Below are 72,089 nucleotides of genomic sequence, written 5' to 3' on the forward strand. Positions count from 1 at the left end.
CACATTCACTCTCTCTCCCTCTCCCTCTCCCTCTCTCTCTCCCCCCACATTCACTCTCTCTCCCTCTCCCTCTCTCTCTCCCCCCACATTCACTCTCTCTCCCTCTCCGCTCTCCTCTCTCTCCCCCCACATTCACTCTCTCTCCCTCTCCGCTCTCCTCTCTCTCTCTCCCCTCCACATTCTCTCTCCCCATCCTCCCTCTCCCTCTCTCTCTCCCCCCACATTCACTCTCTCTCCCTCTCCACTCTCCTCTCTCTCTCTCCCCCCACATTCACTCTCTCTCCCTCTCCGCTCTCCTCTCTCTCTCTCCCTCTCTCTCTCCCCCCACATTCACTCTCTCTCCCTCTCCGCTCTCCTCTCTCTCTCTCCCTCTCTCTCTCCCCCCACATTCACTCTCTCTCCCTCTCCGCTCTCCTCTCTCTTTCTCCCTCTCTCTCTACCCCCACATTCACTCTCTCTCCCTCTCCGCTCTCCTCTCTCTCTCTCCCCCCACATTCACTCTCTCTCCCTCTCCGCTCTCCTCTCTCTCTCCCCCCACATTCACTCCCTCTCCCTCTCCGCTCTCCTCTCTCTCTCTCCCCCCACATTCACTCTCTCTCCCTCTCCGCTCTCCTCTCTCTCTCTCTCCCCACATTCGCTCTCTCTCCCTCTCCGCTCTCCTCTCTCTCTCTCCCCACATTCACTCTCTCTCCCTCTCCGCTCTCCTCTCTCTCTCTCCCCCCACATTCACTCTCTCTCCCTCTCCGCTCTCCTCTCTCTCTCTCCCCCCACATTCACTCTCTCTCCCTCTCCGCTCTCCTCTCTCTCTCTCTCCCCACATTCGCTCTCTCTCCCTCTCCGCTCTCCTCTCTCTCTCCCCACATTCACTCTCTCTCCCTCTCCGCTCTCCTCTCTCTCTCTCCCCACATTCACGCTCTCTCCCTCTTCGCTCTCCTCTCCCTCTCCCCCCCACATTCACTCTCTCTCCCTCTCCGCTCTCCTCTCTCTCTCTCCCCTGCCTAAGGGGCAATGAAACATACAGAGTCGTCAAAAGGTTATTGTTGAAACAGAATAGAGGAGGAAGTTTCAATCATTCAAACAAAGTAACACGAAAATGTATAATATAAACAGTGGAGGTCAAACAGTTAATGGCTCAGCTTAGTGACCTTTTCCAACAGCAACATCCGTTTGTCAGTTAGTGAAAGGGCTGAATATCAGAGGGATGTGAATGTTCTGTGCATTGTATCTCGTTGTGTAAATACTTGTTTTTTGTAGGCATAAGGACAGTGTTAGCAGATACCCGACAGAGAGTAATGGACGGAAGTGTTGGTCAGACTGTGCTGCTGCCTCTAAAGCACAACATCACTCACCCAAGTGAAGTATTTAATCTGGAGTGGCGAGTAATTCAGAACAAGACACCAAGATCAATCCTCACATTTTCTCCAAGCTCCCGCTTCCCATACATCTCAGATACTTTTAAAAGCCGAGTGAATTTCTCCAAGTCCGATGCAGAACTGTCTCTGAAAAACATACAAGACACAGACGAAGGGTCGTATGAGCTTGAAGTTACAGCATCAGATGGGAAATCTATTAAATGCTCAGTTTATCTGACTGTAAATGGTAAATTGATTTCACTTCCTTCAATGATCTCCATTTACTTTTTATATCCCACATCTTCCTCCTTCATATTGTGCAGGCATTTGCTTTAAGTTCTGGTCTGTGCAGACCGCTGGTACTGAGCAAAACAATCTGAAAATCTCCTGGTCTGAGACCTGAAACTAACAAACACTTTGCAAATATTCCAGACTAAACATTCATTGACTGCAGCCGCTACTTATCTCAAATAACTGGGAGTCTGTTCTCTCCACAGGCCCCCCGCACACCCAACCCACCCCGCTCGCCGCCAGTCACTCGTTGTACCTGCTTAATACAATCTGACCCCCCTCCCGGGTCTCCCCACCTTATAATCCGCCCCTCCCGGGTCTCCCCCCTTATAGTCTGCCCCTCCCGGATCACCACCTTATAGTCCTGGCCCCCCCCGGGTCTCCCCCCCTTCTAGTCCACTCCCCCCCGGATCTCCCCCCCTTATAGTCCACCCCCCGGGTCTCCCCCCTTATACTCCACTCCCCCCCGGGTCTCCCCACTTATAGTTCCCCCTCTTGGGTCACCCCCCTTATACTCCACACCCCCCCGGGTCTCCCCCCCTTATAGTCCACCCTTCCCGGGTCTCCCCACTTATAGTCCCCCCCTCCTTGGTCTCCCCCCCTTATACTCCACTCCACCCCGGGTCTCCCCCCCTTATAGTCCGCCCCTCCCGGGTCTCCCCCCTTATAGACTGCACCGCCCGGGTCACCACCTTATAGTCCTGACCCCCCCGGGTCTCCCCCCCTTCTAGTCCACTCCCCCCCGGGTCTCCCCCCATTCTAGTCCACCCCCCGGGTCTCCCCCCCTTCTAGTCCACCCCCCGGGTCTCCCCCCCTTCTAGTCCACCCCCCGGGTCTCCCCCCTTATAGTCCACTCCCCCCCGGGTCTCCCCCCTTATACTCCACTCCCCCCCGGGTCTCCCTCCTTATACTCCACTCCCCCCCGGGTCACCTCCTTATAGTCCACCCCGCCCGGGTCTCCCCCCTTATACTCCACTCCCCCCCGGGTCACCCCCTTATACTCCACTCACCCCCCATCTCCCCACTTATAGTCCCCCCCCCAGCCCATTGACTTCAGTGAAATCGGGATCTGGAGTAACCTCATGGTCTCGGGTGAACTCAGGGTCTGGAGTGAAATCAGGGTCTGGAGTGACCTCATGGTCTCGGGTGAACTCAGGGTCTGGAGTGAAATCAGGGTCTGGAGTGACCTCATGGTCTGGGGTGATCTCAGGGTCTGGAGTGAAATCAGGGTCTGGAGTGAAATCAGGGTCTGGAGTGAAATCAGGGTCTGGAGTGAAATCCGTCTGGAGTGAAATCTCTGGAGTGAAATCAGGATCTGGATTGAAATCAGGATCTAGGGTGAAATCAGGATCCGGAGTGAACTCGGGGTCTGGAGCGAAATCGGGGTCTGGATTGAAAGAAGTTTCTGGAGTGAAGTCAGTTCTGGAGTGAAATCAGTTCTGGAGTGAAATCAGGGTCTGGAGTGAAATCAGGGTTTGGAGTGAAACCAGCGTCACTCTCGATCCCGTCAGTTTCCCCACGGGAGAGTTCAGTTTGAACCACCGCCTTGAGCTTGTGTATTCCGGAGCTGCTGTCTGATATTCTCCTTTTTCCAGTCTCTGGTTTATACATTGTGTGCTTGTTTACACAGTCGCTGTGTCCATTCCACAAGTTGAAATGGTTCCATCGGCTCCACAGACTGGAGATAACGTGACTCTGCGCTGCTCTGTCCAGGAGGGGAACCTTGTACATTACAGCTGGTACAGATGTGACCTGCCTCTGTCCAGTGGAGTGAACCACCACCTGTCCCACAACAACAGCTCCTTGACTCTGCTCAACATGCAGGCAACTGACGTCGGCACTTACAGGTGCAACACAGCAAACCGCATCAGCAGCAAACACTCGGACTTTGTTCTACAGATCTGTCGTAAGTGTCTCCCCAGCTCCATCACTTCTGCTCCATCTCGCTAGCTGAGATCTCCCTCATAGTCAGATTACTGGGCACCAAACATGCCTTACACCATCTATTGCAGTTAAAGATACGTCTATTAGTGTACCTGCTTATGATTTACTATAATTTTAGATTTGCGGCTGCCTCTATTACATATTGCAGGGTGTATCTATACTGACATTTCCACATTACTGTAAAGTGACTTCACCAGATCCTTGACACCACATTGGCAGTAAGACCCAGTGAACCTTGACACCGCATTGGCAGTATGACCCAGTGAACCTTGACACCACATTGGCAGAATGACCCAGTGAACCTTGACACCACATTGGCAGTATGACCCAGTGAACCCTGACACCACATTGGCAGTATGACCCAGTGAACCTTGACACCACATTGGCAGTATGACCCAGTGAACCATGACACCACATTGGCAGTATGACCCAGTGAACCTTGACACCACATTGGCAGTATGGCCCAGTGAACCTTGACACCACATTGGCAGTATGACCCAGTGAACCCTGACACCACATTGGCAGTATGACCCAGTGAACCCTGACACCACATTGGCATTATGACCCCGTGAACCTTGACACCACATTGGCAGTGTACCACATGTCCTTTGACAACACATTGGCAGTATAACCCCGCGACCCTTGACACCAGACTGGCAGTATAACCCTGGGACCTTTGACACCACATTGGCGGTATAACCCCGTGACCCTTGACACCACATTGGCAGTATAATCCTGTGACCCTTGACACCATATTGGCAGTACAACCCCGTGAACCTTGACACAACATTGGCAGTATAACCCCGTGAACCTTGACACCACATTGGCAGTATGACCCCGTGACCCTTTGATGCCAATTTGGCAGTATAACCCCGTGAACTTTGACACCACATTGGCAGTATAACTCCCGACCCTTAACACCACATTGGCAGTATAACCCGTGACCCTCAACACCACTTTGGCAGTAGAACCCCCGACTCTTGACACCACATTGGCAGTATAACCCTGCGACCCTTGACACCACATTGGCAGTATAACCCGCGACCCTTAACACCACATTGGCAGTATAACCCCGTGACCCTTAACACCAGATTGGCAGTATAACCCCATGACCGTTACCACCTCATTGACAGTATAACCCCGTGACCCTTTGACACCACGTTGGCAGTATGACCCCGTGACCCTTTGACACCACATTGGCAGTATAACCCCGTGACCCTTGCCACCTCATTGGCAGTATAACCCCGTGACCCTTGATGCCTCATTGGCAGTATAACCCCATGACCCTTAATGCCTCATTGACAGTATAACCCCGTGACCCTTGATGCCTCATTGGCAGTATAACCCCGTGACCCTTGATGCCTCATTGACAGTATAGGTAGAGCAGGTGCCTTTTTCACACATTTTGGCACAAACTGCTGACAGTTTTCCATCCATTAAAATTATTGGACTAACAAACATCAATATCTTGTGTGCAAAAGTGTGATCAACAAACACTTCCCCCGTGCCCCCTGCCTCCCTACCCTCTGCCCCCCTCCCCACCCTCAGCACCTCGAATCTACTTGGGACAGAGTGACTGAGCACTTTGACAAATATCAGCTGATCAGAGAGAACCATTAATCCTGGGGCCTCAGCTTTTCACTATATTTAGAAATGACTTCGATGACGGAATAGAGAGTCATTTATCCAAGCTTGCTGACTCCACCAAGTTAGGTGGCTCAGTAGATGGGAGCCGAAAGTTGCAAAGGGACATTAATAGATTAAGTGAGCGGACAAAACTGTAGCAGATGGAGTTCAATGTGGGGAAATGTGAAGTCATTCACTTTGGACCCGAGAAAGGTAGATCAGGGTATTATCTAAATGGTGAGAAGCTGGGAACTGTGGAGGAGCAGAGATAGTTCGGGCTCCTAGTACAGAAATCACTAAAAGCTAGTGGACAGGAACAAAAAATAATTAAAAAGGCTAATGGGATGTTGGCCTTTATCTCGAGGGCCGGAATACAGAGGGGATGAAGTGATGCTTCAGCTGGTCAGAGCTCTGGTCAGACCCCACCTGGAGTAACTGTGTTCAGTTCTGGGCCCCGCCCCTCAGGAAGGATGTATCGGCCTCGGAGGAGGAGGAGCGCCGATTCACCAGAATGATACCCGGGGCTAAAAGGGTTCAGTTATGAGGCCAGGTTGCACAGACTGGGCTTGTATAGATGATTATTGAGTATAGATGATTAAGGGGTGATCTAATTGAGGTGTTTAAGATGATTGGGTAGAAAGAAACTATTTCTTCTGGTGGGGGGGAGTCCAGAACAAGGGTTCACAACCTTAAAATTACAGCCAGGCCATTCAGGGGTGATGTCACACAAAGGGTGGTGGAAATCTGGACTACTCTCCCTCAAAAGTCTGTTGAGGTTGGGGGTCAATTGAGAATTTCAGTACTGAGATTGATAGAGTTTTGCTGGCTGAGGGTATTAATGTTTACGGAACCAAGGCGGGTAAATGGAGTTGAGATACAGATCAGCGGAACAGGCTCCAGGGGCTTAATGGCCTCCTCCTGTTCCTAGAGGAGGCCATGATGGTGATAAGTACTGGATCATAAGGGAAGTTTAGAAGAGACTTTTTCTGAATGTGCAAAGCTTTGCCAAAAGTAGTGATTGTTGAAAATCCAAAAAGGGCTAAATAATTACCTAAAGAATGTAAAAAGGCATGGGGAAGCTGGAAAATAGGTTTAGTTTGGGTTGAAAGCAGATAATGGAATTGTATTTAAAAAAGGGTCTAAATTCAGCAAAGGCTAACAGCTCCCTGTGTTGAAATCTCTCGTGTTTCTGTGACTGTGTTCATTATTTACTAAATTATTCCATTCTAAAGCAGCAAAACCAACCCTTGCAAGCTATGGATACGTAGGGTATGGTGGCTATCCCGGGTACTTAGGGTACATTATCATCATTGTGTTGTGTTACCAGTGGAAGAAACAAGCATTGAAAGCCTCCGAGGAGAGTGGTATGTATATTGTAATAAAGCATTGCTACATTGTACACATCTAACACTGAGATATTATTCAGTATGTTTAATGGTAAAGGATTAAAAGCCGTGGCTCAATTGGTAGCACCCTTGTCTCTGAGTCAGAAGCCTGTAGGTTAATAGTCCCACACCAGAGACTTGAGCACAAAAATCTAGGCTGACACTCCAGTGCAGTACTGACGGAGTCGTCTTCTTAGGCAGTCCCTGGGAACCGAGGATGACTTGCTTCCACATTAAAAATGAGTTCTCAAGTGACTGATGAGTCCAATGCGGGACCTACAGTCTCTGTCACAGGTGGGGCAGACAGTGGTTGAAGGGGCGGGTGGGTGGGGTGCTTGGGTTGACGTGCACTCCTTCCGCTGTTTGCGCTTGGCTTCCGCTTGCTCCTGGCAAAGAAACTCGAGGTGTTCGGCGCCTTCCCGGATGCCTCTCCTCCACTTTGTGCTCCGAGTAGAGCGCTTGTTTTGGGAGTCTCGTATCGGGCATGCGGACAATGTGATCCGTCCATTGGAGCTGATTGAGCGTGGTCAGAGCTTCGATGCTGGGGATGTTGGCCTGAGCAAGAACACTGATGTTGGTGCACCTATCCTGCCAATGGATTTGCAGGATCTTGCGGAGGCAGCATTGGTGGTACCTCTCCAGTGCTTTGAGGTGCCGGCTGTACATGGTCCACGTCTCTGAGGCATACAGCAGGGCTGGTATCACTGCTGCCCTGTAGACCATGAGCTTAGTACCTGGTTTGAGGTCCTGGTCTTCAAACACTTTCTTCCTCAGGTGACCGAAGGCTGCACTGGCACACTGAAGGCGGCGTTGGACTTCGTCATCAATGTCTGCCCTTGTTGACAGTAGGCTCCCGAGGTATGGAAAGTGGTCCATGTTGTCCAAGGCCTTGTCGTGGATTTTGATAATTGGGGGGCAGTACTGTGTGGCGGGGCAGGTTGGTAGAGTTTAGTGTAAGGCCTGATGTAAAAAGACTACTGAGCACTTGGTTTGAGTATTGAACAATGCTTTAATCAACTGTTTCAAAATCATGAGATTTCTAGTTACATCACTAGTTCCTGGTTACAGAAACACCCTGAGCAAGCTGGGTCCACACCCGAGTATTTATACTCCTTGGACGGCGCCACCAGCTGGCCGCCCAGTGTTACTTCATGAGTCATGATAAGATTCATGAGGCCCATGTTCTCGTACGCTTCGGTGAAGGAGTTGACGATGGTTTGGAGTTCGACCTCCAAGTGAGCGCAGACGCAAGCGTCGTCTGCCTACTGTAATTCGACGACAGAGGATGGGACGACCTTGGATCTGGACTGCAGGTGACGGAGGTTGAACAGTTTCCCGTTTGCTCTGTAAATTAGCTCCACTCCAGCGGAGTCGAGCTCCACTGTCATAGGTGCCATTAAACCGAGGCCCCATCTGCTCTCTCAGGTGGACATAAAAGATTCCACAATACTATTCGAAGAAGAGCAGGGGCGTTCTCCCCGGTGTCCTGGCCAATATTTACCCCTCAATCAACATCAGTGAAACAGATTATTTGGTCAGTATCACATAGCTGTTTGTGGGAGCTTGCTGTGCACAAATTGGCTGCCGCGTTTCCTACATTACAACAGTGACTCCACTTCAAATGTATTTATTTGGCTGTGAAGCACTTTGGGAGGGCCTGATGTCATTAAATGTGCAGAATAAATGTCGGTTCTTCCTTTCTTTTATTTGATGAATGAGTTAATGGGGACTGTCTGCCACCTAATCTTTATCTGTTTTTAGTTTCAGGAGCAATTTATGAAAACAGCCAAGTCAGCAAACAGCTGTCTCCAACTAGTCCAGCGGAGTCCAATATTATGCGCAACGTGCGAAAGAACGACAGAAGGGGAAGATAATGTCTGGTTAATCAGAAGGCATCTACAACCGCAGATTGGCACAGCAACATATCTGACTACAGTCTGGGAATCCGGGGGTTTAATGCTACTCGTTATATTTGCTGTGTGTTAGTTAGCACAATCATGTGACATTCACCAGTCAGTTTGGAGATATTACGGGTTCAGCTTCACTCTGCTACAGTTATTGTAATCAAATTGTTTTCTAGTTTATTTTAAAACAGTAAGTGGGGGAAATCCCATCCATCATGCCTCGCAGCGTAAGGACAGCATCCATTATACACAAAGTGCCGAATCAAACACCAGTTGTATAGCTGTAGCATGACATCTACCCCCTTGTACTCTAGTCCTCTAGATATATCGGCCAGCATTCCATTCGCCTTTTTTATTATTTTCTATACCTGTCCCTGACATTTTAATGATCTATGTACATGGATACCCAAGTCTCTTTCGACATCCACTGTTTCTAGTTTTTCACCATTTAGAAAGTACCCTGTTCGATCCATTCTTGGTCCAATGTGGATGACCTCACCATTGCCTACATTGAAATAAATTTGCCACAGTTTTGCCCATTCACTTAATCTATTAATAACTTTGTAATTTTATGCTTCCATCTACACTGCTTACAATTCTGCCTATCTTTGTGTCAATGGCAAACTTTGATATTTGTCTCTCTATTCTGTTATCAAAGTCATTAATAAATAGAGTGAATAGTTGAGGCCCCAACACAGATCCTTGTGGGACACCACTAGTCACATCCTGATAATTTGAGTACCTGCCCATTACCCCTGCACTCTGTCTCCTGCCGTTCAGCCAGTTTCCTAACCAGGTCAATGATTTGCCTTCAATTCCATGAGCTTCAACTTTAGCTAACAGTCTCTTATGAGGGACTTTATCAAATGCCTTGTGCAAGTCTATATAAATAACATCCACAATGTCACTAAACGCACATAACAGACATTTTGCACATCTTTACTGGCATTGATCACGTCTTAGCATTGACTGCACTACACACAGGTCTATTGAATTATCGGAAGTTTAAATTGTAATTTTCTTTTGATGTTAGTCTACACGACAAAGCTGCTGCCTCAGAGTTGATTCATTTAGCAAAGTTATATAGCTTTCTGTAGATGCAAATGAAGACATTAAAACTGAGAATGTGTCATAGTTTCTGAATCTGCATCAACTGCAGTGATCAGGTCAAAGCCCCTGATCTGAATATTGTGCTTAAAGTGCAGTCGTTTTAATGGATGGGAAATCAATGAATATGAGAACATGAGAACATAAGAAATATGAGCAGAAGTCGGCCGTTCGGCCCCTCGAGCCTGCTCCGCTATGCAATGAGATCATGGCTGATCATCCAAATTCAGTACCCTGTCCCTGCCTTCTCCCCATATCCCTTGATCCCTTTAGCCTTAAGAAATATATCTAACTCCTTCTTGAATATATTTAATGAATTGGCCTCAACCGCTTTCTGTGGTAGAGAATTCCACAGGTTCACCACATCTCTGTCCTAAATGGTTTACCCCTTATCTTTAGACTGTGACCCCTGGTTCTGGACTCCCCCGCCATCGGGAACATCCTTCCTGCATCTAGTCTGTTTAGTCCTGTTAGAATTTTATAAGTTTCAATGAGATCCCCCCTCATTCTTCTAAACTCCAGCGAATATAAGCCCAATCGACCCAATGTCTCCTCATACGTCACTCTTGCCATCCCAGGTATCAGTCTGGTGAATCTTCGCTGCACTCCCGCCATGGCAAGAACATCCTTCCTCAGATAAGGCGACCAAAACTCAAGGTGTGGTTTCACCAGGGCCCTGTACAACTGCAGCAAGACATCCTTGCTCCTGTACTCGAATCCTCACGCTATGAAGGCCAACATACCATTTGCCTTCTTAACTGCCTGCTGCACCTGCATGCTTGCCTTCAGCAACAGGTGCACAAGGACACCCAGGTCTCGTTGCACTTCCCCCTTCTCCCAATCTATCGCCGTTCAGATAATAATCTGCCTTCCTGTTTTTGCCACCAAAGTGGATAACCTTGCATTTATCCACATTATACTGCATCTCCATGCTTCTGCCCAATCACCCAACCTGTCCAAATCATACTGGAGTTTCTCGGCATCCTCCTCACAGCACACACGCCCACCCAGCTTTGTGTCATCTGCAAACTTGGAGATATTACATCTAGTTCCCTCGGCTAGATCATCATTAATATATATTGTGAATAGCTGGGGTCCTGGCACCGATCCCTGCGGTACCCCACTAGTCACTGCCTGCCACTCAGAAAAAGACCCGTTTATTCCAACTCTTTGCTATCTGTCTACCAACCAGTTCTCTATCCAAGTCAGTACCTTGCCCCCAATCCCATGTGCTTTAACTTTACACGCTAATCTCTTATGCGGGACCTTATCGAAAGCCTTCTGAAAGTCCAAATACACCACATCCACTGGTTCTCCCTTATCTATCCCCATATCCCTTGATTCCCTTAATATCCAAAAATCTATCAATCTCTGTCTTGAATATACTCAACGACGGAGCCTCCACAGCCCTCTGGAGTCGAGAATTCCAAAGATTCACCACCCTCTGAGTGAAGAAATTTCTCCTTATCTCAGTCCTAAATGGCCGACCCCTTATTCTGAGACTGTGACCCCTGGTTCTAGACTCCCCAGCCAGGGTAAACACCCTCCCTGCATCTACCCTGTCAAGCCGTGTAAGAATGTTGTATGTTTCAATGAGATCACCTTTCATTTTTATGAATTCTAGAGAATATAGGCCAAGTCTACTCAATCTCTCCTCATAGGGCAATCCCCCCATTCCAGGAACAGTCTGGTGAACCTTCGTTACACTCTCTCTATGGCAAGTACATCCTTCCTTAGGTAAGGAGACCAAAACTGTACACAACAGGTGTGGTCTCACCAGGACCCTATATAATTGCAGTAAGACGTCTTTACTCTTATACTCAAATCCTCCTGTAATAAAGACCAACATACTTTCCTGATTGCTTGCTGTACCTGCATGTTAACTTTCAGTGATTTGTGTACAAGGACACCCAGGTCCCTCTGAATACCAACATTTCCCAATCTCTCACCATTTAAAAAATACTCTGCTTTTCTATTTTTCCTACCATTTTATAGTAATCTGGGATGTTATGATTAAGGTTATCCACCAGGTGATGCTGTAGCCAATGCTGCTGCTAAGGTCAGAGGTTTGCTTCCTGTTAAGGTCAGAGGTTTGCTTCCTGTCAAGGTCAGCAAAGAGTGAAATGCCAGGATGCAGGCATGATGTTTGTTACTCTGTTTGTTAATAAAGTACTCGCGCTAATTCTACGATATCGCCTCTTCGAGTTCTTGTTCTACTATGTGGATTCATCACATTTGGCGATGAGTAACTAAAGGACCCTGAATAAAGAAGAAAAGTCTGCCAGGATGTTTAAACAACAAAATTACGAGCTACGGTTAGCTACCAGCTGGAAGAGAGCATGGCTGCCACGGTAGGAATGGTTTGCGCTTTTGATAGTCAAGCACAAACCTGGGAGGAATAACATAGTAACATAGAGATAGGAACAGGAGTAGGCCATTCGGCCCTTCGAGCCTGCTCCGCCATTCAATGAGATCATGGCTGATCCTCGTCTGAGATCATAGCTGATCTTACCAGTTCAGTACCCCGTCCCCGCCTTTTCTCCGTAACCCTTAATCCCCTTAGCCTTCAGAAATATATCCAATTCTCTCTTGAAAATATTTATTGAATTAGCCTTCACAGCCCTCTGTGGCAGGGAATTCCACAGGCTCACCACTCTTTGAGTGAAGAAATTCTTCCTCATCTCTGTTTTAAATGATTTGCCCGCTATTTTTAGACTGTGGCCCCTGGTTCTGTGCTCCCTGGCCATTGGAAACATTCTCTCTGAATTCAGCCTGTCCAGGCCTGCCATAATTTTATATGTTTCGATGAGATCCCCTCTCAATCTTCTAAACTCCAGTGAGTACAAGCCCAAACTATTTAATCTCTCTTCGTAGGTCATTCCCGCCATTCCAGGTATCAGCCTGGTGAATCGCCGTTGCACTCTTTCCATGGCAAGAACATCCTTCCGCAGATGGGGCGACCAAAACTGTACACAATACTCCAGATGCGGTCTCACCAGCACCTTGTACAGCTGTAGTAAGGTATCCCTATTCCTATACTCGAACCCCCTTGATATGAAGGCCAACATACCATTTGCCTTCTTAATCGCCTGTTGCACCTGCATGCTCTCCTTCAGTGACTGGTGCACAAGAACACCCAGGTCCCTCTGCACTTCCCCATCTCCCATACTGTGAAGTGTTGGGTTATTTTTTCAAAGCAAATGAAATAAATGATGCCGGAAAAAGGAAAGCCATTCTGCTTAGTTCAGTGGGAAGCTAAACCTACAGTTTGATGAAAAATCTGCTCAGTCCTGAAAAGCCTGGAGACAAATCATTTGTTGAATTAGTGGCTTTGCTAAAAGAACATTTCAACCCTAAGCCTAGTGAGATTGTGCCGTGGTTCAAGTTTAATTCAAGGAACAGGAAAGAGGAAGAGAGCATAATGGACTATGTAGCGGTGTTGTGTAAATTAGCACAAGATTGCAATTATGGGAACAACCTGAAGGAAATGCTGCGAGATAGGCTAGTTTGTGGAATTATGGACGACCGAATGCAGCGTAGATTATTATCCGAGACTGGGCTTACTTATGAAAAAGCATTGGAACTTGATCAAGCCATAGAGACAGTGAACCGAGATGTAAAAGAAATACAGGGTTCAGACAGGGCTAATGCTACGCAAGTTGCAGGTCAGGTTGTTGTGCACAAGTTGAACATGCATCAGAAACCACAACATGAGCATGTGAAGGCATGTTATAGATGCAAGGGCGATCACCTGGCGAGTGAATGCCGGTTTCTGGAGGAAAAGTGCTACAAGTGTGGGAAACAAGGACACATAAAATGAGCTTGCAGGGCGAAATCGCCTGTGAAGGAATCCAAACCAAAAGGGGGAGGACAGCAAAACCAAGGGAGAGAAGTGAAAAAACATGGAGCACACCACATCAGCGGGGAAGCTGAGGAAGAAGAGGACATGTTCATAATGTATAGCATGTTAGAGAACATTCCAAAAGTGGCTCCTATCACATTGCAACTGAGAGTAAATGACTCTAAGGTGAACTTTGAAGTGGATACAGGGTGTGGCGTGACCATAATGAACAAGACAGAGTACTCAAAATTGTGGAACCGTGCAAAAGTTCCAGAGTTAAAACCTTGCTCCCTGCATCTTAAAACATATACAGGTGAACGAGTAGTGACATTAGGTACAGCTAATGTAACTGTGCAACACAGGGACACAGTGGAACAGCTACCTATAGTTATAATATCGGGTACCGGACCAAACCTGTTAGGTCGGGGCTGGATAAAAGAACTTAAATTAGACTGGGGAGCAGTACATCAAATAGATGCAGGCAAACAGTTGACTTTGCAAGAAGTGTTGAGTGAACATGAGAATGTGTTCAAGGAGGAACTTGGCACATTTAATGGCCCCCCAGCTAAGATTTATGTAAACAAGGAGGCACCACCAAGGTTTTTTAAACAACGACCTGTGCCTTATGCCATGAAGCCAATGGTTGAGGCTGAGCTTGACCATCTATTGAGAGAGAACATACTGGAGCCAGTGAAATGTTCGGAATGGGCAGCTCCCATAGTACCTGTTTTAAAACAGGACAATTCGGTAAGACTCTGTGGAGACTATAAATTGACAGTCAATCGGGTGTCCAAACTAGAGCAGTATCCGACTCCCAAGACAGAGGATCTCTTTGCAAACCTGGCTGGAGGAAAGAAATTCACAAAGTTAGATATGAGTCATGCCTACTCGCAGATTACACTGGATGACGAATCAAAGAAGTATGTCACCATAAATACACACAAGGGCTTGTTTACATATAACTGCTTACCGTTTGGTGTCTCATCTAGTCCAGCTATCTTCTAGAGGACAATTGAAGGTGTACTGCAAGGGATTCCACATGTTTCCATCTATCTGGATGACATTCTGGTGTTGGGGAGAACCGACCAGGAGCATCTGAGCACTCTGAGAGAGGTACTACAGAGATTGGAGAGGGCAGGGTTCCGGCTCAAGAGGAGTAAGTGCACTTTCCTGGGGAATGAGGCAGTGTTCCTGGGACACAGAGTGGATGCCACCGGGCTCCATCCACTCAAGGAGAAGGTACAAGCACTGCAGGATGCCCTGCTCCTACAAATGTGGCTGAGTTAAAAACTTACCTGGGACTGCTGAACAATTATAACAGGTTTTTACCAAACTTGTCAACTGTGTTAGCACCTCTTCACAAACTACTGTGCAAGGAGACACAGTGGCAGTGGGGAGAGGAGCAGGGGGTTTCATTTGAACAGTCCAAGAAACTAATGCTGTCGTCGGATGTGCTGGTTCACTACAATGCAGAGAAAGACATCATTCACTCTTGTGACGCTTCACCTTACGGGGTGGGGGCAGTTCTTTCACACTGCATGGAAGATGGAACTGAAAGACCAATAGGGTTTATGTCCCGAACTCTAACACCAGTGGAAAAAACTATTCCCAGTTAGACAAAAAGGGGTTAGCATTAATGTTTGGGTTACAGAGGTTCCACAAGTACATATATGGCAGGAAGTTCACCATATGCACCGATCATAAACCTCTTCTCTCTCTTTTCAATGAAATGAAAGCAGTTCCACAGATGGTGTCACCCCGGATCCAGAGGTGGGCCATGACGTTGAGGGCATATGAGTATGTCATTGTCTACAAGGCGGGCAAGTCCCATGGGAGCACAGATGCCTTGAGCCATCTTCCACTGCCAGGCACACCTATCCGTGCAGCTCCAGAGGACAGAGTTTTGATGTTGGAGGACACTGACACAGCACTTGTGACTACAGAGCAAGTAAGAACATGGACAGGTAAAGATCCTGTACTGTCTAGAGTTCGAGAATATGTGGTGAGTGGATGGCCACAGCATCTGGAGGGGGCTGACTTCACACCCTACAGTGTCAGGAAAACAGAGCTGAGTGTGCAGGATGGTTGCGTGTTGTGGGGAGCACGAGTGACTATTCCACAGCCAGCACGACAGTCTATCCTAGAGCAACTACATCAGTGCCATCCGGGGGTCTCGCGTATGAAAGCCTTGGCTAGGAGTTACTTGTGGTGGCCAAAGCTAGATGAGGAGATAGAAAATCTAGTCAAGGCATGCAGCACTTGTCAGGAACACCGGAAGGCACCAGCAGCGGCTCCTCTCCACCCTGGGAGTGGCCGGATAAACCATGGAGAAGATTGCACTTAGATTATGCGGGTCCATTCATGGGAAAGATGTTCCTCATAATCATTGATGCACATTCCAAATGGATGGATGTTTATCCTGTAAATTCTGCTTCCGCCACTACTACTATAGACAGCCTGCATCAGAGCTTCAGCAATCAAGGGCTACCGGAGATCGTGGTGAGTGACAATGCCACTTGTTTTGTGAGTAGAGAGACAAAAGAGTTCTTGAGAAAAAATGACATAGTGCAGGTGACCTCGGCTCCATATCATCTGTCCTCGAATGGACTTGCGGAGAGAGCCATACAAGCATTTAAGGAGATGATGAAAATAAGTGCAGAAGGGAGTTTAGCAGCCAAAGTGTCATGGGTTCTGTTCAGCTACAGAATAACACCTCAATCCACCACAGGACTCTCTCCTGCTGAGATGTTATTAGGTCATAGACTACGCTCCACTCTTGACCTTGTCCACCCAGGCCTAAAAAGGAAAATGGAAAACAGACAAAACAAACAAAAGGAGAACCATGACAAAAGAACAAAGAGCCGAAGTTTTGGAGAAGGAGATGCGGTCCTTACCAGGAATTTCAGTTATGGACCAAAGTGGATTCCTGGCTTCATAGACTCAATGACAGGTCCAGTATCATACAAGGTCATGTTGGGAGACAGTAGGGTAATACGCAGACATGTAGATCAGATACTTCCCAGACAAGGGGAAATTGAAATGAAGGTTCCAGATGCAATGACTGAAGACAGGGTTGCCCCCAGTTATCCAAGTGCATCTGTGGTGCCACCACCAGGGACAGAGACAATTCCACAGGAACCTATTTGTCAAGAGGAAACCATCGTTGCAGTGTCAGATAATCTGAGCACTGCTCAGGAGCAGCTGGTGGCTTCACCACAAACAAGCAGGGACTTTACTGTTAGACATTCACAAAGGAATTGCAAGCCACCAGAGAGATTGATACTGAACTGTTAGATTTGTCAAGTATGGAACATGATGAATGGAGGCTCCTTATGTGACTCTCAGGAATGGTTGTTTGTTAAGAAATTCATACTGAAATCTTATGGGGGGACGGATATAGTAATCTGGGATGTTATGATTAAGGTTATCCACCAGGTGGTGCTGTAGCCAATGCTTTGCTAAGGTCAGAGGTTTGCTTCCTGTTAAGGTCAGAGGTTTGCTTCCTGTCAAGGTCAGCAAAGAGTGAAATGCCAGGATGCAGGCATGATGTTTGTTACTCTGTTTGTTAATAAAGTACTCGTGCTAATTCTACGATATCGCCTCTTCGAGATCTTGTTCCACTACATGGATTTATCACACATTTCATATCATAACTTCACATTTCTCCACACTATATTCCATTTGCCATGTTCTTGCCCACTCACTTAGCCTGTCTATATCCCCTTGAAGCCTCTTTGCATCCTCCTCACAACCTACATTCCCAGCTTTGTATCATCAGCAAACTTGGATATATTACATTTGGTCCCCTCATCCAAATCATTGATATAGATTGTGAATAGCTGAGGCCCAAGCACTGATCCTTGTGGTACCCCACTAGTTACAGCCTGCTAACCTGAAAATGAACTGTTTATTCCTACTCTGTTTTCTGTCCATTAACCAATCCTCAATCCATGCTAGTATATTACCCCCAATCCCATGAGCCCTATGATGCACTATCAATTACTCATAAAAGACTGAGAGTTAGAAGAGTAACTAAAGGCTTTTATTAACAACAGAATGGAGGTCTGCCTCGCGTGGTCGACCAGGATACAAAGGGCTGGGGAGCAGTCACCTTTATACTAGGACCTGTGGGAGGAGTCAGCCGAGGCATGTCCAGGCATGTACACAGTGGAATACAAACAGGACAAACAGGAATACAAACAGTGGTTTACCACATTCACCCCTTGTTTAAAATTGAGTCCGGCGGGGTGAAGTGTATTAAAAGTTAGTGTATTGGAGTCTCTCCGGAGGTCTTGTCTGCCACTGTGATCGGCATGGCGACGGCAGGGGTAGTGAAGCTTCCGGCGTCGAGTCCAGCGTAGGCTGTGGCACAGGCGTGTCGTCCTCGTAGATGTCGAGCGGGTCGCGGGGCCCCAGGCCTGCCATCTGCTGGGGCTGGATATCGGATCGTGGGGGGGGGTGGTAGTGGGTAGTGGGTTACTGCGGCCCCCGAGGGTGCAAGGTCTCTTATGGAGACTGTGTCCTCCCGCCCGTCCGAGTATGCGATGTAAGCATACTGGGGGTTGGCGTGGAGGAGGTCGACCCTCTCGACCAGGGGGTCCATTTTATGGGTCCTCACGTGTCTTCTCAGTAGGACCGGCCCTGGGGACGTCAGCCATGGCGGTAGCGATGTCCCCGATGTGGACTTCCTTGGGAAGACAAACATTTTCTCATGAGGGGTGGCGTTAGTGGCAGTGCAGAGCAGTGACCGAATAGAGTGGAGCGCATCGGGGAGCACATCCTGCCAGCGGGAGGTTGGAAGGCCCCTAGACTTTAGGGCTAGCAGGACGGCCTTCCAAACTGTCGCATTTTCTCTTTCCACCTGTCCGTTCCCCCGGGGGTTGTAACTGGTGGTCCTGCTTGTGGCAATACCCCTAGTTAGCAGGTACTGACGGAGTTCGTCGCTCATAAACGATGAGCCCCGGTCGCTATGGATATAGCTGGGGAAGCCGAACAGGGTGAAGAGGTTGTTCAGACATTTAATGACCGTGGCACTGGTCATGTCCGGGCAGGGGAAGGCGAACGGGAAACGGGAGTACTCATCAATAATATTGAGGAAGTACACATTGCGGTCGGAGGAGGGGAGAGGCCCTTTAAAATCAACGCTCAGGCGCTCGAAGGGGCGAGTGGCTTTTATCAGGTGGGCCCTGTCTGGTCTATAAAAGTGCGGTTTGCACTCAGCGCAGACTTGGCAGTTCCTGGACATGGTCCTGACCTCCTCAATAGAGTAAGGCAGGTTGCGGGCCTTGATGAGGTGGAAGAACCTGGTGACCCCCGGGTGGCAGAGGTCATTGTGGAGGGCCCGCAGTCTATCGATCTGCGCGCTGGCGCAGGTGCCACGCGATAGCGCATCCGGGGGTTCATTTAGCTTCCCGGGCCGGTACAAGATCTCGTAGTTGTTGGTGGAAAGTTCGATTCTCCACCTCAAGATCTTGTCATTTTTGATTTTGCCCCTCTGCTTGTTGTTAAACATAAAAGCAACTGAACGCTGGTCAGTGAGCAGGGTAAATCGTTTCCCGGCTAGGTAGTGCCTCCAATGACGCACAGCCTCCACAATCGCCTGGGCCTCCTTCTCAACAGCGGAGTGTCTGGTCTCCGGGCCTTGGAGGGTTTGTGAAAAGAAGGCCACGGGTCTCCCCGCCTGATTGAGGGTAGCGGCCAGGGCAAAGTCGGACGCGTCGCTTTCCACCTGGAAGGGGATGGATTCGTCCGCTGCATGCATGGTGGCTTTGGCAATGTCCTCCTTGATACGGTGGAAGGCTAAGCGGGCCTCTGCCATCAAGGGAAAAGAGGTGGACTTGATCAGTGGACGGGCCTTGTCCGCATAGTAGGGGACCCACTGGGCGTAATAGGAGAAAAACCCTAGGCACCTCTTCAGGGCCTTGAGGCAGTGGGGCAGTGGAAGTTCCATAAGGGGACGCATCCGGTCGGGGTCGGGGCCGATGACTCCGTGTTCCACAACACAGCCAAGGATGGCGAGGCGGTTTGTGCGGAATATGCACTTCTCCTTGTTATATGTCAGGTTTAGGAGTTGGGCGGTGCGGAGGAATTTTTCGAGGTTTGCGTCATGGTCCTGCAAGTCACGGCCGCAGATGGTCACATTGTCCAGATATGGGAAAGTGGCCTGCAATGCATTTTGATCTACCATCCGGTCCATCTCCCTTTGGAAGACAGAGACCCCGTTGGTGACGCCAAGGAAGTGATAGAGGTGGCCGTTTGCCTCAAAGGCGGTCCTCAGGGCGGATAGGGAGCTGGTGGTACGCTGATTTCAGGTCAATGGTCGAGAAGACGCGGTACTGCGTGATCTGGTTAATGTGGGTAGGCGTCCAGCAGGGTGTAGCGATTTATTGTCTGGCTGTAGTCGATGACCAGGCGCTGCTTCTCGCCGGTCTTAACGACCACAACCTGGGCTCGCCAGGGGCTGGTGCTGCCCTCAATAATCCCTTCTTTCAGGAGCCGCTCCACTTCGGTTCTAATGAAAACCCTGTCCCCGGCACTGTATCGCCTGCTCTTTGTGGTGATGGGCTTACAGTCGGGGGTGAGGTTAGCAAACAGTGGTGGGGGAGTGACTCTGAGTGTGGAGAGGTTGCACCTGGTGCGCGGCGGGCAATTTGGAAGCTGCTGGCTGCGGACTGTGAGTGGGGGTAGGGGTCCACCGTACGCCATCGTAACACTTTTAAGGTGGCACTGAAAATCTAACCCCAGCAGGACGGCAGCGCAGAGGTCAGGCAGGACCAGAAGTTTAAAATGATCGTACACGGTCCCGTCACCACGCAGTAGCCGCCGATGTCCGCCGACTGGGACTCGGAGGCCATAGAAATCTGCTGTTGTGCAGGCAGGACTGGGAGAGAGCAACGCTGCACCGTGTCGGGGTGGATGAAGCTCTCCGTGCTCCCAGAGTCAAAAAGGCAGATTGTATCGTGACCATTTACCTTAATGTCCATTGTGGAACTGGCCAGTTGGTGCGGTCTCGCTTGGTCCAGTGTAACAGATGCCAGCGTAGGGGTCGGTGTGTCGCTGCGGGTATCAGATGAGGCGGTGTCGGGGGCCTGCTGCGTCCCGGCTGTCATCCAAGATGGCGGCGCCCATGATCCCCATGTGGCTGGAGGCGTCCAAAATGGCTGCTGTACCGGTGATTCGCACATGGCCGGGGAAGTCCAAGATGGCGGCCCGCATGGCCCACACGCGGCGCTGCTGGGGTTCGGGGTGGCTTTGGCCCTGCAGATGCTAGCGTAGTGTCCCTTCTTCCCGCAGCCCGAGCAGATCGCGTTTTTCGCCGGGCAGTGCGCTCTGGGGTGTTTTGCCTGGCCACAGAAGTAGCATTCCTGGCCTTGGGGCACTGCTGTCTGGCCTTGGGACACTGCTGCGGTAGTTGGGCCGTTGTTGGGGTGTGGCTGGGGTGGCACGGCGCTATGAGGCGGTCCTACCGTGTCCCAGGCTGTCATTCCCCGCGGCGTCCACGGTGCAGAGGAGTAGGCATCCATGCCCTGGTAGGCTGCATCCAACGATAGTGCGAGTTCAGAGGCCTTGTTGAGGTCGAGGTTACTCTGCTCCAACAGTCGCTGTCGGGTGTAATTGGATCTGTGGCCCGCTACAAAAGCGTCCCGGATAAGTTCCTCTGTGTACATGGCGGCCTTTACATCCTTACAACCACAGGCCCGGCCAAGCACAGACAGTGCCTGAAGGTATTCCACGGTCGATTCCCCAGGTTGTTGTTTACGACTCCCCAGGAGGTGCCTGGCGTACACTTCGTTCACTGGGCGCATGTACTGGTCCTTGAGGAGCTTGATAGCGTCCGCGTACGAGGTCGCGTCTTGGATGACCGAGTGGTTCACTTTGGAGGTCAGGACATCCAATTTGTCCTCGTCCGATTTGATTGCTTCGGAGGCGGTCAGGAATTTTTCGAAACACTTAAGCCAGCGAGTAAACTTGGTGGATGAGTCCGCCTCCCGATGATCTAAGTCCAGGCATGCTGGTGTGAAGATCTTCTCCATTATAAAAATGTTGTTAATAAAATTGATGCGCTATCAATTACTCATAAAAGACTGAGAGTTAGAAGAGTAACTAAAGGCTTTTATTAACAACAGAATGGAGGTCTGCCTCGCGTGGTCGACCGGTCCAGGATACAAAGGGCTGGGGAGCAGTCACCTTTATACTAGGACCTGTGGGAGGAGTCAGCCGAGGCATGTCCAGGCATGTACACAGTGGAATACAAACAGGACAAACAGGAATACAAACAGTGGTTTACCACACCCTAATTTTGTTAATAATCTCTTGTATGGCACCTTATCAAATGCCTTATTAAAATCCAAACACATCACATCCACTGGTTCCCCCTTATCCTCAAAAATCTCTTAACAGATTTGTCAAACATGATTTCCCTTTCATAAATCCATGTTTCCTCTGCCCAACCCTATTATTATTTTCAAAGTGCCCTGTTACCACGTTTTTAATAATAGATTTTAGCATTTTCCCTACTATTGATGTCAGTCTAACTGGTCTGTAGTTCCCCGTTTTCTCTCTCGCTCCTTTTTTAAATAGTGGGGTTACATTTGCTACCTTCCAATCCATGGGAGCAATTCTAGAATCTATGGAATTTTGGAAAATGACAACCAATGACAACTCTTTTAAAACCCGAGGATGTATGCCATCAGGTCCAGGGGATTTATTGGCTTTCAGTCCCATTAATTTCTCTTTTTTTTACTAATACTAATTTCTTTCAGTTCCTCATTTTCACTCGACCCTTTGTCTGCACTATTTCCGGGAGGTTTTTTGTGTCTTCTTCCCTGAAAACAGACACAAAGTATTTGTTTAATTTCTCTGCCATTTCCTTATTCCCCATTATAATTTCTCCTGTCTCAGCCTGTAAGGGACCAACGTTTACTTTTGCTAATCTTTTCCTTTCTACTTACGTATAGAAACTTTTACAGTCTGTTTTATGTCTCTCGCTAGTTTACTTTCATATTCTATTTTCCCTTTCTTTATCAATTTCTTGGTCTTCCTTTGCTGAATTCTAAAATCCTCCCAATCCTCAGGCTTACTACTCATTTTGGCAACATTATAAGCCTCTTTTAATCAAATATTACCCTTAATTTCTCTTGTTAGCCAGAATTGGGCCATTTTTCCCATGGCGTTTTTATTACTTAAGGGAATGTATGTTCATTGTGAATTATGAATTATTTCTTTAAATATTTGCCATTGCTTTTCTACTGTCATTCCTTTTAATCTAGTTTCCCAACCTACCTTAGCCAACTCGCTCCTCATAACTACAGTTTGCTCTGTTCAGGGTCAGGACCCTAATTTAAGACTTAATGAAATCACTCTCAAACTCAACATAAAATTCTATCATATTATGATCACTGCTCCCCAGAAGCTCCTTTACTACAAGATTATTAATTAACTCTGTCTCATTGTACAGTACTAGATCTAAAATAGCCAATTCCCTCATAGGTTGCTTGACAAACGGATCTAGAAAACTACCTTGAATGCATTCCAAGAACTCTTCTTCTGCACTATTTCTGCAAATTTGGTTTGCCCAGTCTATATGAAAGTTAAAGTCCCCCATGATTACTGTGAGGGGAAAACACGTTCAAGGACTTTGACAAGGAAATGGAGATGGGGCGATAGTTTGCAAGGACAGAGATGTCAAGGATGGGTTTTTGAGGAGGGGGTGATGATGGCAGGTTTGAATGGGGGGGGACAGTACTGGAGGAGTGGGAACAGTAAGATTCGCAAAATTGAACTTTATATTATAAAGGGTCGAATGGCAGAAGAGGCCATGATTTTAAAGACTGTTTTAAAAGAAGCCCAGGCAAAAGGGGCATTCAAAATGGCTGCCAGACCCCGTGACCAACTTATTGGGACACTTTAAAATGGTTCCTGCAGTCCTCAGACAGCTTTGTGGATTCAACCCACAGTAGGTTCTGGAAGCCGTTTCTGAGAGAACGAAACCAGACACCCACACATATATAAAGATTGGATGCAGATCCAGTCAGATCGGCCTGTAGATAAAGGCCATCTAAATGTTTACCCAGACAAAGGGGAACAGTTCCATATTCATAAAGAACGCATCAAGGACACGTTAAAGACATCAAGGAGACATTAAAAACAATGAAGGTCATTCCAGAGCAGAGATGGCCCGTTACTGGCCATCCAAGAACAGTTTAAAATACAATAACTACCTCATTGTGCAACCAGCCCGCCAAAATTAAAACAAAAGACTAACCTGATTTGGCGCGAGATAAGGGCTTCTGCTGAGAAGTATAATTGGGAGACACCGTGGATAGCGAAAGAGGCTTCATCTTAGATATTGGGAAGAGAGAGGTTCCTTTCTTCATCATCTTCGTGGGATCTTCAGTAATAGCCGTTACCTTCGGTAGCAGCTGGAGTGCGGAGAAGAAGACAGTTTGAGCCGGCGTCCCGCCCGGGGTAAAACATCGTGAGATCATTGATCAACCCCGGGCCATTGACGAAACGGGAGGTAGTAAAACTACTGAAGAAACCTACATGAAAGCCGACTAGTGGCTTCCAACCGTGGTCAAGCAGATGATCTCCACCGACATCCAGGCCCGTCAGTGTCCAGCCTGTCCGTGACCTTCACCTCGAGAGAGAGAGAGAGAGAGAGTGAGGTGTGGCGCGGCCCGCTGTGGCTCCACTGACCACGAGGAATCAGGACGCCTGAAAGGATCAAAACGCAAGACTTCAAAACTCTATACTTTTCCAACTGGATTGGTGAGCATGTTTCTGGCCCTTCATAATCGGATCTAGATACGTTTAAGGGGGTGGTCATTTTGGGTATAATTAACATGAGTTGTTGTCCCTCGATGTTCTGTGTGTTTCCCCATTTTATGATGATCTTTGTAAGGTATAATATGCCTGTATCCATTTTAGTTAGTACTGTATTGTTATGATTTGTTTTTCCCTCCCATGTACCCTCTTATTTGCTTGCATTTGATTCGATTTTCCTTATGCAATAAAATATCATTTTGTTTCATTAAACCTGGTCTATAAGAGTATTCTCTACATTGTAGTTCCTGCACCTAAGTCCAGTGTCTAGAATCTAAGGGGTGAGTGGGTCGAACCACTCAAGGTTTTTCTGTGCAAAACAGAGAGAGAGAGAGAGAGAGAGGCCTCTGAGAGAGAGTAACCTCTGTGATCTACAGAATCTCTAGAGAGAGAAAACCCCTTACAGAAATTGGCGACCGTGGCAGGACACTGGCAGCAGGATTGCAATGGTTTAGACCCAGGTTTGAATGGGTGAAATGTCATGGATGAGAGGATAGCGGATTATGTCTTTGGCAAGGTAAATCTCACTAAGCAGTGGATTTCTGATCTCTTACTGGATGGGCGTCAGGTAGACGCAGCCATCAGGTGGACAGAGAGCAAAGAGCATAAGAAGTCAGTGGAGAAGGCAGTGTGGCTGATGTGTTACAAGAAACAAGTCCAGATTTTGGTTGATGCAGCACAGGCAGGCAAGATCACTGCCCAGGCAGCAGAGATAGAGGAAAAGGCCATGGGTGGGGAAAAACTCATCACAGCGCTTCACGCGTTGAATCAGGAACGCCAAGTTGTAGCCAGCCAACATCAGGCTAGAATAAAGTATCTGGAATGCCAGGTTACTGAGGCAAAGATCCATGAGGCGTGAATACGGGAGAAAAACGCCCGCCTCGCACAGCAGCTTAGAGCGCAGGAGGAGAGAGTAGTGGAAGTCAAGGCAGCTTACAAGCTATCCCTTGAACATGGGTTTGAGAGCACAGACCACGGCCCCTGCCAAAAGATCATAGAGGACCTGAGAACGGCCCTGGTTAAGGCAAAAGGCATGGTATGCCTCGTAAGCCCAAAAGCAAGTCAGATTGGCTTTTTGCAGGAATCCAAACATCCGGTTCCTTGCGAGGTAGTTATGGCACCAGTCACTGAACCCTCAGCCCCGCCGAGCTATAGCGAGGCTTGGCAGGAACCAGTGGGGGTGGTAAAACAGGAGGTAGCCGAGATGGTACAGGAGGAGGAACAGCCCCTGGTAGCAAAGCCGGAGCCGGCACCAATGTGCCCTGCTCAGCACCAGAGGTTCAGTCCCAACGAGGACAATGGTGATCCCGGACCCCACATTAACCAACTCGTGGTGCCCTACGCTGCCCCACAACTAAGATCCATGGTGAGCCACCTCCCAAGACTCACAGTAAAGGGAGATCCATCAGTTCATTTCAGGGAGATAGAGGAGACAGCCGCCATCAATGATTGTGATGATCTTGAACAGGCAAAGATGCTGCTCTTCTCCCCGGATAGCACAATCCTTCAGTGCCTCTCAGACGAGAGTAAGAGGGGACGGAAAGTGTATACGGATCTCAGGGATGAGGTCTTGGAAGTTATGGGAGTAGACGACGGTAATCCGTTCCAACAGGTGGAAGGGACTGTTCAGCTAACTGGAGAACTCCCACGGGTTTTCGCAGAAAGGCTGTGGCCAGTGTATTGATGCAGTTGTCCGGGCATGCCAGAACGGGTTGGAATGAGTGCCGAACAGCGGGTTCATTGGCTCCGTTGCTTGGTTGCTAACAGCTTGCCACAGATACGGGCCTAGCCAGGTCCTGGTTTGACCCCCAAGGTCCCGGCGCCATGGAGGAGACGGTGCTCCGCCAGCTCACCGTAGCTTACAAGAATTGTAGAGGTCAGGAGACACCACCCTCTAAGGGAAAAGTGCATGAGGCAAAACCTGCAGTCCCAAGCAAGAAGGAGTGGTGTCAGGAGGGGAATCGCCCTGCCCAAGCCAAGCTCAATTGCTACGCGTGTGGGAAGGATGGACATTGGCGCAAGGACTGTAAAAATCCGTGGAAGGATAATAAAGGGAAATCTCCTGCAGCCCAAACCCAAGCCCAGACCACCGCCCCAGCACCAGCCCAAACCCAAGCCACAGCTCCTGTCCCAGCAAAGGGAGCTGGTGCAGCTATGGATCCCGCTTTGATAGAATCAATTTTAGAGAAAATGCAGTCTCTGATGATCGCGCAGGGGAAGATAGCCGCCACCACCGGTCTTGTCGTTCCCGAAACCCCGACCGCTGCACCCAAATGACTAGAGCCGGTGCAGCCCGTTTACTTGTGTGCACTGTGATATGATGTATGGAGACGGCCCCTTGTGGAGATGGAGGTTGGAAAAGGTAAAGGGGATCTATCTGTTGGATACGGGGGCATCGTGCACCGTGATCCACGCAGATAACCCCAACACCTCACCTCTATCCACTGGAGTTCCATATATTCTGTCGGGCTTCACAGGCAAGGAACAGGCTGGCGCACATTCCATTCCCCTCTCCATTCATTTAGGACCACTCCGCACCACGTGGAAATGTATACTGATGAAGTGGGAGGTGGAGGGTGCAAAGGGGATCTTCAGTTCCAATTTCTTAGCAGAACACAGGGTCCTCGTGGACCTAAGAAATCACTGTCTTTGGGGAGCGAGTAAGGGTAAACGAGGTGAGGTAGTCATCATCCCAGGGAAGGGTGAAAAGGGGACCCTGTGTACCGTGAAGCCGAAAGAGGGCTATGACCTCGAGCTCATGGTTGCAAGCGTCCCACAAAATCTGCAGGCATTCGTGTCAGACCATCTGACCATGTTTGCCACTCACAAGCACGATTGCGGGAGGTTCACCGGGTTTGAGGTCAGAGTAGACAGAGACCCCATGGCCTGACCCCAAAAGCAGTACAACTTCCCCAAGGAAGCGGAGCCCGACATGGAGACAGCAATGTCTTCAGTGGTGCAGCAGGGCATGTTGAGACTGATAGCCACCCATGTAAACTCTCCTTTATGGCTGGTGAGGAAGCCGGATGATTCATGGTGAGCCACGGTGGACTACAGAGTCCTCAATAGTAACATCACAGCCTGCACGCCGACAGTAGCAGCAGTTGCAGACCTGATAGGGAGTGTTCCAGCCTCCGCGACCATGTTCACGGTTCTGGATATTTCCAATGGGTTTTGGTCCATCCCTTTAAGGAGGGAGGACCAGTACAAGTTTGCCTTTACCTTTAAAGGGCAACAGTACACCTGGAACTGCTTGCCACAAGGTTTCCACAACAGCCCCAGCATTTCCATCAGTGCATGGCAGGGAGTTTTAAAGAGTTCAGCCAGCCCAATCAGCTAGTGCAGTATGTGGACAACTTGCTCCTGTTCACAGATTCCAGAGAGGAGCACGGTCCACTATTGGCCAAGTTAATGGAGCTGTTAGGAAGAAAGGGTTTTAAGGTAAACCCAAATAAGGCACGGATCGGCCAGCAGGAAGTAAAATTCCTGGGCCTGACCATCCGCGCTGGAAAGGGAGCCATAGACCAGGGTGGACAGAAATCGGTGCAAGACCCACCGGTCCCTCCCACCGTAGCCCAGAGTTGGGAAATTGGAGACAAAGTCATGGTGGGGAGTCACAGCCAAGAGGGAAATCTAGAACCGCTGTACGTGGGGCCCTACAGGATTGTAGACAAAGCCAGCCCCATGGTTTACGCAGTGAAGTTGCCCCGGTGCACTAAATGGTTTCACATCAATCAATGCAAACTGTTTAAGCCGGGTGCAAAAGAGCCAGCAACTGAAGCAAGGTCAGAGGGTGAAAATCCTCAGCCTGAGGTGTGCAGCAAGTCACACACCACACAGGCTGGTACCGCAGCCTGCCTGGAGGGAGAAACTGTCCCGCCCACCTGGGAGGTTTCCCCTATGGCCTGGGACTCGGACGAGGAGGAGCCCGAAGATCAAGGCCTTCCCCCTTATCCGAACGCCATCGGGGGGAACCCGAACAGGAGGGGGAGCCCGAACAATAAGGCCCCACCCTCAACACGATTCTGGAGGAGGTGGAGTCGGAGGACGGAGATCCCGCCCTCGACTCCAGCTTAGGGGAGGTAGAGATTGAGGGCGGAGATCCTCCACCTGTAAGGACAGGTGAGGAGGAGTCATCTGCCACAGACCCAAATCCCAAAGGGGCGGAGCCTGAGGGAAGGGAGGCGAAGCCGGCAGTCGTGGAAGTGCCACGGGCTGTGAGGACTGAAGTCCCAACTGGGAGCCACGCCCAAAGTACTCCTTCGCAGGTCGTCCCGAATGCCTCAGCCAAAGAAACCTTGGCCCGATCCCCCCAACTTCAGTAAACGCAGACTTGGGAAATCCCCAGCAGAACGCAGTCCCCAACCGACAGCAAAAGGCTGCGGGGAACCCAAGCCACAGGTCACGACAGCCCCGCCACAGGGAGCGGTGAGCTGCAGTCCAAACAGGGATTAGGCAAGCCGCCCGGGGACGTGCGGCGCTGTACATAATTTAGTTAAATTTAAGTTTAATTAAGTTAATGTGTGTATATTCTTTAATTAGTGTTGCAAGTAGTTTTGGAACCTGCCCAGTATGTGTGTTGTTTTGGATCGAGGTCGAAAGACCCGATCATGCCTTCACCTAAGCCAGAATCTCTCGTGAGCCTGGCTATATCGTTTAATTTTGTTACAGGAACCAGAAAGATGAGAAGGATTCTCGTCGCATTCATGGTGATCGGCTATGGCGTGGCCTACCGGGGCCGCACTAAGGACTCCGCGATCTACGGGTGCTCGGGAGACACAGCCCCCATCGCGACCGATGGGACGGGCACCCGGGAGGTCGAGGAGACAGCCAACTACTTCCACGAAAGAAGGTGGCCAGGATGGCTGGGGTCGAACTCTACGGAATACTCCAGTCAGTTCGGTTTTAATTACCAGGAAGCCTTTTTGACGTGCCCTCGAGTAACGATCATCGTGCCCAGAGTCAGCGTCACTGTTGGGAAAAGGATTTGCCTTGTGTGTTCTGGACATGAGCAAGACCATGAAGAACTCCACGGTCGAGTGGGAGAGACTGGGTAACAATACCCATCGGACTATTACGGGGACCCATGGGGGTTGAGTGTCTGTTGGGGCAAATGGTGGGAACCAGATGAAGGGATTTACATCTGTATGTGGGGTTCAGAACGCGCCTGCCCCACAGGCGTCTCCATCTTTTTCCAAAGGCAGTGGCAGGATGCTGGACAAGGGATGAGATGGGACATCAGCACATGGGCGTGCGGAGTCCCATATTCTCAGATCCCAGTAAATGCCACCGAGCTCATTACCCGCCCACGCAAGCCCCTGCCCACGATTCTGGTAGCCAAAACCCGCAAGGAAGGGCGCCCCACCATTACCAAGGGACCCGGGAATGGATTGGTGTTAGTGCCCACAGGTCAGGTGCTGTACCAAGGGGTGCACTACGTGGTAGCTTCGGTGATTTTAAGCCTTACCGAGGTGCGATTGCCAGAGTGGTGCCCCAAGGAAACGGAGCAATTGTACCAGGCCCTGTTAACAAACATGTTCAGACAATTTTATGAATTCGACATTGCCGATGTCAACAGAGCCGAATTGTACACCACACCACATGAGGTCTTGGGCAGGATAGGGAGACAAAGAAGGGGTGCAGTAAATGATATTTTCACAGCTTTTAACACAGGGACTTCCATCATCAACACTCTGGATGACGTGGAGCTGCAGACCCAGATCAATGGTTTAAAAACACAGTTAGGAAAGATACTGACTGATGAGAATAAGGTAGTGGGTTCTGAGTTACATGAGGACCAGGCCATGACACTATACTTAAAGGAAATAATAGCTGAGCTGGAGAAACACGCTAAAACGGTAAATGCTCTCATCAGGGAGGATCGGAATGCGTCCGATCAGGCTGCGCAGAGTGAAGCTTGTGTGCTGTACGGGGCGTGGTTACTGGGCGAGGGCCACAGTAATTTGGAGGATTTAAAACAAGGTTTAGTCCCCTCCTGGATCAGCAACAAGCACCTTGCAGCCCTCCACCCTTTTGAGAACGCATTGAGTCCGTGCCAGCTCAGACTAGCTTCAGAGGCCTACCCAGTCCCAGTGGACTGTGGACGGTCTAATCACACCATTATGGGTATAGTGGTATGTGGTTGTGGGTAAGACAGCTAAACCTGCCCCGGTATACAGGGTGGAGAACATTGGAGTCATTCAGGGGGGTGCACACATTCGCTACACAGCGGTCCCACCTTACGTCATTCGATGGGAGCATGCAATGACGGGTACTGACCTCTCGGGGTGCCGGAGCCGGGGAGCACACATCATCCTGTGTCCCCAGCACTTGAATGCCTATTCAAAACCACAGTGCATACACTCTGTCCGTCAAACACTCCATCCGACAAACACTCCATCCGACAAACACTCCATCCGATAAACACTCCGTCCAACAAACACTCCGTCCGACAAACACTCCGTCCGACAAACACACCGTCCGACAAGCACTCCGTCCGACAAACACTCCGTCCGACAAACACCCCGTCCGACAAACACCCCGTTCGACAAATACTCCTTCCGACAAACACTCCGCCCGACAAACACTCCGTCCGACAAACACTCCGTCCGACAAACACGGCGTCCGACAAACACGGCGTCCGACAAACACTCCGTCCGACAAACACTCCGTCCGACAAACACGCCGTCCAACAAACACGCCGTCCGACAAACACGCCGTCCGCCAAACACTCCGTCCGACAAACACTCCGTCCGACAAACACTCCGTCCGACAAACACTCCGTCCAACAAGCACTCCGTCCGACAAACACCCTGTCCGACAAACACTCCGTCCGACAAACACTCCATCCGCCAAACACTCCATTCGCCAAACACGCCGGCCACCAAACACGCCGTCTGACAAACACGCCGTCCGACAAACGCCTTCCGACAAACAGGGCGTCCGACAAACACGCCGTCCGATAAACACGCCATCTGACAAACAGGCCGTCTGACAAACACGCCGTCCGAGAAACACGCCGTCCGACAAACACGCCATCCGACAAAGACGTCTTCCGGCAAAATGTCCGTCCGACAAACGCTCTGTCCTGCAAACACTCCGTCCGGCATACACTCCGTCCGACAAACACGCCGTCCGTCAAACACTCCGTCCGGCAAACACTCCGTCCGGCAAACACTCCATCCGGCAAGCACTCCGTCCGGCAAACACTCCATCGGGCATACACACCATCTGGCAATCACTCCGTCTGTCAAGCACACCGTCCGGCAAACACTCCGTCCGGCAAGCACTCCATCCGGCAAACACTCTGTCCGGCAAACACTCCGTCCGGCAAACACTCCCTCCGGCATACACTCCGTCCGTCAAACACTCCGTCCGACATACACTCCGTCCGACAAACAGTCCGTGCGACAAACACTCCGTCCGACAAACACTCCGTCCGACAAACTCTCTATCTGGCAAACACTCCCAACCCTCCGTCCGGCAAACACTCCATCCGGCAAACACTCCGTCTGGCAAACACTCCATCCGGCAAACACTCCGTCCGGCAAACACTCTGCCCGGCAAATACTCCGGCCGACAAACACTCCGTCCGGCAAACACTCCGCCCGGAAAACACGCCGTCCGGCAAACACACCGTCCGTCAAACACGCCGTCCGGCAAACACTCCATCCAGCAAACACTCTATCCGGCAAACACTCCGTCTGCCAAACACTCCGTCCGCCAAACACTCCGTCTGACAAACACACCGTCCGCCAAACACTACGTCCGCCAAACAGTACGTCCGCCAAACACTACATCTGCCAAACACTCCGTCCGACAAACACTCCAACCAACAAACACACCATCCGGCAAACAGTCCGTCCGCCAAACACATCCTCCGACAAACACTCCGTCCGACAAACACTACGTCCGCCAAACAGTACGTCCGCCAAACACTACATCTGCCAAACACTCCGTCCGACAAACACTCCAACCAACAAACACACCATCCGGCAAACAGTCCGTCCGCCAAACACATCCTCCGACAAACACTCCGTCCGACAAACACTCCGTCTGACTGACACGCCGTCCGACAGACACGCCGTCCGACAGACACGCCGTCCGACAGACACGCCGTCCGACAGATACTCCGCCCAACAAACACTCCATCCGAGAAACACTCCGTCCGGCAAACACGCCGTCCACCAAACACGCCATCCGATAAACACGCCATCTGACAAACACGCCGTCCGACAAACACGCCTTCCGACAAACACACCGTCCGACAAACACGCCGTCCGACAAATGCGCCGTCTGTCAAACATGCCATCCGGCAAACACTCCGTCTGGCATAAACACCGTCTGGCAATCACTCCATCCGTCAAGCACTCCGTCCGGCAAACACTCCGTCCGGCAAACACTCCATCCGGCAAACACTCCGTCCAGCAAACACATTGTCCGGCAAACACTCCCTCCGGCATACACTCTGTCCGTCAAACACTCCATCCGACAAACACTCCATCCGATAAACACTCCGTCCAACAAACACTCCGTCCGACAAACACTCCGTCCGACAAACACACCGTCCGACAAACACTCCGTCCGACAAACACTCCGTCCGACAAACACCCCGTCCGACAAACACCCCGTCCGACAAGCACTCCTTCCGACAAACACTCCGCCCGACAAACACTCCGTCTGACAAACACTCCGTCCGACAAACACGGCGTCCGACAAACACGCCGTCCGACAAACACTCCGTCCGACAAACACTCCGTCCGACAAACACGCCGTCCAACAAACACGCCGTCCGACAAACACGGCATCCGCCAAACACTCCGTCCAACAAATACTCCGTCCGACAAACACTCCGTCCGACAAACACTCCGTCCGACAAGCACTCCGTCCGACAAACACCCTGTCCGACAAACACTCCGTCCGACAAACACTCCGTCCACCAAACACTCCATTCGCCAAACACGCCGGCCACCAAACACGCCGTCTGACAAACACGCTGTCCGACAAACATGCCTTCCGACAAACAGGGCGTCCGACAAACACGCCGTCCGATAAACACGCCATCTGACAAACAGGCCGTCCGACAAACACGCCGTCTGAGAAACACGCCGTCCGACAAACACGCCATCCGACAAAGATGTCTTCCGGCAAAAGGTCCGTCCGACAAACGCTCCGTCCTGCAAACACTCCGTCCGGCATACACTCCGTCAGACAAACACGCCGTCCGTCAAACACTCCGTCCGGCAAACACTCCGTCCGGCAAACACTCCGTCCGGCAAACACTCCATCGGGCATACACACCATCTGGCAATCACTCCGTCTGTCAAGCACACCGTCCGGCAAACACTCCGTCCGGCAAGCACTCCATCCGGCAAACACTCTGTCCGGCAAACACTCCATCCGGCAAGCACTCCCTCTGGCATACACTCCGTCCGTCAAACACACCGTCCGACATACACTCCGTCCGACAAACAGTCCGTGCGACAAACACTCCGTCCGACAAACAATCCGTCCGACAAACTCTCTATCTGGCAAACACTCCCAACCCTCCGTCCGGCAAACACTCCATCCGGCAAACACTCCGTCTGGCAAACACTCCATCCGGCAAACACTCCGTCCGGCAAACACTCTGCCCGGCAAATACTCCGGCCGACAAACACTCCGTCCGGCAAACACTCCGCCCGGAAAACACGCCGTCCGGCAAACACACCATCCGGCAAACACGCCATCCGGCAAACACTCCATCCGGCAAACACTCCATCCGGCAAACACTCCGTCTGCCAAACACTCCGTCCGCCAAACACTCCGTCTGACAAACACTCCGTCCGCCAAACAATACGTCCGCCAAACAGTACGTCCGCCAAACGCTACGTCTGCCAAACACTCTGTCTGACAAACACTCCAACCGACAAACACACCATCCGGCAAACAGTCCGTCCGCCAAACACTTCCTCCGACAAACACTCCGTCTGACAAACACTCCGTCTGACTGACACGCCGTCCGACAGACACGCCGTCCGACAGACACGCCGTCCGACAGATACTCCGCCCAACAAACACTCCATCCGAGAATCACTCCGTCCGGCAAACACGCCGTCCGCCAAACACGCCATCCGATAAACACGCCATCCGACAAACACGCCGTCCGACAAACTCTCTATCTGGCAAACACTCTCAACCCTCCGTCCGGCAAACACTCCATCCGGCAAACACTCCGTCTGGCAAACACTCCATCCGGCAAACACTCCGTCCGGCAAACACTCTGCCCGGCAAATACTCCGGCCGACAAACAGTCCGTGCGACAAACACTCCATCCGACAAGCACTCCGTCCGACAAACACTCCGTCCGACAAACACACCGTCCGACAAACACTCCGTCCGACAAACACTCCGTCCGACAAACACCCCGTCCGACAAACACCCCGTCCGACAAGTACTCCTTCCGACAAACACTCCGCCCGACAAACACTCCATCCGACAAACACTCCGTCCGACAAACACGGCGTCCGACAAACACGCCGTCCGACAAACACTCCGTCCGACAAACACTCCGTCCGACAAACACGCCATCCGCCAAACACTCCGTCCAACAAATACTCCGTCCGACAAACACTCCGTCCGACAAACACTCCGTCCGACAAGCACTCCGTCCGACAAACACTCTGTCCGACAAACACTCCGTCCGACAAACACTCCGTCCGCCAAACACTCCATTCGCCAAACACGCCGGCCACCAAACACGCCGTCTGACAAACACGCCGTCCGACAAACACGCCTTCCGACAAACAGGGCGTCCGACAAACACGCCGTCCGATAAACACGCCATCTGACAAACACTCCGTCCGACATACACTCCGTCCGACAAACAGTCCGTGCGACGAACACTCCGTCCGACAAACACTCCGTCCGACAAACTCTCTATCTGGCAAACACTCCCAACCCTCCGTCCGGCAAACACTCCATCCGGCAAACACTCCGTCTGGCAAACACTCCATCCGGCAAACACTCCATCCGGCAAACACTCTGCCCGGCAAATACTCCGGCCGACAAACACTCCGTCCGGCAAACACTCCGCCCGGAAAACACGCCGTCCGGCAAACACACCGTCCGGCAAACACGCCGTCCGGCAAACACTCCATCCGGCAAACACTCCATCCGGCAAACACTCCATCTGCCAAACACTCCGTCCGCCAAACACTCCGTCTGACAAACACACCGTCCGCCAAACACTACGTCCGCCAAACAGTACGTCCGCCAAACACTACGTCTGCCAAACACTCCGTCCGACAAACACTCCAACCGACAAACACACCATCCGGCAAACAGTCCATCCGCCAAACACTTCCTCCGACAAACACTCCGTCCGACAAACACTCCGTCTGACTGACATGCCGTCCGACAGACACGCCGTCCGACAGACACGCCGTCCGACAGACACGCCGTCCGACAGATACTCCGCCCAACAAACACTCCATCCGAGAAACACTCCGTCCGGCAAACACGCCGTCCGCCAAACACGCCATCCAATAAACACGCCATCCGACAAACACGCCGTCCGACAAACACGCCTTCCGACAAACACACTGTCCGACAAACACGCCGTCCGACAAATGCGCCGTCTGTCAAACATGCCATCCGGCAAACACTCCGTCTGGCATAAACACCGTCTGGCAATCACTCCATCCGTCAAGCACTCCGTCCAGCAAACACATCGTCCAGCAAACACTCCCTCCGGCATACACTCTGTCCGTCAAACACTCCATCCGACAAACACTCCATCCGATAAACACTCCGTCCAACAAACACTCCGTCCGACAAACACTCCGTCCGACAAACACACCGTCCGACAAACACCCCGTCCGACAAGCACTCCTTCCGACAAACACTCCGCCCGACAAACACTCCGTCCGACAAACACTCCGTCCGACAAACACGGCGTCCGACAAACACGCCGTCCGACAAACACTCCGTCCGCCAAACACTCCGTCTGACAAATACTCCGTCCGCCAAACACTACGTCCGCCAAACAGTACGTCCGCCAAACACTACGTCTGCCAAACACTCCGTCCGACAAGCACTCCGTCCGACAAACACACCATCCGGCAAACAGTCCGTCCGCCAAACACTTCCTCCGACAAACACTCCGTCCGACAAACACTCCGTCTGACTGACACGCCGTCCGACAGACACGCCGTCCGACAGACACGCCGTCCGACAGACACGCCGTCCGACAGATACTCTGCCCAACAAACACTCCATCCGAGAAACACTCCGTCCGGCAAACACGCCGTCCGCCAAACACGCCATCCGATAAACACGCCATCCGACAAACACGCCGTCCGACAAACACGCCTTCCGACAAACACACCGTCCGACAAACACGCCGTCCGACAAATGCGCCGTCTGTCAAACATGCCGTCCGGCAAACACTCCGTCTGGCATAAACACCGTCTGGCAATCACTCCATCCGTCAAGCACTCCGTCCGGCAAACACTCCGTCCGGCAAACACTCCATCCGGCAAACACTCCGTCCAGCAAACACATCGTCCGGCAAACACTCCCTCCGGCATAAACTCTGTCCGTCAAACACTCCATCCGACAAACACTCCATCCGATAAACACTCCGTCCAACACACACTCCGTCCGACAAACACTCCGTCCGACAAACACACCGTCCGACAAAAACTCCGTCCGACAAACACTCCGTCCGACAAAAACCCCGTCCGACAAACACCCCGTCCGACAAACACTCCTTCCGACAAACACTCCGCCCGACAAACACTCCGTCCGACAAACACTCCATCCGACAAACACGGCGTCCGACAAACACACCGTCCGACAAACACTCCGTCCGACAAACACTCCGTCCGACAAACACGCCGTCCAACAAACACGCCGTCCGACAAACACGCCATCTGCCAAACACTCCGTCCGACAAACACTCCGTCCGACAAACACTCCGTCCGACAAGCACTCCGTCCGACAAACACCCTGTCCGACAAACACTCCGTCCGACAAACACTCCGTCTGCCAAACACTCTGTTCGCCAAACACGCCGGCCACCAAACACGCCGTCTGACAAACACGCCGTCCGACAAACACGCCTTCCGACAAACAGGATGTCCGACAAACACGCCGTCCGATAAACACGCCATCTGACAAACAGGCCGTCCGACAAACACGCCGTCCGAGAAACACGCCATCCGACAAACACGCCATCCGACAAAGATGTCTTCCGGCAAAAAGTCCGTCCGACAAACACTCCGTCCTGCAAACACTCCGTCCGGCATACACTCCGTCCGACAAACACGCCATCCGTCAAACACTCCGTCCGGCAAACACTCCGTCCGGCAAACACTCCATCCGGCAAACACTCCGTCCGGCAAACACTCCATCCGGCAAATACTCCCTCCGGCATACACTCCGTCCATCAAGCACTCCGTCCGACAAACACTCCGTCCGACAAACACTTCGTCCGACAAACACACCGTCCGACAAGCACTCCGTCCATCAAAGGCTCCGTCCGCCAAACGCTCAGTCCGACAAATGCTCCATCCGACAAATGCGCCGTCCGACAAACATTCCGTCCGACAAGCACGCCGTCCGACAAACATGCCATCCGACAAACATGCCGTCCGAGAAAAACGCCGTCCGAGAAATACGCCGTCCGACAAATACGCCATCCGACAAACATGGGGTCCGACAAACACGCCATCCGACAAAAACGCCGTCCGGCAAACACGCCCTCCGGCAAACACGCCGCCAGGCAAACACGCTGCCCGGCAAACACGCCGCCCGGCAAACACGCCACCCGGCAAGCATGCCGTCCGGCAAACACGCTCTCTGGCAAACACGCCGTCCGGCAAACAAGCCCTCTGGCAAAAACTCCGTCCGGCAAACACTCCCTCCGGCAAACGCGCCGTCCGGCAAACACTCCATCCAGCAAACACTACCTCCGGCAAACACGCCGTCCAACAAACACTCCATCCGGCAAACACTCCGTACACCATACACTCCATCCGCCAAACACTCTGTCCGCCAAACACTCTGTCCGCCAAACACGCCATCTGGCAAACACTCCAAACCCTCCTTCCGGCAAACACTCCATCCGGCAAACACTCCGTCTGGCAAACACTCCATCCGGCAAACACTCCGTCCGGCAAACACACTGCCCGGCAAATACTCCGGCCGACAAAAACTCCATCCGGCAAACACTCCGCCCGGCAAACACGCCGTCTGGCAAACACGCCGTCCGGCAAAAACACCGTCCGACAAACACTCCGTCCGCCAAACACGCTGGCCACCAAACACGCGTCCGACAAACACGCCGTCGGACATAAACACCGTCCGACAAACACGCCGTCCGATAAACACGCCATCTGACAAACAGGCCGTCCGACAAACACGCCATCCGAGAAACACACCGTCCGACAAACACGCCATCTGATAAAGACGCCTTCTGGCAAAGGCGCCGTCCGGCCAACACTCCGTCCGACAAACACGCCGTCCGTCAAACACGCCATCCGGCAAACACCCCATCCGGCATACACTCCATCCGGCAAACACTCCGCCCGACCAACACTCCGTCCAACAAACACTCCCTCCGACAAACACTCCTTCCGACAAACACTCCGTCCGACAAACACTCCGTCCGACAAACACGGCGTCCGACAAACACGCCGTCCGACAAACATTCCATCCGACAAACACTCCGTCCGACAAACACGCCGTCCGACAAACACGCCGTCCGACAAACACGCCGTCCGACAAACACGCCGTCCGACAAACACTCCGTCCGACAAACACGCCGTCCGACAAAGACGTCTTCCGGCAAAAGCTCCGTCCGACAAACGCTCCGTCCTGCAAACACTCCGTCCGGCATACACTCCGTCCGACAAACACGCCGTCCGTCAAACACGCCGTCCGGCAATCACTCCGTCCGACAAACACCCTGTCCGACAAACACTCCGTCCGTCAAACTCTCCGTCCGACAAACACTCCGTCCGGCAAACACTCCGTTCGCCAAACACTCCGTCCGGCAAACACTCCATCCACCAAACACGCCGTCCGGCATACACTCCGACCGTCAAACACTCCGTCCGACAAACACTCCGTCCGACAAACACTCCGTCCGACAAACACACCGTCCGACAAACACTCCATCCATCAAAGGCTCCGTCCGACAAACGCTCCATCCGACAAATGCTCCATCCGCCAAACGCTCCATCCGACAAACGCTCTGTCCGACAAACGCGCCGTCCGACAAACATTCCGTCCGACAAGCACGCCGTCCGACAAACACGCCATCCGACAAACACGCCGTCCGAGAAACACGCCGTCCGAGAAATACGCCGTCCGACAAATACGCCGTCCGACAAACACGCCATCCGACAAAAACGCCGTCCGGCAAACACGCCCTCCGGCAAACAAGCCGCCGGGCAAACACGCCGCCCGGCAAACACGCCGCCCAGCAAACACGCCGCCCGGCAAGCATGCCGTCCGGCAAACACGCCCTCTGGCAAATACGCCGTCCGGCAAACACGCCCTCTGGCAAAAACTCCGTCCAGCAAACACTCCCTCCGGCAAACGCGCCGTCCGACAAACACTCCATCCGGCAAACACTCCGTATACCATACCATCCATCCGCCAAACACTCCGTCCGCCAAACACTCTGTCCGCCAAACACTCCATCTGGCAAACACTCCAAACCCTCCTTCCGGCAAACACTCCATCCGGCAAACACTCCATCCGGCAAACACTCCGTCCGGTAAACACACAGCCCGGCAAACACTCTGGCCGACAAACACTCCGTCCGGCAAAAACTCCGCCCGGCAAACACGCCGTCCGGCAAGCAAGCCGTCCGGCAAACACACCGTCCGACAAACACGCTGTCTGATAAACACGCCATCTGACAAACAGGCCATCCGACAAACATGCCATCCGAGAAACACTCCGTCCGACAAACACGCCATCCGTCAAACACGCCGTCCAGCAAACACTCCGTCCGGCAATCACTCCGTCCGTCAAACACTCCATCCGGCAAACACTCCGTCCGGCAAACACTCCCTCCGGCATACAATCCATCCGTTAAACACTCCGTCCGACAAACACTCCGTCCGACAAACACTCCGTCCGACAAACACACCATCCGACAAACACACCATCCGACAAACACTCCGTCCGACAAGCGCTCCATCCGACAAACGCTCCGTCCGCCAAAAGCTCCGTCCGAGAAAAGCTCCGTCCGACAAACGCGCCGTCCGACAAACACTCCGTCCGACAAACACTCCGTCCGACAAACACTCCGTCCGCCAAACACGCCGGCCGCCAAACGCGCCGTCCGCCAAACACGCCATCCGATAAACACGCCGTCCGACAAAAACGATGTTCGTCAAACACGCCGTCCGACAAACACACCGTCCGACAAATGCGCTGTCCGACAAACGCGCCGTCCGAGAAACACGCCGTCTGACAAACACGCCATCTGTCAAACACTCCGTCCGACAAACACGCCGTCCGGCAAACGCTCCGTCCGACAAATGAACCGTCCGGCAAACACTCCGCCCGGCAAACACTCCGTCCGACAAACACGCCGTCCGACAAGCACGCCGTCCGACAAACACGCCGTCCGACAAACGCTCCGTCCGACAAATGAACCATCCGGCAAACACTCCACCCGGCAAACACTCCGTCCGACAAACACGCCGTCCGACAAACACGCCATCCGACAAACATGCCGTCCGACAAACATGCCGTCCGACAAAGACGCCGTCCGACAAAGACGCCGTCCAGCAAACACGTCCTCTGGCAAACACGCCGCTGGGCAAACACGCCGCCCGGCAAATACGCCGCCCGGCAAACACACCGCCCGGCAATCATGCCATCCGGCAAACACGCCCTCTGGCAAACATGCCGTCCCGCAAAAACACTCTCCGGCAAACACTCCATCCGGCAAAAACTCCCTCCGGCAAACGCGCCGTCCGACAACCACTCCATCCAGCAAACACTACCTCTGGCAAACACGCCGTCCGACAAACAGTCCATCCGGCAAACACTCCGTACACCATACACTCCATCCGCCAAACACTGTGTTCGCCAAACACACCGTCCGCCAAACACTCCGTCTGGCATACACTCCGAAACCTCCGTCCAGCAAACACTCCATCCAGCAAACACTCCGCCCGGCAAACACTCCGTCTGGCATACATTGCAAAACCTCCGTCCAGCAAACACTCCGTCTGGCAAACACTCCGTCCGGCAAGCACTCCGTCCGGCAAACACTCTGCCTGGCAAATACTCCGGCCGACAAACACTCCGTCTGGCAAACACTCCGCCCGGCAAACACACCGTCCGGCAAACACGCCATCCGGCAAACACACCGTCCGACAAACACACCGTCCGACAAAACCTCTGTCCGACAAACACGTCGTCTGACAAACACGCCGTCCGACAAATACGCCGTCCGACAAACACTCCGTCCGGCAAACACACCGTCCGACAAACACGCCGTCCGACAAACACGCCGTCTGACAAACACGCCGTCCGACAAACACTCCGTCCACCAAACACTCCGTCCGCCAAACACTCCCTCCGACAAACACTCCATCTGACAAACACTCTGTCCGACAAACACCCCGTCCGACAAACACTCTGTCCGACAAGCACCCCGTCTGCCAAACACCCCGTCCGGCAGACACCCCGTCCGACAGACACTCCGTCCGACCGACACGCCGTCCGACAGACACGCCGTCCGACAGACACGCCTTCCGACAGACACTCCATCTGACAAACACTCCATCTGTGAAAAACTCCGTCCGGCAAACACTCCGTCCGCCAAACACGTCGGCTGCCAAACAGGCATCCGCCAAACACGCCGCCTGACAAACACGCCATCCGACAAACACGCCGTCCGACAAACAGGCCTTCCGACAAACACGCCATCCGACAAACATGCCGTCTGACAAACACGCCGTCCGACAAACACGCCGTCCGACAAACACTCCGTCCGACATACACGCCGTCCAACAAACACGCCGTCCGACAAAAACGCCGTCCGGCAAACGCTCCGTCTGACAAATGCACCGTCCGGCAAACACTCCGTCCGGCAAACACTCCGTCCGACAAACACACCATTTGTCAAACATGCCATCTGGCAAAAACTCCGTCCGGCATAAACTCCGTCCGGCAATCACTCCATCCATCAAGCACTCCGTCTGGCAAACACACCATCCGGCAAACACTCCATCTGGCAAACACTCTGCCCGGCAAATACTCAGGCCGACAAACACTCCATCCGGCAAACACACCTCCCGGCAAACACTCCGTCTGGCAAACACTCCATCCGGCAAACACTCCGTCCGGCAAACACTCTGCCCGGCAAATACTCAGGCCGACAAACACTCCGCCCGGTACACACACCGCCCGGCAAACACGCCGTCCGGCAAACACGCCGTCCGGCAAACACTCCGTCGGGCAAACACTCCGTCCGCCAAACACACCGTCCAGCAAACACTCTGCCCGTCAAAAACTCCGTCCGCCAAACACTCCGTCCGCCAAACACTCCGTCCGACAAACACTCCGTCCGCCAAACACTACGTCCGCCAAACAGTACGTCCGCCAAACACTACGTCCGCCAAACACTCCGTCCGACAAACACTCCGTACACAATACACTCCATCCGTCAAACACTCTGTCCACCAAACACTCCGCCCGCCAAGCACTCCATCTGGCAAACACTCCAAACCCTCCGTCCGGCAAACACTACCTCTGGCAAACACGCCGTCCGACAAACACTCCGTCCGCCAAACACTCCGTCTGGCAAACACTCCAAACCCTCCGTCCGGCAAACACTCCATCCAGCAAACACTCCTTCTGGCAAATACTCCGTCCGGCAAAAACTCCGTCCGGAAAACACTCTGCCCGGCAAATACTCCGGCCGACAAACACTCCATCCGCCAAACCCTCCGTCCGGCAAACACTCCATCCAGCAAACACTCCTTCTGGCAAATACTCCGTCCGGCAAACACTCCGTCCGGAAAACACTCTGCCCGGCAAATACTCCGGCCGACAAACACTCCATCCGCCAAACACTCTGTCCGACAAACACTCCGTCCGACAAACACACCGTCCAACAAAAACTCTGTCCGCCAAACACTCCTCCGCCAAACACTCCATCTGGCAAACACTCCAAACCCTCCGTCCGGCAAACACTCCATCCAGCAAACACTCCATCTGGCAAACACTCCATCCGGCAAACACTCCGTCCGGCAAACACTCTGCCCGGCAAATACACAGGCCGACAAACACTCCGTCCGGCAAACACACTGCCCGGCAAAAACGCATTCCAGCAAACACGCCGTCCGGCAAAAACGCCTTCCGGCAAACACTCCGTCCGCCAAACACTCCGTCCGCCAAACACTACGTCCGCCAAACAGTACATCCGCCAAACACTACGTCCGCCAAACACTCTGTCCGACAAACACTCCTTCCGACAAACACCCCGTCTGCCATACACTCCGTCCGACAAACACTCCGTCCGCCAAACACTACGTCCGCCAAACAGTACGTCCGCCAAACACTACATCCGCCAAACACTCTGTCCGACAAACACTCCGTCCGACAAACACACCGTCCGACAAAAACTCTGTCCGCCAAACACTCCTCCGCCAAACACTCCATCTGGCAAACACTCCAAACCCTCCGTCCGGCAAACACTCCATCCAGCAAACACTCCATCTGGCAAACACTCCATCCGGCAAACACTCCGTCCGGCAAACACTCTGCCCGGCAAATACTCAGGCCGACAAACACGCCGTCCGGCAAATACTCCGCCCGGCAAAAACGCATTCCAGCAAACACGCCGTCCGGCAAAAACGCCTTCCGGCAAACACTCCGTCCGCCAAACACTCCGTCCGCCAAACACTACGTCCGCCAAACAGTACATCCGCCAAACACTACGTCCGCCAAACACTCTGTCCGACAAACACTCCTTCCGACAAACACCCCGTCTGCCAAACACCCCGTCCGGCAGACACCCCGTCCGACAGACACTCTGTCCGACTGACACGCCGTCCGACAGACACGCCATCCAACAGACATGCCGTCCGACAGGCACGTCGTCCGACAGACACTCCGTCTGACAAACACTCCGTCCGAGAAACACTCCATCTGGCAAACACTCCGTCCGCCTAACACGCCGGCCGCCAAACACGCCGTCTGCCAAACACGCCGGCTGACAAACATGCCGTCCGACAAACACGCCATCCGACAAACACGCCTTCCGACAAATACGCCATCCGACAAACATGCCGTCCGATAAACACACCGTCCGACAAACGCGCCGTCGGACAAACGCGCCGTCCGACAAACAGGCCGTCCGACAAACACGCCATCCGAGAAACACGCCGTCTGACAAACACGCCGTCTGACAAACACGCCGTCCGGCAAACGCTTCGTCCAACAAATGCAGCATCCAGCAAACACTCCGTCCAGCATACACTCCGTCCGACAAACACGCCATCTGTCAAACACGATGTCCAGCAAACACTCCGTCCAGCATACTCTCTGTCCGGCAATCACTCCGTCCGTCAAACAATCTGTCCGACAAACACTCCGTCCGACAAACATTCTGTCCGACAAACACTCCGTCCGACAAACACTCCGTCCGACAAACACTCCATCCGCCAAAGGCTCCGTCCGATAAACGCTCCGTCCAACAAACGCTCCATCTGCCAAACGCTCCGTCCGACAAACGCTCCGTCCGACAAATGCGCCGTCCGACAAACACACCATCCGACAAACTCTCCTTCCGACAAACACCCCGTCTGCCAAATACCCCGACCGGCAGACACCCCGTCCGACAGACACTCTGTCCGACCGACACGCCGTCCGACAGACACGCCATCCAACAGACACGCCGTCTGACAGACACGTCGTCCGACAGACACTCCGTCTGACAAACACTCCGTCCGAGAAACACTCCGTCAGTCAAACACTCCGTCCGCCAAACACGCCGGCCGCCAAACACGCCGTCCGCCAAACACGCCAGCTGACAAACACGCCGTCCGACAAACACGCCGTCCGACAAAGACGCCTTCCGACAAATACGCCATCCGACAAACATGCCGTCCGACAAACACACCGTCCGACAAACGCGCCGTCGGACAAACGCGCCGTCCGACAAACAGGCCGTCCGACAAACACGCCGTCCGAGAAACACGCCGTCTGACAAACATGCCGTCTGACAAATACGCCGTCCGGCAAACGCTTCGTCCAACAAATGCAGCATCCGGCAAACACTCCATCCAGCATACACTCCGTCCGACAAACACGCCATCTGTCAAACACGACGTCCGGCAAACTCTCCGTCCAGCATACACTCTGTCCGGCAATCACTCCGTCCGTCAAACAATCTGTCCGACAAACACTCCGTCCGACAAACATTCTGTCCAACAAACACTCCGTCCGACAAACACTCCGTCCGACAAATACTCCATCCGCCAAAGGCTCCGTCCGATAAACGCTCCGTCCAACAAACGCTCCATCTGCCAAACGCTCCGTCCGACAAACGCTCCGTCCGACAAATGCGCCGTCCGACAAACACTCCATCCGACAAACACTCCTTCCGACAAACACCCCGTCTGCCAAACACCCCATCCGGCAGAAACTCCGTCCGACAAACACTCCGTCCGCCAAACACTACGTCCGCCAAACAGTACGTCCGCCAAACACTACATCCGCCAAACACTCTGTCCGACAAACACTCCGTCCGACAAACACACCGTCCGACAAAAACTCTGTCCGCCAAACACTCCTCCGCCAAACACTCCATCTGGCAACACTCCAAACCCTCCGTCCGGCAAACACTCCATCCAGCAAACACTCCATCTGGCAAACACTCCATCCGGCAAACACTCCGTCCGGCAAACACTCTGCCCGGCAAATACACAGGCCGACAAACACGCCGTCCGGCAAAAACTCCGCCCGGCAAAAACGCATTCCAGCAAACACGCCGTCCGGCAAAAACGCCTTCCGGCAAACACTCCGTCCGCCAAACACTCCGTCCGCCAAACACTACGTCCGCCAAACAGTACATCCGCCAAACACTACGTCCGCCAAACACTCTGTCCGACAAACACTCCTTCCGACAAACACCCCGTCTGCCAAACACCCCGTCCGGCAGACACCCCGTCCGACAGACACTCTGTCCGACCGACACGCCGTCCGACAGACACGCCATCCAACAGACACGCCGTCCGACAGGCACGTCGTCCGACAGACACTCCGTCTGACAAACACTCTGTCCGAGAAACACCCCGTCTGGCAAACACTCCGTCCGCCTAACACGCCGGCCGCCAAACACGCCGTCTGCCAAACACGCCGGCTGACAAACACGCCGTCCGACAAACACGCCGTCCGACAAACACGCCTTCCGACAAATACGCCATCCGACAAACATGCCGTCCGATAAACACACCGTCCGACAAACGCGCCGTCGGACAAACGCGCTGTCCGACAAACAGGCTGTCCGACAAACACGCCATCCGAGAAACACGCCGTCTGACAAACACGCCGTCTGACAAACACGCCGTCCGGCAAACGCTTCGTCCAACAAATGCAGCATCCGGCAAGCACTCCATCCAGCATACACTCCGTCCGACAAACACGCCATCTGTCAAACACGACGTCCGGCAAACACTCCGTCCAGCATCCACTCTGTCCGGCAATCACTCCGTCCGTCAAACAATCTGTCCGACAAACACTCCGTCCGACAAACATTCTGTCCGACAAACACTCCGTCCGACAAACACTCCGTCCGACAAACACTCCATCCGCCAAAGGCTCCGTCCGATAAACGCTCCGTCCAACAAACGCTCCATCTGCCAAACGCTCCGTCCGACAAACGCTCCGTCCGACAAATGCGCCGTCCGACAAACACACCATCCGACAAACACTCCTTCCGACAAAAACCCCGTCTGCCAAATACCCCGTCCAGCAGACACCCCGTCCGACAGACACTCTGTCCGACCGACACGCCGTCCGACAGACACGCCATCCAACAGACACGCCGTCTGACAGACACGTCGTCCGACAGACACTCCGTCTGACAAACACTCCGTCCGAGAAACACTCCGTCAGGCAAACACTCCGTCCGCCAAACACGCCGGCCGTCAAACACGCCGTCCGCCAAACACGCCGGCTGACAAACACGCCGTCCGACAAACACGCCGTCCGACAAACACGCCTTCCGACAAATACGCCATCCGACAAACATGCCATCCGACAAACACACCGTCCGACAAACGCGCCGTCGGACAAACGCGCCGTCCGACAAACAGGCCGTCCGACAAACACGCCGTCCGAGAAACACGCCGTCTGACAAACACGCCATCTGACACACACGCCGTCCGGCAAACGCTTCATCCAACAAATGCAGCATCCGGCAAACACTCCATCCAGCATACACTCCGTCCGACAAACACGCCATCTGTCAAACACGACGTCCGGCAAACTCTCCATCCAGCATACACTCTGTCCGGCAATCACTCCGTCCGTCAAACAATCTGTCCGACAAACACTCCGTCCGACAAACATTCTGTCCAACAAACACTCCGTCCGACAAACACTCCGTCCGACAAATACTCCATCCGCCAAAGGCTCCGTCCGATAAACGCTCCGTCCAACAAACGCTCCATCTGCCAAACGCTCCGTCCGACAAATGCTCCGTCCGACAAATGCACCGTCCGACAAACACTCCATCCGACAAACACTCCTTCCGACAAACACCCCGTCTGCCAAACACCCCATCCGGCAGACACCCCGTCCGACAGACACTCTGTCAGACCGACACGCCGTCCGACAGACACGCCATCCAACAGACATGCCGTCCGACAGACATGTCATCCGACAGACACTCCGTCTGACAAACACTCCGTCCGACAAACACTCCGTCCAGCAAACACTCCGTCCGCCAAACACGCCGGCCGCCAAACACGCCGTCCGCCAAACACGCCGGCTGACAAACACGCCGTCCGACAAACACGGCGTCTGACAAACACGTCTTCCGACAAATACGCCATCCGACAAACATGCCGTCCGACAAACACACCGTCCGACAAACGCGCCGTCGGACAAACGCGCCGTCCGACAAACAGGCCGTCCGACAAACACGCCGTCCGAGAAACACGCTGTCTGACAAACACGCCGTCTGACAAACACGCCGTCTGGCAAACGCTTCGTCCAACAAATGCAGCATCCGGCAAACACTCCGTCCAGCATACACTCCGTCCGACAAACACGCCATCTGTCAAACACGACGTCCGGCAAACACTCCGTCCGGCATACACTCTGTCCGGCAATCACTCCGTCCGTCAAACAATCTGTCCGACAAACACTCTGTCCGACAAACATTCTGTCCGACAAACACTCCGTCCGAAAAACACTCCGTCCGACAAACACTCCATCCGCCAAAGGCTCCGTCCGATAGACGCTCCGTCCAACAAACGCTCCATCTGCCAAACGCTCCATCCGACAAATGCTCCGTCCGACAAATGCGCCGTCCGACAAACACTCCATCCGACAAACACGCCATCCGACAAACATGCCGTCCGGCAAACACGCCCTGTGGCAAGGACGCCGCCGGGCAAACACGCCGCACGACAAACACGCCGCCCGGCAAACACACCACCCGGCAAGCATGCCGTCCGGCAAACACGCCCTCTGGCAAACATGCTGTCTGGCAAACACGCCCTCTGGCAAAAACACCATCCGGCAAACACGCACTCCGGCAAAAGCTCCGTCCGGCAAACACTCCGTCCAGCAAACATTACCTCTGGCAAACACGCCGTCCGACAGACACTCCATCCGGCAAACACTCCATACACCATACACTCCATCCGTCAAACACTCTGTCCGCCAAACGCTCCATCCGGCAAACACTCCGTCCGACAAACACTCCGTCCGACAAACAATCCTCCGCCAAACACTACGTCCGCCAAACAGTACATCTGCCAAACACTACATCCGACAAACACTCCATCCGACAAACACACCGTCCGACAAAAACTCTGTCCGCCAAACACTCCTCCGCCAAACACTCCATCTAGCAAACACTCCAAACCATCCGACCGGCAAACACTCCATCCGGCAAACACTCCGTCTGGCAAACACTCCATCCGGCAAACACTCCGTCTGGCAAACACTCTGCCCGGCAAATACTCAGGCCGACAAACACTCCGTCCGGCAAACACACCGCCCGGCAAACACGCCGTCTGGCAAACACGCCGTCCGGCAAACACGCCGTCCGGCAAACACTCCATCTGGCAAACACTCCGTCCGCCAAACACTCCGTCCGCCAAACACTCTGTCGTCCAAAACTCCATCAGCCAAAAACTCCGTCCGCCAAACACTCCGTCCGACAAACACGCCGTCCACCAAACACTATGTCCGCCAAACAGTACGTCCGCCAAACACTACGTCCGCCAAACACTCCGTCCGACAAACACTCCGTACACCATAGACTCCATCCGTCAAACACTCTGTCCGCCAAACACTCCGTCCGCCAAACACTCCATCTGGCAAACACACCAAACCCTCCGTCCGGCAAACACTACCTCTGGCAAACACGCCGTCCGACAAACACACCATCCGGCAAACACTCCGTACACCATACACTCCATCCATCAAACTCTCTGTCCGCCAAATACTCCATCTGGCAAACACTCCAAACCCTCCGTCCGGCAAACTCTCCATCCAGCAAACACTCCTTCTGGCAAATACTCCGTCCGGCAAACACTCCGTCCGGAAAACACTCGGCCCGGCAAATGCTCCGGCCGACAAACACTATGTCCGCCAAACACGCCGTCCGACAAACTGTATGTCCGCCAAACAGTACATCCGCCAAACAGTACGTCCGCCAAACACTACATCCGCCAAACACTCCGCCCGACAAACTCTCCGTCCGACAAACACACCGTCCGACAAAAACTCTGTACGCCAAACACACCTCCGCCAAACAGTCCATCTGGCAAACACTCCAAACCCTCCGTCCGGCAAACACTCCATCCAGCAAACACTCCATCTGGCAAACACTCCATCCGGCAATCACTCCTACCGGCAAACACTCTGCCCGGCAAATACTCAGGTCGACAAACACACCGTCCGGCAAACACTCCGCCAGGCAAACACGCCGTCCGGCAAACACGCCATCCGGCAAACACGCCATCCGGCAAACACTCCGTCCGGCAAACACTCCGTCCGGCAAACACTACGTCCGCCAAACAGTACATCTGCCAAACACTACGTCTGCCAAACACTCTGTCCGACAAACACTCCTTCCGACAAACACCCCGTCTGCCAAACACCCCGTCCGGCAGACACCCCGTCCAAAAGGCACTCCGTCCGACCGACACGCCGTCCGACAGACACGCCATCCAACAGACACGCCGTCCGACAGACACATCGTCCGACAGACACTCCGTCTGACAAACACTCCGTCCAAGAAACACACCGTCCGGCAAACACTCTGTCCGCCAAACACGCCGGCCGCCTAACACGCCGTCCGCCAAACACGCCGTCTGACAAACACGTCGCCCGACAAACATGCCGTCCGACAAACACGCCTTCCGACAAATATGCCATCCGACAATCATGCCGTCCGACAAACACAACGTCCGACAAACGCGCCGTTGGACAAACGCGCCGTCCGACAAACAGGCTGTCCGACAAACATGCCGTCCGTGAAACACGCGGTCCGACAAACATGCCGTCTGACAAACACACCGTCCGGCAAATGCTCCGTCCAACAAATGCAGCATCCAGCAAACACTCCGTCCGGCATACACTCCGTCCGACAAACACGCCATCTGTCAAACACGACGTCCGGCAAACACTCCGTCCGGCATACACTCTGTCCGGCAATCACTCCGTCCGTCAAGCACACCATCCGGCAAACACTCCGTCCGGCAAACACTCCATCTGACAAACACGCCGTCCGACAAACGCGCCATCCGACAAACACGCCATCCGACAAACATGCCGTCCGAGAAACACGCCGTCCGAGACACACGCCGTCCGACAAATACGCCGTCCGACCAACATGCCGTCCGACAAATACGCCGTCCGACAAACACACCGTCTGACAAATACGCCATCCGAGAAACACGCCGTCCGACAAATACGCCGTCCGACAAACATGCCGTCCGTCAAACACGCTGTCCGACAAACACGCCGTCCGGCAAACACGCCGCTGGGCAAACACGCCGCCCGGCAAACACGCCGCCCAGCAAACACACCGCCCGGCAAGTATGCCATCCGGCAAACACACCCTCCAGCAAACACTCCATCCGGCAAACACTCCCTCCGGCAAATGCGCCGTCCGGCAACCACTCCGTCCAGCAAACACTACCTCCGGCAAACACGCCGTCCGACAAACAGTCCATCCGGCAAACACTCCGTACACCATACACTCCATCCGCCAAACACTCTGTCCACCAAAAACACCGTCCGCCAAACACTCCGTCTGGCATACACTCCAAACCCTCCGTCCGGCAAACACTCCATCCAGCAAACACTCCGTCTGGCAAACACTCCGTCCGGCAAGCACTCCATCCGGCAAACACACTGCCTGGCAAATACTCCGGCCGACAAACACTCCGTCTGGCAAACACTCCGCCCGGCAAACACGCCGTCCGGCAAACACGCCGTCCGGCAAACACACCGTCCGACAAAAATTCTGTCCGACAAACACGCCATCTGACAAACACGCCGTCCGACAAACACGCCGTCCGACAAACACGCCGTCCGACAAACACGCCGTCCGACAAACATGCCGTCTGACAAACACGCCGTCTGACAAACACTCCGTCCACCAAACACTCCGTCCGCCAAACACTCCCTCCGACAAACACTCCGTCCGACAAACACTCCATCTGACAAACACTCCATCCGACAAACACCCCGTCCGACAAACACTCAGTCTGAAAAACACGCCGTCTGCCAAAAACTCCGTCCGGCAGACACCCCGTCCGACAGACACACCGTCCGACCGACACGCCATCCGACAGACACGCCGTCCGACAGACACGCCGTCCGACAGACACGCCGTCCGACAGACACTCCGTCCGGCAAACACTCCATCCGCCAAACACGTCGGCCACCAAACACGCGTCCGCCATACACGCCATCTGACAAACACGCCGTCCGCCAAACATGCCGTCCGACAAACACGCCTTCCGACAAACACGCCATCCGACATACATGCCATCCGACAAACACACCGTCCGACAAATGCGACGTCCGACAAACGCTCCGTCCGGCAAACACTCCGTCCGGCAAACACTCCATCCGTCAAGCACGCCGTCTGTCAAACACGCCGTCCAGCGAATAGTCCGTCCGGCATACACTCCGTCCGGCAATCACTCCATCCGTGAAGCACTCCGTCCAGCAAATACTCCGTCCGGCAAACACTCCATCCGGCAAACACTCCGTCCAACAAACACTCCGGCCAACAAACACTCCGTCCGACAAACAATCCGTCCGACAAACACGCCATCCGACAAACACACGGTCCGCCAAACACTCCGTCCGCCAAACACTCCGTCCACCAAACACTCCATCCGACAAACACTCAGTCCGACAAACACTCCATCCGACAAACACTCTGTCCGACAAACACTCTGTCCAACAAACAATCCGTCCAACAAACACACCGTCCGACAGAAACTCCGTCCGACAAACAATCCGTCCGACAAACACGCAGTCCGACAAACACGACGTCCATCAAACACTCCGTCCGCCAATCACTCCGTCCGCCAAACACTCCGTCCGACAGACAGTCCATCAGACAGACACTCCGTCCGACAGACACTCCGTCCGACAGACACGCCATCCGACTAACACTCCGTCCGACTAACACTCCGTCCGACAAACACTCCATCAGACAAATACTATGTCCGCCAAACACTCCATCCGACTAACACTCCGTCCGACTAACACTCCGTCCGACAAACACTCCATCAGACAAATACTATGTCCGCCAAACACTCCGTCCGACAAACACGCCGTCCGACAAACACGCCGTCAGACAAACACGCCATCCGACAAACACACCGTCCGACCAACACGCCGTCCAACAAACACGCCGTCCGACAAACACGCCGTCCGACAAACACGCCATCCGACAAACACTCCTTCCGACAAACATGCCGTCCGACAAACACGCCATCCAACAAACACGCAGTCCGACAAACACGCCGTCCAACAAACACGGCGTCCGACAAACACGCCGTCCGGCAAATACGCCGTCCGAGAAACATGCCGTCCGAGAAACACGGCGTCCGACATAAACTCCGTCCGACAAACATGCCGTCCAACAAAGACGCCATCCGACAAACACGCCATCTGGCAAACACGCCCTCTGGCAAACACGCGCCCGGCAAACACGCCGCCCGGCAAAGAAGCCGCCCGGCAAACAAACCGCCCGGCAAACATGCCGCCCGGCTAGCACGCCGTCCGGCATACACCCTCTCCAGCATACACGCCGTCCGGAAAACACGCCCTCCGGCAAACACGCCGTCCGGCAAAAACTCTGTCCGTCAATCACGCCCTCCGGCAAACACGCCGTCCGGCAAACACACCGTCTGCCAAACACTTCCTCCGGCAAACATGCCATCCGGCAAACACTCCAGCCGGCAAACACTACGTCTGGCAAATACTCACTCCGACAAACACACCATTCGGCAAACACTCCGTCCACCATACACTGCGTCCGCCAAACACACCGTCCGCTAAACACTCCGTCCCCCAAACACTCTGTCCGCCAAACACTCCATCTGGCAACACTCCGAACACTCCGTCTGGCAAATGCTCTGTCCGCCAAACCCTCCGTCTGGCAAACACTCCGTCCGGTAAACTCTCCGTCCGACAAACACTCCGTCCAACAAACACCACGTCCGACAAACACACCGTCCGACAAACACTCCATCCAACAAACACTCCGTCCGATAAATACTCCATCCGGCAATCACTCCCTCCAGCAAACGCGCCGTCCGGCAAACACTCCGTCCAGCAAACACTACCTTCGGCAAACACGACGTCCGACAAACACTCTATCCGGCAAACACACCATACACCATACACTCCATCCGCCAAACACTCTGTCCGCCAAACACTCCGTCTGCCAAACACTCCGTCTGGCAAACACACCAAACCCTCCGTCCGGCAAACACACCATCCGGCAAACACTCCATCTGGCAAACACTCCATCCGGCAAACACTCCGTCCGGCAAACACTCTGCCCGGCAAATACTCTGGCCAACAAACAGTCCGTCCGGCAAATACTCCGCCCGGCAAACACGCCGTCCGGCAAATACTCCGTCCGGCAAACACTCCGTCCGCCAAACACTCCATCCGGCAAACACTCCATCCAACAAACGCTCCATTCTGCAAACACTCCATCCGGCAAACACTCCATCCGACAAACACGCCGTCCGTCAAACACGCCGTCCGGCAAACACTCCATCCGGCATATACTCCATCCGGCAATCACTCCGTCCGTCAAACACTCCATCCGGCAAACACTCCGTCCGGCAAACACTCCATCCGGCAAGCACTCCGTCCGGCAATCACTCCGTCCGGCAAACACTCCCTCCGGTATACACTCCAACCGCCAAACACTCTGTCCGCCAAAAACACCGTCCGCCAAACACTCCGTCTGGCATACACTCCAAACCCTCCGTCCGGCAAACACTCCATCCAGCAAACACTCCGTCTGGCAAACACTCCATCCGGCAAGCACTCCATCCGGCAAACACTCTGCCTGGCAAATACTCTGGCCGACAAACACGCCGTCCGGCAAACATGCCGTCCGGCAAACACACCGTCCGACAAAAACTCTGTCCGACAAACACGCCATCTGACAAACATGCCGTCCGACAAACACGCCGTCCGACAAACACGCCGTCCGACAAACACGCCGTCCGACAAACATGCCGTCTGACAAACACGCCGTCCGACAAACACTCCGTCCACCAAACACTCCGTCCGCCAAACACTCCCTCCGACAAACACACCGTCCGACAAACACTCAATCTGACAAACACTCCGTCCGACAAACACCCCGTCCGACAAACACTCAGTCTGACAAACACGCCGTCTGCCAAACACTCCGTCCGGCAGACACCCCATCCGACAGACACTCCGTCCGACGGACACGCCGTCCGACAGACACGCCGTCCGACAGACACGCCGTCTGACAGACACGCCGTCCGACAGACACTCCGTCTGACAAACACTCCATCCGTGAAACACTCCGTCCGGCAAACACTCCATCCGCCAAACACGTCGGCCACCAAACACGCGTCCGCCAAACACGCCGTCTGACAAACACGCCGTCCGCCAAACATGCATTCCGACAAACACGCCTTCCGACAAACACGCCATCCAACATACATGCCATCCGACAAACACACCGTTCGACAAATGCGCCGTCCGACAAACGCTCCGTCCGGCAAATACTCCGTCCGGCAAACACTCCATCCGTCAAGCACGCCATCTGTCAAACACGCCGTCCGGCGAATAGTCCGTCCGGCATACACTCCGTCCGGCAATCACTCCGTCCGTGAAGCACTCCGTCCGGCAAACACTCCGTCCGGCAAACACACCATCCGGCAAACACTCCGTCCAACAAACAGTCCGTCCGACAAACACTCCGGCCAACAAACACACCGTCCGACAAACAATACGTCCGACAAACACGTCATCCGACAAACACACGGTCTGCCAAACACTCCGTCCGCCAAACACTCCGTCCACCAAACACTCCATCCGACAAACACTCAGTCCGACAAACACTCCATCCGACAAACACTCTGTCCGACAAACACTCTGTCCAACAAACACTCCGTCCAACAAACACACCGTCCGACAGAAACTCCGTCCGACAAACAATCCGTCCGACAAACACGCAGTCCAACAAACACGACGTCCATCAAACACTCCGTCCACCAAACACACCGTCCGCCAAACACTCCGTCCGACAGACAGTTCATCAGACAGACACTCCGTCCGACAGACACTCCGTCCGACAGACACTCATCCGACAGACACGCCGTCCGACAGACACTCCATCCGACTAACACTCCATCCGACAAACACTCCGTCCGACAAAAACTCCATCCGACAAACACTCCGTCCGACTAACACTCCATCCGACAAACACTCCATCAGACAAATACTATGTCTGCCAAACACTCCGTCCGACAAACACGCCGTCTGACAAACACGCCGTCAGACAAACACGCCATCCGACAAACACACCGTCCGACCAACACGCCGTCCAACAAACACGCCGTCCGACAAACACGCCGTCCGACAAACACGCCATCCGACAAACACTCCTTCCGACAAACACGCCGTCCGACAAACACGCCATCCAACAAACACGCAGTCCGACAAACACGCCGTCCAACAAACACGGCGTCCGACAAACACACCGTCCGGCAAATACGCCGTCCGAGAAACATGCCGTCCGAGAAACACGGCGTCCGACATAAACTCCGACCGACAAACACGCCGTCCAACAAAGACGCCATCCGACAAACACGCCATCTGGCAAACACGCCCTCTGGCAAACACGCGCCCGGCAAACAAGCCGCCCGGCAAACAAACCGCCCGGCAAACATGCCGTCCGGCAAGCACGCCGTCCGGCATACACGCCCTCCAGCATACACGCCGTCCGGAAAACATGCCCTCCGGCAAACACGCCGTCCGGCAAAAACTCTGTCCGTCAATCACGCCCTCCGGCAAACACGCCGTCCGGCAAACACACCGTCCGCCAAACATGTCCTCCGGCAAACATGCCATCCGGCAAACACTCCAGCTGGCAAATACTACGTCTGGCAAACACTCACTCCGACAAACACACCATTCGGCAAACACTCCGTCCACCATACACTGCGTCCGCCAAACACTCCGTCCGCTAAACACTCCATCCCCCAAACACTCCGTCCGCCAAACACTCCATCTGGCAACACTCCGAACACTCCGTCTGGCAAATGCTCTGTCCGCCAAACCCCCCGTCTGGCAAACACTCCGTCCGGTAAACTCTCCGTCCGACAAACACTCCGTCCAACAAACACCCCGTCCGACAAACACACCGTCCGACAAACACTCCATCCAACAAACACTCCGTCCGATAAATACTCCATCCGGCAATCACTCCCTCCAGCAAACGCGCCGTTCGGCAAACACTCCGTCCAGCAAACACTACCTTCGGCAAACACGACGTCCGACAAACACTCTATCCGGCAAACACACCGTACACCATACACTCCATCCGCCAAACACTCTGTCCGCCAAACACTCCGTCCGCCAAACACTCCGTCTGGCAAACACACCAAACCCTCCTTCTGGCAAACACACCACCCGGCAAACACTCCATCTGGCAAACACTCCATCCGGCAAACACTCCGTCCGGCAAACACTCTGCCCGGCAAATACTCTGGCCAACAAACACTCCGTCCGGCAAACACTCCGCCCGGCAAACACGCCGTCCGGCAAATACTCCGTCCGGCAAACACTCCGTCCGCCAAACACTCCATCTGGCAAACACTCCGTCCAACAAACACTCCATTCTGCAAACACTCCATCCGGCAAACACTCCGTCCGACAAACACGCCGTCCGTCAAACACGCCGTCCGGCAAACACTCCGTCCGGCATATACTCCGTCCGGCAATCACTCCGTCCATCAAACACTCCATCCGGCAAACACTCCGTCCGGCGAACACTCCATCCGGCAAGCACTCCGTCCGGCAAACACTCCATCCGGCAAACACTCCCTCCGGTATGCACTCCAACCGTCAAACACTCCGTCCGACAAACACTCCGTCCGACAAGCACTCCGTCCGGCAAACACTCTGCCCGGCAAATACTCAGGCCGACAAACACTCCGTCCGGCAAACACACCGCCCCACAAACACGCCGTCCGGCAAACACGCCGTCCGGCAAACACTCTGTCCGCCAAACACTTTGTCCGACAAACACTCCATCTGGCAAACACTCCAAACCCTCCTTCCGGCAAACACTCCATCCAGCAAACACTCTGTCTGGCAAACACTCCATCCGGCAAACACTCCGTCCAACAAACGCTCCGTTCTGCAAAAACTCCATCCGGCAAACACTCCGTCCGACAAACACGCCGTCCATCAAACACGCCGTCTGGCAAACACTCCGTCTGGCATATACTCCATCCGGCAATCACTCCGTCCGTCAAACACTCCATCCGGCAAATACTCCATCCGGCAAACACTCCATCCGGCAAGCACTCCATCCGGCAAACACTCCGCCCAGCAAACACTCCCTCCGGTATACACTCCAACCGTCAAACACTCCGTCCGACAAACACTCCATCCGACAAGCACTCCGTCCGGCAAACACTCTGCCCGGCAAATACTCAGGCCGACAAACACTCCGTCCGGCAAACACACCGCCCGGCAAACACGCCGTCCGGCAAACACGCCGTCCGGCAAACACGCCGTCCGGCAAACACTCCATCTGGCAAACACTCCGTCCGCCAAACACTCTGTCCGCCAAACACACTGTCCGTCAAAAACTCCGTACGCCAAACACTCCGTCCGCCAAACACTCCGTCCGACAAACACTCTGTCCGCCAAACACTACATGCGCCAAACAGTACGTCCGCCAAGCACTACGTCCGTCAAACACTCTGCCCGCCAAACACTCCGTCCGGCAAACACTCCCTCCGGTATACACTCCAACCGTCAAACACTCCGTCCGACAAACACTCCGTCCGACAAGCACTCCGTCCAGCAAACACTCTGCCCGGCAAATACTCAGGCTGACAAACACTCCGTCCGGCAAACACACCGCCCGGCAAACACGCCGTCCGGCAAACACGCCGTCCGGCAAACACTCTGTCCGCCAAACACTCCATCTGGCAAGCACTCCAAACCCTCCTTCCGGCAAACACTCCATCCAGCAAACACTCCGTCTGGCAAACACTCCATCCGGCAAACATTCCGTCCAACAAACGCTCCGTTCTGCAAACACTCCATCCGGCAAACACTCCGTCCGACAAACACGCCGTCCATCAAACACGCCATCCGGCAAACACTCCGTCCGGCATATACTCCATCCGGCAATCACTCCGTCCGTCAAACACTCCATCCGGCAAACACTCCGTCCGGCAAACAGTCCATCCGGCAAGCACTCCATCCGGCAAACACTCCGCCCGGCAAACACTCCCTCCGGTATACACTCCAACCGTCAAACACTCCGTCCGGCAAACACTACATGCGCCAAACAGTACGTCCGCCAAACACTACGTCCGCCAAATACTCCGTCCGACAAACACTCCGTACACCATACACTCCATCCGCCAAACACTCTGTCCGCCAAACACTCCGTCCGCCAAACACTCCGTCTGGCAAACACACCAAACCCTCCTTCCGGCAAACACACCACCCGGCAAACACTCCATCTGGCAAACACTCCATCCGGCAAACACTCCGTCCGGCAAACACTCTGCCCGGCAAATACTCTGGCCAACAAACACTCCGTCCGGCAAACACTCCGCCCGGCAAACACGCCATCCGGCAAATACTCCGTCCGGCAAACACTCCGTCCGCCAAACACTCCATCCGGCAAACACTCCGTCCAACAAATGCTCCATTCTGCAAACACTCCATCCGGCAAACACACCGTCCGACAAACACGCCGTCCGACAAACACGCCATCCGGCAAACACTCCGTCCGGCATATACACCGTCCGGCAATCACTCCGTCCATCAAACACTCCATCCGGCAAACACTCCATCCGGCAAACACTCCATCCGGCAAGCACACCGTCCGGCAAACACTCCGTCCGGCAAACACTCCCTCCGGTATACACTCCAACCGTCAAACACTCCGTCCGACAAACACTCCGTCCGACAAGCACTCCGTCCGGCAAACACTCTGCCCGGCAAATACTCAGGCCGACAAACACTCCGTCCGGCAAACACACCGCCCGGCAAACACGCCGTTCGGCAAACATGCCGTCCGGCAAACACTCTGTCCGCCAAACACTTTGTCCGCCAAACACTCCATCTGGCAAACACTCCAAACCCTCCTTCCGGCAATCACTCCGTCCGTCAAACACTCCATCCGGCAAACACTCCGTCCGGCAAACACTCCATCCGGCAAGCACTCCATCCGGCAAACACTCCGCCCAGCAAACACTCCCTCCGGTATACACTCCAACCGTCAAACACTCCGTCCGACAAACACTCCATCCGAGAAGCACTCCGTCCGGCAAACACTCTGCCTGGCAAATACTCAGGCCGACAAACACTCCGTCCGGCAAACACACCGCCCGGCAAACACGCCGTCTGGCAAACACGCCGTTCGGCAAACACACCATCTGGCAAACACTCCGTCCGCCAAACACTCTGTCCGCCAAACACTCTGTCCGTCAAAAACTCCGTCCACCAAACACTCCGTCCGACAAACACTCTGTCCGCCAAACACTACATGCGCCAAACAGTACGTCCGCCAAACACTACGTCCGCCAAACACTCCGTCCGACAAACACTCCGTACAACATACACACCATCCGTCAAACACTCTGTCCGCCAAACACTCCGTCCGGCAAACACTCCCTCCGGTATACACTCCAACCGTCAAACACTCCGTCCGACAAACACTCCGTCCGACAAGCACTCCGTCCGGCAAACACTCTGCCCGGCAAATACTCAGGCCGAGAATCACTCCGTCCGGCAAATACACCGCCCGGCAAACACGCCGTCCAGCAAACACGCCGTCCGGCAAACACTCTGTCCGCCAAACACTTTGTCCGCCAAACACTCCATCTGGCAAACACTCCAAACCCTCCTTCCAGCAAACACTCCCTCCAGCAAACACTCCGTCTGGCAAACACTCCATCCGGCAAACACTCCGTCCAACAAACGCTCCGTTCTGCAAACACTCCATCCGGCAAAAACTCCGTCCGACAAACACGCCGTCCATCAAACACGCCGTCCGGCAAACACTCCGTCCGGCATATACTCCATCCGGCAATCACTCCGTCCGTCAAACACTCCATCCGGCAAATGCTCCGTCCGGCAAACACACCATCCGGCAAGCACTCCATCCGGCAAACACTCCGCCCGGCAAACACTCCCTCCGGTATACACTCCAACCGTCAAACACTCCGTCCGACAAACACTCCATCCGACAAGCACTCCATCCGGCAAACACTCTGCCCGGCAAATACTCAGGCCGACAAACACTCCATCCGGCAAACACACCGCCCGGCAAACACGCCGTCCGGCAAACACGCCGTCCGGCAAACACTCCATCTGGCAAACACTCCGTCCGCCAAACACTCTGTCCGCCAAACACTCTGTCCGTCAAAAACTCCGTCCGCCAAACACTCCGTCCGCCAAACACTCCGTCCGACAAACACTCTGTCCGCCAAACACTACATGCGCCAAACAGTACGTCCGCCAAACACTACGTCCGCCAAACACTCCGTCCGACAAACACTCCGTACACCATACACTCCATCCGTCAAACACTCTGTCCGCCAAACACTCCATCCGCCAAACACTCCATCTGGCAAACACTCCAAACCCTCCGTCCGGCAAACACTACCTCTGGCAAACACGCCGTCCGACAAACACTTCATCCGGCAAACACTCCGTACACCATACACTCCATCCATCAAACACTCTGTCCGCCAAACACTCCGTCTGGCAAACACTCCAAACCCTCCGTCCGGCAAACACGCCATCCAGCAAACAATCCTTCTGGCAAATACTCCGTCCGGCAAACACTCCGTCCGGAAAACACTCTGCCCGGCAAATACTCCGGCCGACAAACACTCCGTCCGCCAAACACTCCGTCCGACAAACACTCCATCTGCCAAACACTACGTCCGCCAAACAGTACGTCCGCCAAATACTACGTCCGCCAAACACTCCATCCGACAAACACTCCGTCCGACAAACACACCGTCCAACAAAAACTCTGTCCGACAAACACTCCTCCGCAAAACACTCCATCTGGCAAACACACCAAACCCTCCGTCCGGCAAACACTCCATCCAGCAAACACTCCATCTGGCAAACACTCCGTCCGGCAAACACTCTGCCCGGCAAATACTCAGGCCGACAGAAACTCCGTCCGACAAACAATCCATCCGACAAACACGCAGTCCGACAAACACGACGTCCATCAAACACTCCGACCGACAAACACTCCGTCCGCCAAACACTCCGTCCGACAGACAGTCCATCCAACAGACACTCCGTCCGACAGACACTCCGTCCGACAGACACTCATCCGACAGACACGCCGTCCGACAGACACTCCATCCGACTAACACGTCGGCCACCAAACACGCGTCCGCCAAACACGCCGTCTGACAAACACGCCGTCCGCCAAACATGCCGTCCGACAAACACGCCTTCCGACAAACACGCCATCCGACATACATGCCATCCGACAAACACACCGTCCGACAAATGCGCCGTCCGACAAACGCTCCGTCCGGCAAACACTCCGTCCGGCAAACACTCCATCCGTCAAGCACGCCGTCTGTCAAACACGCCGTCCGGCGAATAGTCCGTCCGGCATACACTCCGTCCGGCAATCACTCCGTCCGTGAAGCACTCCGTCCGGCAAACACTCCGTCCAGCAAACACTCAATCCGGCAAACACTCCGTCCAACAAACAGTCCGTCCGACAAACACTCCGGCCAACAAACACTCCGTCCGACAAACAATCCGTCTGACAAACACGCCATCCGACAAACACACGGTCCGCCAAACACTCCGTCCGCCAAACACTCCGTCCACCAAACACTCCATCCGACAAACACTCAGTCCGACAAACACTCCATCCGACAAACACTCAGTCCGACAAACACTCCATCCGGCAAACACTCCGTCTGGCAAACACTCCATCTGGCAAACACTCCGTCCAACAAACGCTCCGTTCTGCAAACACTCCATCCGGCAAACACTCCGTCCGACAAACACGCCGTCCATCAAACACGCCGTCCGGCAAACACACCGTCCGGCATATACTCCGTCCGGCAATCACTCCGTCCGTCAAACACTCCATCCGGCAAACACTCCGTCCGGCAAACACTCCATCCGGCAAGCACTCCATCCGGCAAACACTCCGCCCGGCAAACACTCCCTCCGGTATACACTCCAACCGTCAAACACTCCGTCCGACAAACACTCCATCTGACAAGCACTCCGTCCGGCAAACACTCTGCCCGGCAAATACTCAGGCCGACAAACACTCCGTCCGGCAAACACACCGCCCGGCAAACACGCCGTCCGGCAAACACGCCGTCCGGCAAACACGCCGTCCGGCAAACACTCCATCTGGCAAACACTCCGTCCGCCAAACACTCTGTCCACCAAACACTCAGTCCGTCAAAAACTCCGTCCGCCAAACACTCCGTCCGCCAAACACTCCGTCCGACAAACACTCTGTCCGCCAAACACTACATGCGCCAAACAGTACGTCCGCCAAATACTACGTCCGCCAAACACTCCGTCCGACAAACACTCCATACACCATACACTCCATCCGTCAAACACTCTGTCCGCCAAACACTCCATCCGCCAAACACTCCATCTGGCAAACACTCCAAACCCTCCGTCCGGCAAACACTACCTCTGGCAAACACGCCGTCCGACAAACACTCCATCCGGCAAACACTCCGTACACCATACACTCCATCCATCAAACACTCTGTCCGCCAAACACTCCGTCTGGCAAACACTCCAAACCCTCCGTCCGGCAAACACGCCATCCAGCAAACAATCCTTCTGGCAAATACTCCGTCCGGCAAACACTCCGTCCGGAAAACACTCTGCCCGGCAAATACTCCGGCCGACAAACACTCCGTCCGCCAAACACTCCGTCTGACAAACACTCCATCCGCCAAACACTACGTCCACCAAACAGTACGTCCGCCAAACACTACATCCGCCAAACACTCCGTCCGACAAACACTCCGTCCGACAAACACACCGTCCAACAAAAACTCTGTCCGCCAAACACTCAATCTGGCAAACACTCCAAATCCTCCGTCCGGCAAACACTCCATCCAGCAAACACTCCATCTGGCAAACACTCCGTCCGGCAAACACTCCAAACCCTCCGTCCGGCAAACACGCCATCCAGCAAACAATCCTTCTGGCAAATACTCCGTCCGGCAAACACTCCGTCCGGAAAACACTCTGCCCGGCAAATACTCCGGCCGACAAACACTCCGTCTGCCAAACACTCCGTCCGACAAACACTCCGTTCGCCAAACACTACGTCCGCCAAACAGTACGTCCACCAAACACTACGTCCGCCAAACACTCCGTCCGACAAACACTCCGTCCGACAAACACACCGTCCAACAAAAACTCTGTCCGCCAAACACTCCTCCGCCAAACACTCCATCTGGCAAACACTCCAAACACTCCGTCCGGCAAACACTCCATCCAGCAAACACTCCATCTGGCAAACACACCGTCCGGCAAACACTCTGCCCAGCAAATACTCAGGCCAACAGAAACTCCGTCCGACAAACAATCAGTCCGACAAACACGCAGTCCGACAAACACGACGTCCATCAAACACTCCGACCGCCAAACACTCCGTCCGCCAAACACTCCGTCCGACAGACAGTCCATCCGACAGACACTCCGTCCGACAGACACTCCGTCCGACAGACACTCATCCGACAGACACTCCGTCCGACAGACACTCCGTCCGACAGACACGCCGTCCGACAGACACGCCGTCCGACAGACACTCCATCCGACTAACACTCCATCCGACAAACACTCCGTCCGACAAAAACTCCGTCCGACAAACACTCCGTCCGACTAACACTCCGTCCGACAAACACTCCATCCGACAAATACTATGTCTGCCAAACACTCCGTCCGACAAACACGCCGTCCGACAAACACGCCGTCCGACAGACACGCCATCCGACAGACACTCCATCCGACTAACACTCCGTCCGACAAACACTCCGTCCGACAAAAACTCCGTCCGACAAACACTCCGTCCGACTAACACTCCGTCCGACAAACACTCCATCCGACAAATACTATGTCCGCCAAACACTCCGTCCGACAAACACGCCGTCCGACAAACACGCCATCAGACAAACACGCCATCCGACAAACACACCGTCCGACCAACACGCCGTCCAACAAACACGCCGTCCGACAAACACGCCGTCCGACAAACACGCCATCCGACAAACACTCCTTCCGACAAACACGCCGTCCGACAAACACGCCATCCAACAAACACGCCGTCCGGCAAACACTCCGTCCGGCAATCACTCCGTCCGGCAATCACTCCGTACGTCAAACACTCCATCCGACAAACACTCCATCCGACAAATACTATGTCCGCCAAACACTCCGTCCGACAAACACGCCGTCCGACAAACACGCCATCAGACAAACACGCCATCCGACAAACACACCGTCCGACCAACACGCCGTCCAACAAACACGCCGTCCGACAAACACGCCGTCCGACAAACACGCCATCCGACAAACACTCCTTCCGACAAACACGCCGTCCGACAAACACGCCATCCAACAAACACGCCGTCCGGCAAACACTCCGTCCGGCAATCACTCCGTCCGTCAAACACTCCATCCGTGAAGCACTCCGTCCAACAAACGCTCCGTTCTGCAAACACTCCATCCGGCAAACACTCCGTCCGACAAACACGCCGTCCATCAAACACGCCGTCCGGCAAACACTCCGTCCGGCATATACTCCGTCCGGCAATCACTCCGTCCGTCAAACACTCCATCCGGCAAACACTCCGTCCGGCAAACACTCCATCCGGCAAGCACTCCATTCGGCAAACACTCCGTCCGGCAAACACTCCCTCCGGTATACACTCCAACCGTCAAACACTCCGTCCAACAAACACTCCGTCCGACAAGCACTCCGTCTGGCAAATACTCTGCCCGGCAAATACTCAGGCCGACAAACACTCCGTCCGGCAAACACACCGCCCGGCAAACACTCCATCCGGCAAACACGCCGTCCGGCAAATACTCCGTCTGGCAAACACTCCGTCCGCCAAACACTCTGTCCGCCAAACACTCTGTCCGTCAAAAACTCCGTCCGCCAAACACTCCGTCCGCCAAACACTCCGTCTGACAAACACTCCGTCCGCCAAACACTACATGCGCCAAACAGTACGTCCGCCAAACACTCCGTCCGACAAACACTCCGTACACCATACACTCCATCCGTCAAACACTCTGTCCGCCAAACACTCCATCCGCCAAACACTCCATCTGGCAAACACTCCAAACCCTCTGTCCGGCAAACACTACCTCTTGCTAAAACGCCGTCCGACAAACACTCCATCCGGCAAACACTCCGTACACCATACACTCCATCCATCAAACACTCTGTCCGCCAAACACTCCGTCCGGCAAACACTCCGTCCGGAAAACACTCTGCCCGGCAAATACTCCGGCCGACAAACACTCCGTCCGCCAAACACTCCGTCCGACAAACACTCCATCCGCCAAACACTACGTCCGCCAAACAGTACGTCCGCCAAACACTACGTCCGCCAAACACTCCGTCCGACAAACACTCCGTCCGACAAACACATCGTCCGACAAAAACTCTGTCCGGCAAACACTCCTCCGCCAAACACTCCATCTGGCAAACACTCCAAACCCTCCGTCCGGCAAACACTCCATCCAGCAAACACTCCATCTGGCAAACACTCCGTCCGGCAAACACTCTGCCCGGCAAATACTCAGGCAGACAAACACTCCGTCCGGCACACACACCGCCCGGCAAACATGCCGTCCGGCAATCACGCCATCCGGCAAACACCCCGTCCGGCAAACACTCCGTCCAGCAAACACTCCGTCCGCCAAACACTCCGTCCGCCAAACAGTACGTCCGCCAAACACTACGTCCGCCAAACACTCCGTCCGACAAACACACCTTCCGACAAACACCCCGTCTGCCAAACACCCCATCCAGCAGACACCCCGTCCAACAGATACTCCGTCCGACCGACACGCCGTCCGACAGACACTCTGTCCGGCAAACACTCCGTCCGGCAAACACTCCCTCCGGTATACACTCCAACCATCAAACACTCCGTCCAACAAACACTCCGTCCGACAAGCACTCCGTCCGGCAAACACTCTGCCCGGCAAATACTCAGGCCGACAAACACTCCATCCGGCAAACACACCGCCCGGCAAACACGCCGTCCGGCAAACACTCTGCCCGGCAAATACTCAGGCCGACAAACACTCCGTCCGGCAAACACACCGCCCGGCAAACACGCCGTCCGGCAAACACGCCGTCTGGCAAACACGCCGTCTGGCAAACACTCCTTCTGGCAAACACTCCGTCCGCCAAACACTCTGTCCGCCAAACACTCTGTCCGTCAAAAACTCCGTCCGCCAAACACTCCGTCCGCCAAACACTCCGTCCGACAAACACTCCGTCCGCCAAACACTACATGCGCCAAACAGTACGTCCGCCAAACACTACGTCCGCCAAACACTCCGTCCGACAAACACTCCGTACACCATACACTCCATCCGGCAAACACTCTGTCCGCCAAACACTCTGTCCGCCAAACACTCCATCTGGCAAACACTCCAAACCCTCCTTCCGGCAAACACTCCATCCGGCAAACACTCCGTCTGGCAAACACTCCATCCGGCAAAAACTCCGTCCAACAAACGCTCCGTTCTGCAAACACTCCATCCGGCAAACACTCCGTCCGACAAACACGCCGTCCATCAAACACGCCGTCCGGCAAACACTCCGTCCGGCATATACTCCGTCCGGCAATCACTCCGTCCGTCAAACACTCCATCCGGCAAACACTCCATCCGGCAAACACTCCATCCGGCAAGCACTCCATCCGGCAAACACTCCGTCCGGCAAACACTCCATCTGACAAGCACTCCGTCTGCAAACACACTGCCCGGCAAATACTCAGGCCGACAAACAATCCGTCCGGCAAACACACCGCCCGGCAAACACGCCGTCCGGCAAACACGCCGTCTGGCAAACACGCCGTCTGGCAAACACTCCGTCTGGCAAACACTCCGTCCGGCAAACACTCCATCCGGCAAGCACTCCATTCGGCAAACACTCCGTCCGGCAAGCACTCCCTCCGGTATACACTCCAACCGTCAAACACTCCGTCCAACAAACACTCCGTCCGACAAGCACTCCGTCCGGCAAATACTCTGCCCGGCAAATACTCAGGCCGACAAACACTCCGTCCGGCAAACACACCGCCCGGCAAACACGCCATCCGGCAAACACGCCGTCCGGCAAATACTCCGTCTGGCAAATACTCCGTCCGCCAAACACTCTGTCCGCCAAACACTCTGTCCGTCAAAAACTCCGTCCGCCAAACACTCCGTCCGCCAAACACTCCGTCTGACAAACACTCCGTCCGCCAAACACTACATGCGCCAAACAGTACGTCCGCCAAACACTCCGTCCGACAAACACTCCGTACACCATACACTCCATCCGTCAAACACTCTGTCCGCCAAACACTCCATCCGCCAAACACTCCATCTGGCAAACACTCCAAACCCTCTGTCCGGCAAACACTACCTCTTGCTAAAACGCCGTCCGACAAACACTCCATCCGGCAAACACTCCGTACACCATACACTCCATCCATCAAACACTCTGTCCGCCAAACACTCCGTCTGGCAAACACTCCAAACCCTCTGTCCGGCAAACACTCCATCCAGCAAACAATCCTTCTGGCAAATACTCCGTCCGGCAAACACTCCGTCCGGAAAACACTCTGCCCGGCAAATACTCCGGCCGACAAACACTCCGTCCGCCAAACACTCCGTCCGACAAACACTCCATCCGCCAAACACTACGTCCGCCAAACAGTACGTCCGCCAAACACTACGTCCGCCAAACACTCCGTCCGACAAACACTCCGTCCGACAAACACATCGTCCGACAAAAACTTTGTCCGGCAAACACTCCTCCGCCAAACACTGCATCTGGCAAACACTCCAAACCCTCCGTCCGGCAAACACTCCATCCAGCAAACACTCCATCTGGCAAACACTCCGTCCGGCAAACACTCTGCCCGGCAAATACTCAGGCAGACAAACACTCCGTCCGGCACACACTCCGCCCGGCAAACATGCCGTCCGGCAATCACGCCATCCGGCAAACACCCCGTCCGGCAAACACTCCGTCCAGCAAACACTCCGTCCGCCAAACACTCCGTCCGCCAAACAGTACGTCCGCCAAACACTACGTCCGCCAAACACTCCGTCCGACAAACACACCTTCCGACAAACACCCCGTCTGCCAAACACCCCGTCCAGCAGACACCCCGTCCAACAGATACTCCGTCCGACCGACACGCCGTCCGACAGACACTCTGTCCGGCAAACACTCCGTCCGGCAAACACTCCCTCCGGTATACACTCCAACCATCAAACACTCCGTCCAACAAACACTCCGTCCGACAAGCACTCCGTCCGGCAAACACTCTGCCCGGCAAATACTCAGGCCGACAAACACTCCATCCGGCAAACACACCGCCCGGCAAACACGCCGTCCGGCAAACACTCTGCCCGGCAAATACTCAGGCTGACAAACACTCCGTCCGGCAAACACACCGCCCGGCAAACACGCCGTCCGGCAAACACGCCGTCTGGCAAACACGCCGTCTGGCAAACACTCCTTCTGGCAAACACTCCGTCCGCCAAACACTCTGTCCGCCAAACACTCTGTCCGTCAAAAACTCTGTCCGCCAAACACTCCGTCCGCCAAACACTCCGTCCGACAAACACTCCGTCCGCCAAACACTACATGCGCCAAACAGTACGTCCGCCAAACACTACGTCCGCCAAACACTCCGTCCGACAAACACTCCGTACACCATACACTCCATCCGGCAAACACTCTGTCCGCCAAACACTCTGTCCGCCAAACACTCCATCTGGCAAACACTCCAAACCCTCCTTCCGGCAAACACTCCATCCGGCAAACACTCCGTCTGGCAAACACTCCATCCGGCAAACACTCCGTCCAACAAACGCTCCGTTCTGCAAACACTCCATCCGGCAAACACTCCGTCCGACAAACACGCCGTCCATCAAACACGCCGTCCGGCAAACACTCCGTCCGGCATATACTCCGTCCGGCAATCACTCCGTCCGTCAAACACTCCATCCGGCAAACACTCCGTCCGGCAAACACTCCATCCGGCAAGCACTCCATCCGGCAAACACTCCGTCCGGCAAACACTCCATCCGACAAGCACTCCGTCTGCAAACACACTGCCCGGCAAATACTCAGGCCGACAAACAATCCGTCCGGCAAACACACCGCCCGGCAAACACGCCGTCCGGCAAACACGCCGTCTGGCAAACACGCCGTCTGGCAAACACTCCGTCTGGCAAACACTCCGTCCGACAAACACGCCGTCCGTCAAACACGCCGTCCAGCAAACACTCCGTCCGGCATATACTCCGTCCGGCAATCACTCCGTCCGTCAAATACTCCATCCGGCAAACACTCCGTCCGGCAAACACTCCATCTGGCAAGCACTCTGTCCGGCAAACACTCCGTCCGGCAAACACGCCCTCTGCTATACATTCCAACCGTCAAACACTCCGTCCGACAAACACTCCGTCCGACAAGCACTCCGTCCGGCAAACACTCTGCCCGGCAAATACTCAGGCCGACAAACACTCCGTCCGGCAAACACACCGCCCGGCAAACACGCCGTACGGCAAACACGCCGTCCGGCAAACACGCCGTCCGGCAAACACTCTGTCCGCCAAACACTCTGTCCGCCAAACATTCCATCTGGCAAACACTCCACACCCTCCTTCCGGCAAACACTGCATCCGGCAAACACTCTGTCCAACAAACGCTCCGTTCTGCAAACACTCCATCCGGCAAACACTCCGTCCGACAAACACGCCATCCATCAAACACGCCGTCCGGCAAACACTCCGTCCGGCATATACTCCGTCCGGCAATCACTCCGTCCGTCAAACACTCCATCCGGCAAACACTCCATCCGGCAAACACTCCACCCGGCAAGCACTCCATCCGGCAAACACTCCGTCCGGCAAGCACTCCGTCCGGCAAATACTCTGCCCGGCAAATACTCAGGCCGACAAACACTCCGTCCGGCAAACACACCGCCCGGCAAACACGCCGTCCGGCAAACACGCCGTCCGGCAAATACTCCGTCTGGCAAACACTCCGTCCGCCAAACACTCTGTCCGCCAAACACTCTGTCCGGCAAAAACTCCATCCGCCAAACACTCCGTCCGACAAACACTCCGTCCGCCAAACACTACATGCGCCAAACAGTACGTCCGCCAAACACTACATCCACCAAACACTCCGTCCGACAAACACTCCGTACACCATACACTCCATCCGTCAATCACTCTGTCCGCCAAACACTCCATCTGCCAAACACTCCATCTGGCAAACACTCCAAACCCTCCGTCCAGCAAACACTACCTCTTGCTAACACGCTGTCCGACAAACACTCCATCCGGCAAACACTCCGTACACCATACACTCCATCCATCAAACACTCTGTCCGCCAAACACTCCGTCTGGCAAACACTCCAAACCCTCCGTCCGGCAAACACTCCATCCAGCAAACAATCCTTCTGGCAAATACTCCGTCCGGCAAACACTCCGTCCGGAAAACACTCTGCCCGGCAAATACTCCGGCCAACAAACACTCCGTCCGCC

The 72,089-nt window shown here is 53.9% G+C and overlaps 1 protein-coding gene across 2 annotated transcripts; it reads left to right on the forward strand.

The window, feature by feature from the left end:
* The first annotated feature begins 1,117 nt into the window (after nt 1–1,117).
* LOC147082754 (HEPACAM family member 2-like) lies at nt 1,118–11,796 on the forward strand. Of its 2 annotated transcripts, none has more exons than XM_085980333.1 (4): nt 1,118–1,599; nt 3,274–3,549; nt 6,446–6,577; nt 8,360–11,796. In XM_085980333.1, the coding sequence occupies exons 1-4, from the start codon at nt 1,293–1,295 to the stop codon at nt 8,470–8,472; spliced, it is 828 nt and encodes a 275-aa protein (XP_085836459.1). In that variant the 5' UTR covers nt 1,118–1,292; the 3' UTR covers nt 8,473–11,796. The 2 variants fall into 2 exon arrangements, with proteins under 2 accessions (XP_085836459.1, XP_085836460.1); XM_085980334.1 differs by having other exon boundaries at nt 6,449–6,577.
* The last annotated feature ends 60,293 nt before the right edge of the window (nt 11,797–72,089 follow it).

This window comes from Somniosus microcephalus, unplaced genomic scaffold, assembly GCF_052327205.1.
Source record: "Somniosus microcephalus isolate GS21.2 unplaced genomic scaffold, FLI_Smic_1.0 scaffold111, whole genome shotgun sequence".
In the NCBI taxonomy this organism is placed as follows: Eukaryota; Metazoa; Chordata; class Chondrichthyes; order Squaliformes; family Somniosidae; genus Somniosus; species Somniosus microcephalus.

Coding starts and splice junctions, on each gene's coding strand:
- LOC147082754 (XM_085980333.1), top strand. CDS start 1,293: ATGGACGGAAGTGTTGGTCAGACTGTGCTGCTGCCTCTAAAGCACAAC. Junction 1,600..3,273: donor AGTTTATCTGACTGTAAATG/GTAAATTGATTT, acceptor TTGTTTACACAG/TCGCTGTGTCCATTCCACAA. Junction 6,578..8,359: donor GAAAGCCTCCGAGGAGAGTG/GTATGTATATTG, acceptor ATCTGTTTTTAG/TTTCAGGAGCAATTTATGAA.